The sequence below is a fragment of the Gasterosteus aculeatus genome, chromosome 4, assembly GCF_964276395.1.
Source record: "Gasterosteus aculeatus chromosome 4, fGasAcu3.hap1.1, whole genome shotgun sequence".
NCBI lineage: Eukaryota > Metazoa > Chordata > Actinopteri > Perciformes > Gasterosteidae > Gasterosteus > Gasterosteus aculeatus.
In genome coordinates, this window is record NC_135691.1 from 27387149 (window position 1) to 27449111 (window position 61963).

The 61963-nt window shown below is 45.2% G+C and overlaps 1 protein-coding gene across 1 annotated transcript; it reads right to left on the reverse strand.

Annotated features, from left to right (window-relative positions):
• Positions 1 to 7949: 7949 nt before the first annotated feature.
• pim3 (Pim-3 proto-oncogene, serine/threonine kinase) lies at positions 7950 to 12399 on the reverse strand. The gene is made up of 6 exons (XM_040174859.2): positions 11582 to 12399; positions 11309 to 11418; positions 11084 to 11134; positions 10585 to 10948; positions 9625 to 9801; positions 7950 to 9486 (listed from the first exon to the last, which is right to left on the reverse strand). The coding sequence occupies exons 1-6, from the start codon at positions 11667 to 11669 to the stop codon at positions 9284 to 9286; spliced, it is 993 nt and encodes a 330-aa protein (XP_040030793.1). The 5' UTR covers positions 11670 to 12399; the 3' UTR covers positions 7950 to 9283.
• Between the last annotated feature and the right edge of the window lie 49564 nt (positions 12400 to 61963).

Genomic DNA, 61963 nt, shown 5'->3' on the forward strand with positions numbered 1-61963 from the left:
CCTCTCACTTCTCCTTCATTGCGTGCTGGAACACTTCTGGTATTAGTCTTCTGAAACGTCCGCTTATGAAAAGATATTTCAAATCTGATGAAACAATAAGCTAAACACACCGTTTCCACCTAGTTCTTCAAACCGTCTCCGGCCTATATTTTCTGTTTTAAAACCTCTTTTACGTGCCGTGTGACTTTTAAAAAACGGCGAGGTTGCAGAAAAGCGAGGGAAAGTAGGGTGTCATCAGTGGCCTCGCCGCTCAACGGTAGGTCCACTTGCTGTTGTGCACTGTGACGCTGGATGTGACCTAGTTGTGTTCGACACAGCGTCCGAGTTCCCCTCCTGCAGGTTTCACTGCACTCCCTCGCTCCCGATGAAATCTAAAGCGCCCGCTATACCTGGCCCCGCTTCCTGCGGTGCCGCAGGGAAAGGGCCTGTGGGGAATTTGAACTCGGCGACCCTTTTGTTGTCTCCCTTTACTCCTTCGCACACAACACACGCTTCTGATTACAGGACGTTCTCTGTGCAGCGGCGGCACACTTTCTTTTCTCAACTAAGTCAATCATTTGTCTTTGCGGCCTTAAACTTCGGCCTTCGGCCGGAGAAACCCTTCGTGGCACAGGGCGTTACGTACTCTGACGTAGTCTGAAAAAGGGAAAGTAGCTGAATCTCTATCCTCGTTTCTCATTTATTCAGCAACTGTAATAGATCTGGCGCTGGGCCCATTGCAGATTGTCTTCCAGACTAAGAAGAGAAAAATGGTGATTGATGTAAATTGCTTAGTCTGGTGAGTCAGACTATGTGAATGGAAGGATCCAGCATTCTGGAACTAAAGCCCAAAAAGGTACTAAAAGTCAAAATATCGCTGCCCCTCTCTAAATCTCTAAAGCTTTTAAAAGCCAGTTTTTTGTTCAGCTCAGTCAATTGTATGTTTTGCCAATTGTTAGTCCTCCCATCTGGTAGACATTAAATAGCATGTACTGTACCTTCCATTTAACTGTAGCGTGCAAAGTACTGAATGCGAAGCTGTGTGACGCGCACACACTATGTGCAGGGAACAGCATGTACCTGTTTGTTTATTGCTTGTGAGTGTGTATGTGTGTACCTATTTGTGCCTTCGTGCACAGGTTTGTACCTGGTGTCCCGTTACGGCAGCGGAGGAGCACCGTGGGGGCGGGGTGGGGGAGACGTTTGGGAACAATAGTGGCTTATTACTGGGAATCCCTTGTTTCACCTTCCTTGGAACTGGCTGCCCCAGTTGTAACACGATCACTGTGACAACCGTGGAACATCGCCGTGGTTACGGAGCTGCAGGTAGACGAGGGGGGGAAGAGGAGTTGCAGAGGAGTCGAGGAAAAAGCAGGTGCATAAGGAAGAGGATGACGAGGAGCAATAGACGAGTGGAGAGGCGATAAGAAACATGAGCGGGAACACAATGTATGTAGAAGGACAGAAGAAAGGAAAAGAGAAACGATGGAGGACAGTGAACACAAAAGAGGAAAGGATGCGACAACAAGATGGGAAAGAAAGGAGGACAGAGTGGGAAGGGTGAGATGACCCACAACAAGGGAGGAGCAGATTCAGGTAAACTGGCACTGCATGTGGGTCACAGTGTTCCAGAACGGCTCCGTGAATAACTACTTCATTTACTACGAGGAAGTGAGTCTGATGTTGACATGCAAAGGGGCCGAGTCACACCTTGAGCGAACACAGCCACCTTGAGCCAAGCGGGGTGGGGGGGGGCAAACGGTTGATGGCAAGGGAGATCAGCACAGTTCTGATGCTAATAAAGAAAAGAAAACATGCAATTTAAAATGATTGGGGGAAATTGAAAGTTTATGAAAGTTAATTGTACCACTCAAGTTGCTTGAAAATACTCAGCTACGCCTTTAAATGTTAATTCCGGGTTCCCCAAAAACCAGATGCTAAACTCGAGACATGAATCAAGTGTCAAACCGGGCTGACGTCAAGGTGACCACGTCCACTTCTGATTGACAGTCTCTACGGTGTCATCGGGAGCGTGTTATCAGCGTGCCACAATCAGTCATAATGCCTCTTTACATGGGAAATCTCTCTTCGGTCTGTCCTTGCAGGCCACATCAAAAGATCTCATTTCGTTTCTCAGCGCTTCCACTTCTCAGAAAGGGAAACAAAAGGGAATTCTCCCCACTGAGTCCCAGGATCCTCCCGAGCCGTACATTCTGAGGCTGGAGCAGCGGTGAAAGTGCAGCCTTTGATGGTGCACCTTCGGCATGTGGCTGAGCGCGAAGCCTGGAGGAGGGGCCGGTGTTTTTTTCTCCCCACACAGTGGTAGTTTTCTCTCCTCTCCGCGCAGCTCCCAGGCATTCCTGGTAGCAACGGGGGTTGTTACATACCTGCGGCCACCATGCGCCCTTTAATCATCATCCTCGAGGAGACGCTCCAGCTTTTTGCGACGGTCCTGAAGTCGAAGGCCTGCTTATATAAACAGTCTGTCTGACCCGCAGTGCTATTTGCACAGTTGAAATAAAAGAGAAGTAGATTTGGTTTTATTGCACCCTTTTTTTGTGGGCGCTGTTCTTCTGATTGTTTGGCTTGGAAGAACTGGGTCATGGAAGAATAAGTCTTATTTTGAAAGAATCTGAAGTGTAAAATGACCTGTCTGGTCCGTTCAGAGCTTTCAAATTTGGCTTTGAGGTTGAGCAGGGGTAGAAAAAAACATCAGCCTGAAAGTAAGTGATAAATTAAGCTTGATTGTAGTATACAAGAGTCATAACAAAAATACTTGAATTATGGGTCGCAACATACTGGTCTTCTCTTTTTGTAACCCGTGGTACGGAGCAATACCAGTAAGTTCCACTCGGCCTCCTTTCTTCTACCATAACTTTAATGTCAATGTTTTTGTTATGAATAGGATAACTGAACAAAGGCAGCGATGTGATTCCTCTCAGCTCTACGGAGCCTTTTAGAGTCTTTTGCCTCGTTGTTTGGGGGTTTACGCTGGTCCTGGCTGATGGATACTACCCTCAGCACTGGTTACACATTAGGTGCCTGACTTCTGTATGACGAGATTTGAACTGCGCCGATTGAGAGGAGGTTAAAAAGAAGGTCCCATTAAACTCTTAAAACATAATCTGTTTTTCCTTTCTTATAAGAGTAGTTCCAATCAAATGCTACATTTCCGTTTTGCACCTCTAGTTATCTCCTAAGCTTTGAAACGCCTTGTAGCCTTTGAGACCAGAAATCTACAAAAGAGCGAAAAGGCACCTCGAAATAAAATCACTCATCCGTTTTTCGAAAAACGGATGAGTGATTTTTCAGCAATGGGAACATTCGTGTCATTCCACTCCTTCACCAGTTTATTATGGGGGCGCAGGGGGTTGGATTCCATCCCACCATGCATTGTGCCAAGAGGAAAAGCTCTGGTCTGGTGGCCACCCAATCGCTGGGCTCTCTCTTTCCGTTGGGCTGCACTCGACCTGGATGTCTTTGGGTCGTAGGATAGAAATCTGAGCAGCGAGTGAACGACCGAACACTCTTCACGGAGCGGACGGAGCCAAAGGGGGCTGGAAACGTCTTGCTGTGTTACCACTGAGTCACCAGGCCTTCTTACTAGGACAACATATCGATGTCACCGTGTGAAAAGTGACTAACTCCGGCTTGGATGACTTTCGTGTTTACACTCCCAGTATTCTCTCCCACCGCCTCGAGCTGTAACATCTTGAACCTGTCAAACCCTTTCAAAGCTCTTTTAATCATCCAATGATCCAAGCAAATGAACGGCGGAGCTTGTCCATCAGCCGAGTCGGGGACAGGAAGCAGTGCAATGTGAAGCATAAGAGAAGGACTCTCAGAGCTTCATGGACCAGGTGAACCTACTCACCTGACGACCCTCCCATGTCGGCCAACGGACTGCTGAGGTTGGACAGGGTTTGAGTTTTGCGGGTATTTGGTGGGGAACCGGTAAGTGCTGGATAAATTAAAAATACTTATTATGGTACAGAGAGTTAAGGAATCTTCTAAATGATTACAACAAGTGCGTCTTTCTAAGGACCATCAAGGTTGTCCAGTTCTCACAGGATAAATGAAACAATGAGCTGTTGGTGAGGAAAAGTCAAGGGATCAAATACAAACTGATTTTCAGTCCTTGACTGGTGCAAAGATGTACTTCTATGATCTCAGACACACAGCAGATCCAAGGCAGTGCTCCAGCACAGATTAACATGTTTGTTGAAAACAAGTAAAACGTGCACAAAAGGCTCGTAGAATGATTTCATTTTACAATCTTCCAAAAGAAAACAACTATTGAAATAGTGTTGAATGATACTTGTCTCACAAATTGAATCCTCATTAAGCCACAATGCACTCATGTCCTTTCTCTGTGGTTAGAAACAGTGTATATGTTTACCATAGCAACATGTTGCTGTGGTGTAGGAGATGTATTGTTTCGGACTAATATTTACACAACACGCTGTTGTCATAATGCAGGAGGAACAGATAACTGAGCACGAGGTCAATGGCGCTTTTGATCGCACTCTGAGCTCTTAAGAAGACTGTAATGATTACGATCTCTATCTCTTGCTCTCCCTCTCCCTCTCCTCAAACGCACACACAAACCCACTCACACTCTTTCATCCCCACTAATGCCACCCTTCGTCTAATCTTCCTTGCACTTGTTGTTTTCCCCCGTCTCATCTTCGGCCTCCAGACCACTTTCTGCCTCCCCCACGCACTCATGATTGGACATGATGGACAAATTGTTCTGACCCGGGACAATTAAGCCGCCGCGGTCGCCTTGCCGATGTGTGTTTGTTGTTGATGTTGTTGCTCATGGAGCTTGGCAACATGTAGCCCTGCTTCTCTCTAATCTCGGTTATCTGTTTGTGTGCTTTTGTCTGTCTGTCCGTGTGTGTGTGTGTGTGTGTGTGTGTGTGTACCTTTGCCAGATCCTACCCTTTACGTGCGCAAGTGAGTCCGGTCAATTCAGAACACTGAGTTCCTTTCAAGGAGCTGGGTGACGGCAGCAGGTTCCCACCAGACCAGCGGCACGGTGCTTAACGAAGGCTGAGCCGGACCGGGCGGGAAAGTCCCCGCGGAGGCACCGCTCGGGGTAACAGAAAGCAGGAGGCCCTGCGGAGTCAGTCAGGCATCCTGCAAAGCCCCCGAGGGCCAAACCAGCAACACACGTGCACAATAACAAAAGGGCGTAAACAGCGTTTATGGCGAAGGACTCGTGAACGTTAATGACGTTTTTATTACCGTTTCAAAGCGATCACAATGAAAAAAATTTTTTCCGCTTCCTAGGATGATAATCCTTTCTCTTTTTTTTTTTTACCCAGAAAGCCTTTTACTTTCAAACAAATAATACATTGCACCAATCAGTAGACTTGACTCTCATTTAGTCTCGATCCAGATCAATGTTCCTCTGAAACATGAAAACAGCTGACTGCTTCTCCTCTTAGCTCCACTTCCCTGCAGTTTAAATGAATTGTTGCAACCTAAAAGCTCCGATGTACTGGTTCCATGTGCTTCCTCTGTCTGAGGAGCATATTTCAATATGTAACTGCATTTTCTCCACAGTATTTTTGTGCGTGAGCATTTGCAATCTCTCGCCCGGAGACACGTAGTACTATAAACATGAGCTCACACACACACACACACACACACACACACACACACACATGGGCGCCCATTGCACAAATTCAACAGCCCTTATGCAAACCCATGTATGTCCTTATCTAAAGGGCCAGACACACTGGAGTTGTGTGGAGTGGAGTATCACTGGTGTTGTGATCTCCCTCCCTTCTTGGCGCTGACGCCTGTACTGCCTGTGTGGGTGGCTCCCACCCACCCATCTGTGCCCATCGGGGCCCCCGGAGTCCATCTGGCATCTTCCTCTGTGTCTGTCGAGCTGTCACCTCCGACCGGCAGCCTTAACGAGGCGGCGAGAGGGAGCTGAGCTCTGTAACGCCGCTTCAGCTCTGTGGGTTTCCTGTTGAAATGTACATAATTGAAACGCACAAGTCCTAACTAATAACCGGTCTAGAACAATTAATGCGCGTTTCACAGATCTGCATGGTCACAAACTGGATCTTCAATATTTAACATAGTTGATCAATTTGAAAGGAAATGTTTTGGACACAAATGAATCCCTTGACTCACACTATTCGTTCTTTTAATAGATCATTAGGAAAACAGTGGGATCTTCGAACTAAGAGTTTTAAGTGTCGGTGATGGATGTTATGAGCCGGCCTGTGGGAACAGTGTGGCAAATGCCCCCCTACATTTAATGAGAATTTCACGGTAAGACAGAATGAGACCTCGCTACAGTCTTCAGTCTGAGCAGAGGGGATTCTGATGATGAAGATAAGTCGCGGGTCATTTGCATGTTAAAAAGCCTGGAGACAATGGAGGATTACCAGGGACGCATATAGAAATACAGCCGTCAACGTACTGGGTCTGACACCAGGGATCCTTCATAGCTCTGTGTTTTATTACAGGGCGGTGCAGGGGTGCTTGTAAGAAATAACGTTTTGATTGAATAAGGGAGGCTACAGCATTTCCCCATTCCTGTACTGGCTTGATTTAATTATTGGCAAACGATAAATTATCCAAATACATATTTACCAGACGGATAAGCAGGAGGTAACGATCCGCTTATGAAAAAAAGTGTCCTCTCAAGATGTCCAACTGTTCCATGTATGCAACATTTCGTCTTTCAATTTGCATTCAAATAGATCAACAGTTTCTGCATAAGCGATGACTAGCCTTTTCTCTTAAATGCAGTTGAAATAAAGCAATAATTTAATTCAGTCTACTCCCTTTTCCCAGGCAAACAAATCAATCTCTTCATCATGAATGCTATGCCTTCAAGGGTTCAATGACCAGCGGTCTGATGGCTTCCTGAGCCTATTCTCCACTCCGATACCATGCGAAGCAGTCTGTAAAGTATTGTTTATAAGTGTCCGAATGAGCTATCAGTAGGACTTTTGTCGAGCGAAGGAGTGGTTTGGGTTTCTTATTTTACATGTTTACGTATTGAATCTTTTATTGATCTTTACAGAAGGAATCCCCAACAATTGTTTCAACTATTGGAGAAGTTTGTGGAGACAATGGCCCTGACTCACCAGAGGGGGCAGCACCTCCCCAGAAAAACAAAACAAAAAAAGCTCCATGGAAACCCCTCACACACACGCGCACAGACGCCATAATGTCAGCAGCCGGTTATTCATAGCCTTACTGATTCCAGTAACAGAGGGAAATATGTTATTGTGCCGTCTGTAGGAAAGCATGAGGCCTGAAAAAGTAAAGCAACTTGTTATATTTGAAAGGCTGCATGTGTGTGATCTCTTTTTTTCCTCAGTCATGCCAGCATCCCCCCCTGTCCTCCCCTCCAGACACATCTGCCTCTTATTAGCACTGTGTTTGCCATTGAGCTGATGGCTCCTCGGTCATGTGAGGCGCTCCAACGTTGTAGTTGCAATATGTGTTACGTCAGACGGGACTTTTAGAATGCCGCTAAGAACGACACTGGCACCGTTTCATTAACGTGTTTGCAAGGTGCGAAGGACAATGTATGGTGCAATATCACATTTCCCCCCACATGGATCTCTAAATCTTGCATAATTATTGATTCGATCGAGTGTAAAACGTGGGCAACGGCAAAACACATCCTTTGCTAAATGATTTGAGACACCAAACTTTTTTTTTTTCTGTACATAAAAACGGGAGTTTAATTGAAACTTTTGTATCAAAAAATAGCAATATCCATCCTTCACAGCCACAAGTCACACAGCTGAACTGAAAGGGTCTCCAACATGAGGCTGTGACAACTGCGAAAGCCGGTACACCCGTTGCTGAGTTTTCCGTCGAACTGAAGATTTACCGCGACAATAAAGAGATTTCTGATAATAAGCAATTAAACATTACCAAAAGACTTTTTCATAAAGTATTTAAATAACATTCAAATGCTCTTCAAATTTAAGTAAACTTGTTTTATTCTGCTTTACATCGACAACTGCTTCAGTGCATCCTCCACATCTATACAAAAAAAAAAAAAAAAGTAAAAATAAGTTATAGGAATGCAAACCGAAGGCCAAGTAGGATATGCAAAATGTAGATGGGATTTTAAGCACTGATAATAAATAAATAAATAGCCACAGAGTGTGGAATGTCTACATGTTTACAAATAAATTAAATGCAAATGGGGAGGAAAAATAATGTACATCAAAACAACAAAAAAAAAAAAAACAGGCTGTACAACATTTGTTGAAAAAGAAACTACATAAAATTGTGTCCATGAATTTTGCATTGATTGTGCATTTCACACCCCAAACCCTGAGGGAGACCAGGGGAGGGGGCCATGTAGTGTAGAGCAGTGAGATGGCAGGAGGCAAAAAAGGAAACGTCAAGAAGGGCCAAAACACCCCGCAACTAGCAGGATGGGGCAGAAGAAGGGGGGGGGGGGGGGGGGGGGGGTAGAGGTGGCCGTGTGTTGACATTTTGTAGACATTCAGAAAAGACAGGATCCAGTTTCCAAACACCTGTTCAGGCTATAGAGTGAGTGAGCAGCGTTAAAGAGAGCGACACAGAGTCGAGTCGAGTGTTTTTTCAAGTATTCCATTGTCAGGAAGAGCCCCCACCTCCTTCTCTCCAAACGAATGCTATCTCAGCCTCTTGGCACGGGGCTCGTTGGCTTACAGTGATGGAGAGAAAGGAGGAGGAAAAAATAAAATAAAAAAAACGAACCACAGCCCCGCCCCCCCTCCTTCCATAACAGCACAAGCAACTCAGCCACCAGGCCATGAGCGAATGTAAAAATAATAATAAAAAATGTTGAAAAGCCCCCCCTCCCCCCCACGAAAAGCAGCGTTCCAAAAAAAAGAAAAAAAAGGCACTACAAAATCAAAACATTTAAATAAAAAGTAAAAAAAAAATTAAAAAAAAGTTTTCTCCAAGCTCTACGAGAGCAGCCGGGTCTGGTCAGGAGGGCGTGTACCAGCCCAGAAACAAAATGAGGAAAATAAAAGACCACCCACACAGAAAAAATGTTCCTGATTAGGAAACGAGTATCATTAACTGAAAGTGGGGGTTGGTGGGGGGGGGTAAAAATATTGAATGGGGTAAAATAAGGAAGAACAAATAGTAATAAATTAGAAATTCCCTACAAAAGAGGAAAAGTAAAGTACATTTCATCTTGCCGGACCAGCAGTGACCAGTCGGGCTACAGGCTGCCAGCCTCGAGTCCACGTCCAGCCCCGCCATCAGACCCCCCCCTGTCCCGTATAGTCTTTTTGGTCCACCCGTGCCGTCCTCAGAGGCTCTCCTTGCTCGAGCTTGTGCTTGACGACGAGTCTGTGTCCAGGGTCCTGAGGCGGATCTCGCTGGCCGCCGGCTCCTCCGGGGACTTGGGCGACTCTGTTGCCGCCCTAATCCAGGGGTGGTCGCAGATCTGCTCCAGGGTGGGCCGGTCCGAGGGCCGCAGGGCCAGGCACCATTTGATCAGCTGCTGGCACTCTGAAAGAAGAAGTCAGAAACAAACGATAGGGGTCAGCAACTGGGAGGTGGATTTAGGGGGGGGGGGGGGGGGGGCTGTACCAGCAGCTGGAGCTAGAGGGCATCAGCGTCCACGCGTCTCATTGTGGGTCGACTTACCGGCAGAAACCCTCCTCCGGAAGTACAGCCTCCCTTTGAGGATCTCCTCGTCTTGCTCAAAGGGGATGTCTCCGCACACCATGTCGTAGAGCAGCACGCCTAGCGACCACACCGTCGCAGAGCGACCGTGGTACCGGTGGAAGCGGATCCACTCCGGCGGGCTGTACACTCTTGTACCTAAAGACAATGACAAATAGGGGAAAGAGAAAAGCGCAGAGGTGAGTGATGAGTGATGTCTGTTGTGTAACATGGCATGAACCAATGAGGGAAAAAAAAGCAGTTTCATATGTTGTGGTGTAATATTGTCAGAATATAGAGGGAACTTGAAATGAGGGAACTACAATTTTAAAATAAATGAATGTGTCTAAAATGGCTGAGTCACAGCGCAAATCGGTTCCATCTTCCTTCAGCCACAAAACACAAACTGGGTAGCCTGCCCCTGTCTCCTCCCTCCCTCCCTCCCTGCCTGCCTCCCTCCCTCCCTCCCGATGGGAGGAACTTGGATGCCAAAAAAAGAGGGGGGAACGTGAGACGGTCACGTGAGCCGCCGGCTCGGGTTTCACAACACGCAGATGTTACGTGGCACTGACATAACAACCACAAACTGGAGCTGCTGCTCAAAGCTTCACAGAATCAATGACGAGCGGAAAAATAAAAGCGCACGACGAATCACAGATGAGGGAAATATATAATAATTAAAAAAAAATACCCCAATTAATAAAAAAGTGAGTCACGCGTGTGAATCCATAACACCAGCGTCATACATCCCGATAAGACTCGTTTACACCCGGAACAGACGACGAGCCGCGAGGAAAACCCTCGACCAAAAATAATAATACTACTAATAATAAATAGACCGCTGCGCAGCGCGCGCCTCGCGGTGACGCCTCCGCGTCACAAAATAGCGCGGCGGAGCTCCGGTGGCGCAGAGGAGACCGCGAATACCGGGCGGGCGCTTACCGTCGAAATCGGTGTACACGGTGTCCTTGAGAATGGCCCCGGAGCCAAAGTCAATGAGCTTGAGCTCGCCGGTGCGCAGGTCCACCAGCAGGTTCTCGTCCTTGATGTCTCGGTGCACCACGCCGCAGCTGTAGCAGTGCCGCACCGCCTCCACCACCTGGCAGAAAAAGCCCCGCGCCGTGTCCTCGTCCAGGGCGCCCTTCTCGGTGATGAAGTCGAATAGGTCCTTGACGAGCTCCGGCCTCTCCATGACCATCAGCCAGCCGTCCGCGCGCTCGTAATAGTCCAGCAGCTTGATCACTCCGCGGAACGACGAGCTGACCTTCTTCAGCAGAAGGATCTCCAGCGGCACCATGGATCCGTTCTGTTGGTGGGGGGGGGGGATTCATTTTATTTGAGCCACTCGGCAGAAGGTTGGAGGTGGGGGATCACAACAAACCACGCCATCACACACACACACACACACACGCGGGCAGAGAGCGGGGGAATGACTACTTACATTTGTGCCCCACTCGGTCACCCGCTCCTTGGCCACATGTTTCACAGCAACCTGGAATAAAACGCATCAAAACATTAGTACATCGTGTACGCGGATGCTCCGAAGGGTGTCCGCCGGGCTTTTTTTTTTTTGTTCCTCCATGGCGAGGACACACATGGAAGATCAAAACATTACACCCCCCCCTCCCTCCTCCTCCGGTCCCCCGGTCTCCGTGCAAGTCCTTACCGGTGCGCCATCAGAGATGCGGCTGCCGGCGTAAACTGTCCCGAATCCCCCGCTGCCCAGCACGGATCCCACTTGGTAGACCTTTTCGAAGGGCTCCTTTTCCACTTTAACTGCAAGTTGAGAAAAAAAAAAGAAAAACAAAGGTTAGGAACGTTATGGATAACGTGATGTTTTCAATGCAACCCTGCGGTTTAATGCAATTAGCTCGTTCTGAAACGTTTCTAAAAGCACGTCTGTTCAATTCTGTGTTCAAAGCGAGCAGCGGGAACTCACCGGGCTGGAGCTGTATTTTCACGGGTAGGTGGTCCATGCTCGAAGGGTTGCAAATGTGCGAAAATGAACCAAACTTTGACAACAACATATTCACGCCCAAAAAAAAAAGAGCCGGTGTAGACGACGCGTATCCACTTGTTTGGAAACCAGAGGAATCGACGGAGAGCCCGAGGAGCTCGCTGGAACACGGCGTGGTCCTATCGGGGCGAGCGGTGCGCGTGTATATCCAGTCCCGGCAGTGCGCCACCTCCGCCGCGCCCGTCTAAAGACGTCTCGCGACCGCGAAGCCGCAGAGCGTCTCCCCGAAAACTGGCATGAAACCCGTGTCTCTCGACTCGAGCACGACCAGCGAAAACAGCCCACTGGAGAAATTAAATTAAATGAAAAAATAAAAATAACAACTCAAACGTTGGTACGCGTGCGGTGTCCGTATCGGCAATGAAGTGCGCGCGTTAAAGGGCCTCCGCTGCGTGCTGTTATCCAGAGGAGCGGACGCTGTCTGAGCTTTGGCGCGGTCTCTCCCACAGCCAATATTTTGACGCGCGGCGGGGTGAATGTATCCCTCCGCCGCCGATACAACGCGACACGTTCGCTTAATTCTCGCGCAGAATCACCACGTTTCCCCTAAATGCACATCCGCCCGAAACCGCTGTGTCCGTGTTGCGATTTTGTCATACTTTCCATCGAACGTATGAGCCAAATAATCATTTTATGCGCGCACTACTTTCTCATAGTACTAGACACCGAAGGACACCCGTGTCTGGAAACCCTGAGCCGTGTTCACTATCACACTCGGAGACGGCGACCAATTGGATGTCGTATATAAATACTGGGTTTCGTATTTGGACCAATCCAGAAAAGGTTATTGTAATGAGGAAAGCGTTTGATTTGAGCGCACGTGGCGGCAATTCAGAGTTGCTTCTCTCCTCCCATTTCCTCCGCCGCTATGCAGTGAGAGACCATTAGGGAGGTTTTTGATGGAGGAGGTGCTCTGTTTGTTGTGTAATTCACAACAAACTACTCATTGGCTCTTTTTTATGTTATTTGCAGTTGTAATGTGTGTACATGAACACAGTAGTGCTATTTTTCACGTTTTGTTTACATTAAATATAATACTGCCCTTAGGGAGAGGACACAATGACAAGTTACATGCCAGACACATGAAAAATGACATAAAATACACCAGAATATAGAATATCTAAATAGTGAGTCCTCAAGAGCTAAAGGCTCTAAAAAGACCAATGTAAAAGAAAAAAAATGTAATGAGGCTCTTATGCTCATTAGTGCCAAACGTTAACGATGGCTGTCCAAGGATGACTGCATTAGTCTACATTACACACGTATAGTATTTAAATGATGTCCCATTAGGACACTATGCATGGCACTGACATAATGAAATGGCACATTAAACAGATGGAGACGGCCACAGTTTGTGAAGCCAGCTGTCCTTTTTCAGAGGGTAAACTTTCCACTTTCTATGTTACATATCCGCCATAACCTTGGCTCTTTGTAAACTTTCCACCTCTGATAACCTACGTATTTGTGTGCATACGCGTGCCTTTGCGTCTGCCTGTGTGTGTGTGTGTGTGTGTGTGTGTGTGTGTGTGTGTGTGTGTGTGTGTGTGTGTGTGTGACCAGAACCATCAGAGAGTTCCAGGGAACCTTATCTTGCTATAGTCCTGCAGACTGCAAAGTTATGTAAATGTCAGCATACATACACACACACACACACACACACACACACACACACACACACACTCGGTCGCTGGGCTAACCTGGAGAGATGCTCTGTATTCACTCCTTGGTTCACACTGCTTCATGTTTCCAGTGCATCGTTGTCACTCGTACGAGTCATTAGAATTCCTTAAAAGCATAAATCTACTCGAACATACACAACACATTTGCATAAAAACGTTTGCATAAACAAATAAAAAAAAGAGTTCCAAGGTTCATTGGATTAAGCATCAAATAAACATGCTCAAAAGGTGTTCAGCCCCTCAGCCACATACAGTTCGTTATAATCACTTGTAATAGTGCACATCTTTTTAATGCTCCTTGAATCACCTGCACATTTCAAGGTTAAGCTTGTCCGAACTCCACCATGCATTTCCTCCCGCAGTTCGGGCAGATCTGCTGAGGTGAACTGGAAATGCCCCATAGGTTGCAGTTAGTTCCTTGAATTAGTGTGTATTTCCATGGCTCCCAACCAAAATGGGTCTCTCCTCATTTGCACTCCTTTGTAGAGTATCACTTCACACCAGGTCAGGCGGGGACACTCCGTAAAGCAGAACGAGGTGTCCGTACTTTCCGTTCCGTGAGCCGATGAAACAAGTGCACTAGAATAGTACGCGGGACAGTCCTCAGTAGGGTATGTTTGTCATGCAAGTGAGCAAATGGATGAGGACCAGGGCGAAGGTGTAGCAGCCGGTCATCATTTGGGGTGGTGACACAGATTTGTGTCACAGTGCGCATCGCCCAAGTATCTGGGTTGATTATGAATGGATAGTTTAACGAGGACCAGTGACATCCAGAAGCATTCCCGACTGCATTGGTCTCTTGATGGTGTGAAACATTTGAGGGTCAAGCGAGGCAGCTGGCCCGAGATGAACGCGTGCTGTGCAGTTGTTCACAGCTCTCTTGGGAAATCATCATCGGGCCTTTTATTTTTGTTCACCAATCCTTTGATCTGCAGATGTAGAGGAAGCAGCAAAGGGAGGGAGCAGAAGGAAAATGTCTTGTGGCCTGTTGATGAGCTGTCACTGTCCACCCTGTTCCTTCCCTCTTCTTTTTCTTCGTTTTTATTCCTCCCCCCCCTAGTTTTGCCTTTTCTCCGCGTGCCTGGGATGCCTCCCATTTTCTTTTGCTCTAATTACTGCTTTAGTAAACTGTGTCAGCGCGCCGAAATAGTTTTGATGAGGGGTCCGGCTGCGTTTGCATCTGTAATTTGATGGGTTTCATTTGGGGACACATAAAACCAGACACACCAGAGGGTACGTGACCACATCAGAGCCGCAGGGTCAGCCGAGGTTATTTTTAGCCACATCACGCTAGTCCGGTGGCGGCCACATCATTTTGGTAAGCCTCTGATTGAAATCGATCCAGCTCGGTTGAGCTGGTGCTCTTTGCCAAATCTGAGGGCCCTGAATTTGTCGTGCACTGTGCTGGGTTTGGATTCCTCAATATGTATCCATTTATTATGCTCTCTGCTGGTATGCTCACTGTAGCTGCTTCCCCATGGAAGAGTGCACTGCAAAAGACTCCCGTGTACGCAGTAAAGGCAGATTTATCTAGGGTGCATGTATTTAATGAAATGGTGATATTTGACCTATGACAATCCAAAGTGGAGGAGGCTATTGTCCCATCTTCCTCTTTTTATTTAATCATCTTATGTAGGAGGAACTGCTTCATGCATTAACAATGGTTTGCAAAAGGTTATCAGAGTTGTTTGTTTTTGAATAGAATACGCAAGTGCAAAGGTTGCAAACTGACTTACACAATGAGAATGAGGGGGTCAACTTTGTCTCCATGGCCATTACGGACAGGTTCATTAAGACGCGTGTGGTGCACGGAGGCCAGTTCTCTGGACGGATTACTGTCCGGACTAAGCGCCGTGTAACAATGTCAAGCCCATAATCAGGCTTGTTTTCTGGCAGCAGCATCATCACATAACTGTTCATTAGCTCTTTCTACAAAATCCCTCAGCCCGTCACTTTTCACCCTCTTCACAGGTAAAGGGTTCTCTAGCTTTTTGATTCTAGGAACTGCTCCAAAACACAGACACATCATTCCATTTTCATCTTACTCCATCTAAATTCCATCAGATTACTGATGAGGAGACAGAGATTTGAATGTCAACCATGTTAACGGGTCTTGCTATACCCCGATATTCCGTGTACTTTGCATTCTGATGTTGTTTAAGCTCAGACGGCCTTCTTTTGCTTATTCCCATGCGACGGATGACACATGACACCTCCTGCTCTCTAGTTGCTGTTTTCGCGTCATCGCGTTCACATTTGAGCTTGTTTGAGTCTGCCGTCACTTGACAATGTGCACTGCCTCAGACGTTTTCCGAGGGAGTGACAGCTCAGGGTCATACCCGCGTGCACGGGTGTATTCTATGTGCCAGCCAGCCAAAGGTGCAAAAAAATGGATGAAAGTTTTTCAATTGCATTTTTGCTCTTCGTATTTGTGAAGTACATATTCGTTTCTGGGTGTGTTACCTCCGACATGTAGGGCACTAATCATTTTAAGATCATTGTTAAGCTTAATTATTTTTAATGTTACAAATACAGTGTTTGTGTGGACTCAATGATGCCTTCACACTCGGACTGGCAATCAAGCCCTGAAGCTAAAGGACTTATCTCTCCAGCGCACATTACACGCTATGAAAAGATTAAATCATTCATACACGCACACACACCTTGTTCTGCTACTAAGCGTCTTCTAGACTGACATTTCTTTTATGTTAAAACGTGCATTAATCCCGCAGGAGGGGACAGAACAGGCTGCATGGCTAGCGTATAGGAAATACCATAAAACCAAATCCCAATTGATCATTTGGAAAGAAACAAGCTTTTATTGTGTTAGTTGAGGTTTGGGGTTTGAGTTGGCCTTTGACTATCCAATGTAAAGCTGCTGGCAAACTGCCCAACTCAGAACTGAGGCAGTAAAACATTTAGCGGCAGGAAAGATTAACACAGTTTTTGACTAGAAAATCAAAAACAGGTGCCAGTTTTCACGGCCTTTTCCTTTCACAGGGGTCTCCTTAGGTTACAATGCAATTCAAGCTACCGAAGCGATGTTGCTTTCAAGTTTTACTTAACAGTTGACATAAATGGTTTACATTCCAAACAGGGATCACCACCTTTCCTCATTAAGAGATTGTTATTTACCAGTCATAATCACTTTTGAATCCGATTGCTCAAGTGGTCACATGAAATCCCCCCCCCCCCAAGCAGCTGCGTTGCTCTCTAATCCTCAGTGGCAGAGCGGTCGTATATAAAGTCCTCATGCTGTATACATGAAGGTTCCAGCTAAGTGCTCCACTTCCCTTCAGTGACTTGATCCATTTAACTTCCCATCCCTGTCTTAAGAGGATACCGAGACCAAAGCCTTAAATCCCAGAGGCCCCCGTGACCACGGGACGGGAGGGCAGCAGAGCCGGTCCAATGAGCTCTCGTGCCGTGCGTGTTCGACATACAAGAGAAAGTTACCTGTTCACTCTAATGAGCCGATTACATGGAAAAGGCCGTTAATCCTTGTTTGACTCATTTAAAACAAGTAGCAATCGCAAAGGTCAGAATGTGCAAAGAGCTGAGCATTTTGGTGTTCAACATCAGGGCAATGTCCGTGGTGTTTTTGGACAATCGGTTCAAAGGTTTTGATATGGTCAAAGGAGACGTTTGAGTCACATCGGACAGTGATGGAAATATTGAACGGCAGAATTTGGCAGTACTGGAAAGTACTAGACATTGTATGACAGTTGAATTTTAAACTTTAATTACAATAATTGTTTGTGCTTTTATGAAATACACACAACTTAATACAATAAAAATACATGAATTGATGAATGTTTAAATTGGAATTGTTAATTGAGCATTTGTCCATTTTTACCAGCCAGGTTGTGACAGATTGTTACCAACATGTTTATTGGGAAATGGGGAATTTATTGACTTTTTACACACATCATGTCATTAACAATAAACACTTGACATCAGAAACCATCAGCATTGAATCCCTGTTCAGTTGAGCCACCAGCTTTGCCACGACAATTGGTTCCTGTCTGCCCTTTGGCCCGCGTTCAGAGTCCTCTGATTGGCCGGCTGGTGTGACAGGCATTGTGCTGACTGTGTGTCTGTGAGGGCCGGCTGCCTGGTCAGCAGTCTGTGCCCCTCTCCCGGCACACACACACACACACACACACACACACACACATAGACACACATTTTACCATGAGACACGGTTCTGGAGAAAACGTGTGCAACGATATCCGCATCGGTCCTTATACGTGCATACAATAAGTGAGTTGCTCTTCCATACACACACTGGATGTTGCTGTTTCCATCTTCCATCTTGCTTGACCTCACATCATAACTTATTCACCAGCGTGGCTCGCAGCCACATGTCACCGCAGCGGTTGGACCCATTGTGTAGAAATTCAACCCCTCAGGAGGCCCTAATCCACAGGTCCTGGTGTTATGACATAGAGACAATAGCGAGCAAAGCAACTGCAGATCCCCCTCGCCGCGACACCTATGACACCGGGACAATATATGGGTCTCCCCGTGTCCCTCCCCCTGACGCTGAAGCCCCTCACACCTGAGCGCTCACACTGAAATGAACTAAACGATGAGCAGAGAATGGAGATGGGAAGGCCAAATTATCAGGTCTTCTTCACGCTTCAAATGGGCTCAGTTTAGGTTTACACGGGTAATTACAAGGTGGGATGTGGGAGAGTGACCGGCAGCTCATCCCCACTACCTCCTAGAGTGGAGGAAGAGGCTTAGACTCCCTTTTAGATGGCATGTGTGTGTGTTTGTGGGTAATGGGAGCCAAGAAAGCGAGAAAGAAATGAAGGCATTCGAGAAGTGGAAGAAGCTTTTTTGTCCTCTGAAGTTCAAGGGAAAACAAAGAACAGGCATGTCTTCATTGATTTTGAGCATTCATTTAGGATTGCGCCTCAAATCTAAAACATGAAGATTAAAAGAAAAAAATGTAAGCATCAGGGACAAAGAGATTCTGACTCAAACTCCAAAAACACTGGATTCAATAATCTTCTGAAATGCAACACAAAGACTGATTGATAATCTAATTCAGTCATTCGTGTGTTATGCTGTTGAGGTTCCCCTCTAAGGAAACTAACTGCATCTGAGAAATCCTGAAAGCTAAAATGGAACCGAGGACGATCCTGGCCGATAAACCATTCCTTTCGATTAGCCCAATGATCTTAGCACTGAAAAGTCACACTGCACCCGGTCCTGGCCAAACCACACGCAAAGACACACACAAATCGGGAGGTAATGAGAATTAATCGAGAGGCCTCAGCACCAGCCAGGAAACGCCTCCTAACGATGGCCCAACTAATTGCATGCCAATGGGCTTTGCATGCTCAGCAGTTTGAAATACAAGACTCCCTTCCTTTGACCTAATTGGTTGGCCTTCCGCGTGCCGGTTGAAGATAACACTTTGCTTATTGAATAACGACATGCAACGTGTCCAATTATTTCATCTTGAAATAATAAGCCATTGCCTGTCAATAATGGCATCCATCATCATGTAATCACTCTGGATGATAGATGACAGACAATTGGGCAGCACTGTTCAAAAACGTAATTACCAAACTTGTATTATCTGAACACCAATGAAACCTGCAAATAACAAGTGAGCTAGTTAATTAATTACTAGTTAACAAATGACTCTGCACGTGTTCAAAGATAGATACATTAATCATTGTGTTTCCGTCTTGGCACAGTAAGCCTAAAACATTGTTGCATTTATCTTCATAAGCTTAGTTAATGCGTAAGCAGCAGTTAAATGTGGCTGATTGGGTTTTAAATAACCCAAAACACAGTATGGCATTATTCTGGTATTCCACAAGAAGAAACTCATCTACACGACCTGTTGATTTGAAAAAATAAAAATAATTCAGTGTCATTCTGACGCAGGCAAAACAGTGTGTATTGGGAGGACAAATGCAAAGAGGAGTGAAGCAATCACTGCGTATCGTTAAAGCAAATGTCATGTTAAGTCTTGCAGCGATTCGTTCAAGCCCTTTGCTGGCTACATGTGACCTTTCAGAGTTATGCAACACGTAATATGCAAGTAAAAGCCTCTCTGTTCCTCATTCCTGTCTCTTTCTCAGATAGAAGTGCAGATGGATGGTGGGTAATTATGGAGGGCTCTTGAACTGTAGGTAATTATGGTCAGGAATGCTTACAGCTGAGACCAGAGGGAGAAGCAGTGTGTTGGCAAGACTACCGCAAGGGTGTTAATTATTTTCTTCTTTACGGCAAGGAAGGAATCCCCTCTTCAAAGGGTAGAAACACTTGTAAATAGAAGCCCCCACCCCCCACTCCCACCCTAGCCCCACATGTTCTCTATTTATTGCCATGTTCTCCTATACTTCCCTGTATTTTGCGGGGACATTTTTCCCTTGCTGCTCGAGTCGCCCCCTTCTCATCGCCTTCGTTCCTCGCCTCTGAACTTTTTTTCTCTCTCTGTTTGATTCTCATTTTGTCAATTCTTAACGGGATAGTTCCACTAATTTGAGTTTCGGCAAACCAGGAAATACAGTAAGTACACTCACAAGTTATTGTTTCTCACAAAAAGAATCTCAGGTTTCCTGGAAAATGTCCTGTGGTAGAGAAAATGTTAAAGATTACTCTTTACAGCAAGACTGAGGTATTTAGGCACATTTAGGAACACCTGCTCCTGCTGCGGCCCTCCTGGGAGCCCCCCAACGTTCTATTCAAATCCAAATCAGAACATTTTAATATAATTTTAATTATTTATGGAAAAAAAACTGTCTAGGCCTTCTACAAAAAACTCTTAGTATATTTAGGTCTATTCATTAAAACAAACTGTCTAATTGTTAATGATTGGAGACTAAAACCTTTGTGCAATGTAGTGTTTATTAGACAACTTTTTCCTGCTTGTCAAGCAAGCATTACATTGTAATTTTATTTTCTTAAAACACAACTTCAATACATACATCTATTATAATATCGGGTGTAATTCAAAGTTTTAAGTCACTAAAACAATTTGAAGTGATGGATTGAATATTTTTAAAACAAACCTTTGAGTGTTCCTCATTGAAGTACAACAAACACTGCATTGTCTGACTGTCGCCACACTAGGAGGAAGTGTTTTTTCATATTAAAAGGATTCTCTGGAATCGAGGCTTGAGTGAATAGAACGGAATATATTACAGATACAAATGAGCTAAAGTCATTTCCATACAAGAAAGCACATCAAATACGGATATAGTGGCAATGTTTTTGCTGGAACCAAACCTGCGACACGAAAGAGCTTCTGAACATTGGGGATGTTTTCACTTGCCATCTCCAATTTGAGTGATGGGCAAAGCATGCTGGGCCAATGTGTTCGCCCCTATTCTTCCAGCTCTTTAATTGGTTTGTCAACAGGACCCCTGCCTTTGTTTATGCAAGACCCCGGAACACACACACACACACACACACACACTCGCATGCAAACACGAAAATACACACACACGTAGAGCCGGCTCACACACTTACTCACATGAATGCACCAAAACCCGTAGGTGTGTGTGACCACAGTGACTGGGGCCAACTATTTCCAGAGGGGCCCCCGGCCCCTCTCGTCTGATTAGGAAACTTTTGATTAAGGTTATCGCAATCTTTCCACGACGGAGAACACCTTGACTTTCCCGAGCTGTGTTTGTTCTTCATCAACACAGAGATGGTGGTGTGTAAATAGTCACACTGCTGTGTCCAGTTTTCCGTTTCCAACACGGACCACCTAAACAATCCACCCACTGCGCACGAGGCCCCAACACACACAGTGCGTCTGGCCCCTTAACCTTTGAGAAATGGAAAAAACAATAATGACGATACAAGGAATTGGTGATTTTTTTTTTCTCCCATGGACAAATTGCAGCTGTAATGGTGAAGCATCTCGGCAACATTTCAATTATTTGATCAAAAGTACACATTATGTAGGACCCCTCCACAACTACTACGAGAGGAGGGGTGGTCAGAGAAGTGTGGGGGCTTTGTAATGCTTTCATACCGAGAGCATTTAGCACTTTTCTTTGTTTATGTCCTTCATTCATCATATTCATATTGTATTTCAGCCTCCCTTTGTAAAGCCTTTGATCTAATCTAATAGTTAAATAACCAGGCGCCAGTGGTTGCAATTGTTGACACAACAGGGAGACAGGTGAAGCATTGCAATGCACAATGGACAATAATCCTGTATCAGTACCACAGTTTTTAATATCCTTAAAGTAAAAAAAGTTGGAGCAGCAACATGAGAATGGAGCCTTTAGTGTTTCTTAAACTCCATTGGTAAGCGGAAAATATTACACTTCAGCTCAAGTTACTTTAAATCCAGAGCTGCCTGCGTTCATTGACTAACGATATACGGCTACTGGAATATTTGCTAAACAGGAGATGTCATTCAGAAATGAGCAATTTCCATAATCTTTGCTTAAATGTGTCTTTATTGTGGGTCTTTTTGTGCACATTCACGTCCTCTTATTCCACATTTCTAAAGTGGGTTCTGACATAATTTTCAAGGGTTTTTTAAGCCAAGGAGAGGCCTGTAATACTGCGCAGGGAGTTAAACATAATGTTTGGTTACCCTCCACAGCCCAAAATGTTCATAGTGTCTTTAGAACAGTAATGTTCTGTCTCGGTTTTACAGAACAGTGGTGAAGTGCGTTTTGACAAACAAAAAGTTATTAGCATTGTTATTTTTCTCCCTTAAACTTCTAATCGGTACACAGAAATAACCTTGATTAAGATTGGCTGTGACTTTCCGCTGGTTGCTGCTCCAAGGTGATCGTCGGTGGATGTCCACCTCTCCCTCTGATGTTTTTCCACTGGGAACTCTGCCACATGTGACCTGGGCAGGTAAATTATAACAGGACACTGTGAACTTTGCTTAACAGATCTCCAATCTAAGCGAGGTGACAGAGTCGCCGCGGTTCAAAATGTCTCAATTGTCTCAAGGTATTTGGTCCTTTCTTCTGAGTAAAATCATTAACAAAAATGTCCTTTGAAAGTGTCCGCTGGTCACTTTCAGGGAATGCTGACGCTGTGTACACACACCATCTTTAGAGAAGAAGCTGCACTATGAATGAGTGGAAAGTTACTGTGGAAAACGAGCATTTGTCGCATCTATCCATTGCATCTATATCAGCAAAAACCCTAACATAAAAAACCTGATAGAACTGAACTCTGCAGAGCTGGTCAAACACTGCAGTCCATGGTACAGAGCATCATAAACAGTGTACATCTGGCCAAAGATTAGTACGGCAGTTTGAAAAAGGTCAGGAGAGACTCGGGTGTGCAGGCAGGTGATGAAAAAAAAAAAAAAACACGGTTGGAGCCCGGAGAAAAGTAATCAAAATCGTTCCTGATCCAAAGTGATTTGACAAAAGCTGCAGCTGGGTTCTGCTGACCTGTCGAAACGTCAGCCACACTGGTGGGTGGATGCTGATGAATGGGGAAATGCCAAAGTCCCTAGGGCTTCACTGCTTTAGTTAATTTGAACATAATAACATTTTGGTGACATTTGGTGAGATTCTGTCTTTTCTTTTCCGGTGAATATCGCTGTATAAAATGTACATTTTATTTTGTTTTGTAAAAGTTTCAAATAACAAAAGTGATGCGTGACCTCCCCGCACACGGAGAACACCCCTTGTCCCTATTTGATTCATCATTTATCATATTGGAATTTCGTCCTTTTACAGTTCAAACAACATCTCTCAGGTGCTTTTTTCGTACATCTGCACAATTTGACACAGTGCTAAATTTGGCAAATGTGGCAGCAGACTCTGCAGACCACCAGCCGTGTTACTGTACATCCAGTTGGGCTCGCAGGGGGCTTTCACGGGGGAAACGCTACACTGTGACCGCGACTCAGAGTTATCGTGGGACTCCGCCTCAGGTGCAAACACAGGTGGGCATCAAAGAGAGCGCCCGTGTACGTGACAATGCATGCATGTGCATAAGAGTGAGCGATACTCTGTGAGCGGACTATCCACGCTTACACTGTATGTCCTTGCACCTGTGTATTTGTGTCTTTTTTTTTCTCTTTATGAGCTCATGAGCCGGGTGTTCTCCCCCACAAAACCAGCCCCCTTTCCTCTCCCGTGTGTTGCCTCGTGATCAAAGCCCCTGCCGTGCCACTGCTTCTTTTGATGCTCTTGCACAATAGAGCCTGTTGAGGTTTTGATTTCTTCGTCCATTCAGCTTCATAAAGGCCAACCCCCCTCCGCCCCACACCCCCTCCTGCTCCAATGGGCGGGGTGGTGGGGGCAGGGCATCCTGGCGGGACCCTGGAAGTCCCCTGCCTGCAGGTCTATCTGGTTAGTCTCTGGGTATCAGTAGATAAACCTGAGCAGGAAATAATGACAGTGATTGTTCCCAAATGCTGTCCTGAAACTGCATCATTTTAAACGTATGGCTTGAGTCTTTTGATGTGGTGGGGGTATGAGGTTTGTTATCCATAGTGCGTTTATTAGCGGATAGGGATGGAAAAAAGCATGGAAGACTTACCGCACAGATTTAAACCCCCCTACACGAAAAAAATCCATCTGTTCAGGTGTGCGATAATATTTGCAGGTGTTCTGTGCCATGAAACCGACTTTTTTGACGGAGAACAGAGGCCGGTGTTTGCATCAATGCTCACGTCAAAGCCGCCACACCGTTAAAAAACAAATAGTCAACTTTCTCTCACTTGAAATCGAGAAAGCTTCATCTTCGTCACGCACAGAACTCGTCAGTAAGTATGAGTCTGACACTGCTGACCTCCCGTGTTCCCCTGCCGTCCTTGGTGTGGGCGACACTCCGGCCTCTCTGTCACACACGTGAACACGCGTACGCCGTCTATTCTCTCTTTGTGTGACCCTCTCGTGGCTCCCTCCTCAGTCCTCCGTCCCGCCTAAAAAGGGGTTCGTGAGCTCGCATTTTCGGGAAGGTGTGAAAATCCAGAGCGGCCCGACGCACCAGCGTCCTACATTTATTGATGAGTGTGAGTACAAAAGCCGGTCGCCGAGTAACATCCGAGCATCACCACTCATCCGCTGGGCTGAGGCGTACCGCCGCATTCCTCTTAAAGTCATATTATTATATGTAATATGCAGAAGTTGCTACCATGTGACTGCCCACGTTGCAGTGATTTGGGTGTATTTGTTGTGAACGCTTATCCGTCTGCAGCTCATTGAAGTCTGTGCTGCGAAAGTTACATTGCAGTTTGTTTGACTTCTCTCCTGTGCCTTCACCTTGCTAGCATTTCTGGCTGGTCTGAGCGAAACAACGTGTCTCAGAAGGTAAGTAAAGATCTGAATGTTCCCTCCGAAGCTCATCAGGTACCTCACTCAACGTTATTACGTTAGTACTTCAAATAAATAAATAATGAAAACCCCCCTGTTATCAAACTGTGTTCAGAGAGACTCTTAAAGCCAACCTGCAAATTACACTTTGTTCTTTTGGCGAGGCTTCACATGCATTTCTTTGCAACAGGTGTCCTGTTTATAGGCCGCACAAAGGATAATGGAAACGTGCTAATTTTCACTGACACTTTACATAAACCTCTTTTACCACCTGTTTTTTTTTTCGGCTGCAGCCGGGGGAACTCAAGAGCGGGTGAGGCGGAAGACAAATGAGCGGGTCTGTTAACGGTTCGTTTCACATGACGTCTCCATCCAGCGAGACCCTGTGGACGTCCATAATAGGCCACTAAACGCAAACTGTCCCTCAATGTTAACCTGTGGCCTCCTTTCGCAGCTATCCTTAGCCGCTGCGCCGAAAGTGCCCGGGGAGCCGCCGGCACGCACCTAAAACTGTTTTATGAGGAAGACAATGTTCCGCTGTGGCATGCCCCTGCTATCTGCTGCACCCTCAAGGGAATGACGCTCACGTGCCAAAGCACAGAATGTACCAGGAGAGAGGGACACCAAGAGAGGTGAGAAATGAGGCGGAAGGGTAGGGAACCAGCAGAAATACGCCCACAACATTTACAGAACGGGAGACGCGATGAAAAGGGAAGAAAAAAATAGCGCGAGCCATGAGAGACGGAAATGTAACACGTTGAACGTCTTCCTCGAGGACATTCTGACAGGGCACATTTCTGCTGGCGGGGGGGGGATTGATGTTGAGAAAGTAAGATGGAGGCGACGGCCTCATGTGTTTCTGAGTCATTTCTTGTCTTTGCCCTCCCAAGAATCTTCCACTGTTGACAATTGTCATCAGCCAGCTCTGTTGAATGTCAATACGACGCTGTCCGTACTCTGATGTGGCAACAAACACGGGGGAGTAAACGATAACTTACGTGGTCACCTGCTGAGTTGACCCATAACAGTGTTTTATGACCGTATTAACCACCGACAAAAAAGGGAAAAGTTGATAACAGCCACACAGCTCAATCCCAGCGAAGAAGATCAGCTGATCATCATGTTGGAGGCACAAATTGTACATCAAATGCATTAAAGCCCAAGAGAAGCACTCTCTCTTCTGTCAGCAGGTAAGCTCAATGCGGGTGACCTCTGACCCCGCTAAATGGAGAGGAAAATTAAGCCCAGTTAAGAGTCCATCGCTTTGCATCTATTCCTCAATATCTTGCGAAAAATGATCCGGCAAGGGTTAATTGCCAAAGATGCTTCAGCTTTGGCTGCATTGTGCAATGTTTTCTAAATGACGTTTGAAAGGAGTTGCTCCCAGACTTGAGTGTGCATGCAGGGTGTGCTCAGTAAGTCTTTCCTAGTCAAATATAGATAAGGTAAAGATACTAAATCCATAAGGTGAGGAGAAGTTGTCTCAAGGAGTGTCCTGAGTCTTGAGGATTTCTCGGTAAACATACATTAGGTAAGCTGTGACTCACACTTTGTAATGACAAACCATAATGTACATTTTAAAGAGCTTATGAAGATCACCGAGGTCATCGGCTACGATGTCCAAATGTCAACAGGATAACTGGCTGCCATTTGAAACCCTTCAAACCCTTTTTTTGATGCCTGAATTTAAAAGTCGCGGCTGAAGATGGACTGCAAAATTGTCTTTTCAAAAAGCCAGCACCGAGGGGCTTTGAAATGCCAGGGCATCCTCAAAAGCAGCCCAATGGTGGCTTTTGCGCCCGCAGCTCGACTGCGTCGGCTTCATTATTCATGCCGGGCGCTTCAATCGGGCGCAGACCGCTCGCCTTACGCGTTACACATTCATTCACAGCAGCACTTACTCAAAACACTCCGCCGGGGCACAGTGTGTCCTGCCTTCAGGGATACACACTTGCTTAAACGCAGCACCCTGAATTCTTTTTCGATGACAGATGTACTCGATGTTACGTTGAATGCCTTTGTGATGTGGCCTACTGACCAGCGGGATCAGTATTTGGATTCATCACTGGGTGTTTCCTATAAGTTAGTCAGATGATGGGGAGCTAGATTGTCACAAAGCTCATTTTATGTCATATCATGACGGTAAAACGGGTTTGTCGAATGAGACTTTCTCTTCTGCTGTTTTTATTTTATTTGGTAAAATGCCACTTCATTTGCAAATGTGACGTACAAAACATTAAACAGTACATAGATGCACATACACAATGAGTTCACACACATGTCTTTTTTTTTACACACAGCAAATTTCGAACTCAGCATGTGTTGCAGCAAGCAGGAACATTGCGGCCTGTACAACCATTCCACTGCTCCACCTCTCCCTTTCCCCCCGGGCAACTCTCGCATACTCCGCCCGTCAGAAGTGAGTTAAATGTACGCACACTCACGTGCGCACATAACTCGGGGTTAAAGAGTTCTTACTCTTTGAACATTTTAGACGTAAGGCTTCCCTCTCAGCACTGCGTCAGACATGTGAAGTTGGTTTTTATGGTGGGAACATGCGTTTTCACTTGACTCTGAGGCAGGCACACAATTGTGTGCATATGCTGTGTGTGTGTGTGTTTCCAGCTGAACTCAATCCATATCTCTTACTCAACCCACCACCCTGAAACAAACACTTGGTTTTGTTAGTTTACACACTGCCCGGGACGTCTGATTATCCTGCACATGTCGAAATGAATTGACTACAGCAAAAAACTACAGGCCCTTTGAATGTCATGGTTATATTTATCCAGTGCGCAGCACACTGCGCGTCTCTGTCTGTCCCCTTCGAGAATGAGGTTTGGAATGCCACCAATGTGGACCACAACTAGGCCCGAGCGCAGATGGGCCGACTGCTTCGCCGGCGTGCCAGCACGTCAGAGGCAGCGATTGTGTTGCATCAAGAAGCGTTTTGTGCACCGCAGGCTGGACTTAAACAACTTAAACAGCGCTGTCTTTGGCCGGCATCGAGGCAAAATTGACTTGACCTGAATGAATCGGGTCAAATCGTAGTAAATGAAACTGAACCAGAGTGAATCATGATTTTAATTCTACACACGTTCCATATGAAATCTCAAATCACCTTTCAGGTACTGTGCATATGCTTTGCTTTTCGGAAGAGTGGAGAGCAACTTTTTGGAACATTTTTGAAGCCATGCAAGACAAACTAATTCATCTTAAGTCACCGGTATGTTCCCCGGGTTCTACATCCTGGATAAGAACTAATAATTTAAGTACCTCTTTGAAAGTTCAAGTCACAAATGGATAAATGGAGACGGACATTTACATTACAGCTTGGTTGGTAACAAATCCCTTCAGTCACTGTGGAGTGATCATTCAGTCTAAAGAAACAAAAGATAACAACTAACAATGAAGCTGGCTGTTGGATCTGTAACAGATATTATAACATATTCATATATAACAAAAACGAAATAAAAAATAAAAGATTTCAACATCAAATCCTTGCTGCCCACCAACTGACACATCTAACAACATCTTCCTGCTGAGAAGCTCCATCATCCTTTCAGCCTTCAGACCCATTTATCTGCATGAGTCCGCTCAGGTATCTCTACACTACAACATCATTATGGTCCCATTAAAGCCGCCTTGTATATTTAGGGCAGATACATTTAGGCCAAGCAGCCCTCCTGCTCCTCAGAAGAACGCTTGCACTTCCAGAGAAGAAATGAAATGCTTTTGGACGTGGTTCCACTTAAGGATTAGCATCACAATGCGGAACAAGTTAAACAAGAGTTCATGGTTGAATGGTTATATTTATTTGGATAAGATGATGAAAGTCTTCATTTCGGCTGTTCATTGTAGTGAAGATCATTCTTCCCGAGTAGCTCTAAATTTAGAATCAATGAAAAGCGTGCACGGCAAAGGGGAGTTCTTTGAGCGTGGATGGTGACAAGGAGGAACCATCTGTCATGTTGTAATTCCTCTGCAAATACTTACAGGTCTGAAGTGTTAATTTCACAGTTTTTATGCAGAGCGAATATAGCGTCTGGGCCTTATTTTAGCTTTAAAGACTCAAAGAAATAAACGCTGGCACTGTGTACAGTACGTCTTCGTCTCAGCATCCGCTGCCGTTCTCTGACTTTCAGGCCCGACTTTTCAGCTCCAGTGCATTTTTTTTTTTTTTTTCGCGGCTGCTCGACATTTACATGCGGTCAGCTGTTAGTGTTTCAACTAAATATTACTACAACCAAGATCAACAGTAGACGCTGGCCAGGCCCGGGCAAACCAGCCTTTCTTTCTCCCTTTCTGTTCCGCTCTGCCCTTTCTGTCTCTCTGTCTGCGTTCTGTCTCTCTTGTGTGTTTTTGCGAAATATGTCTGTTTGTGTGTGTGTGTGAGTGTGTGTGTGTGTGTGTGTGTGTGTATTAGTGAAGTGTATGAGGATGAAGCCAGGCAGCCAATTATGGCGAGAGCAAGGCGGAGCAAGAGTGTCAACATGCAGTAAAGAGCAGACAGCCCACTGTCTGGAAATACTAAGGGGGGGAGATAGCAAGCGGGGGGGGGGAAATGAAGAAAGAAAGATATAAAAAAAAACTGAGAGACTGAAGAGATTGAATTAGGGAAAAGGGCCCAATAGGAAAAAGACAAAAATAGAAACAAAGACAGTCAGAAACGACACGACGGAAGACAGAGAATGTACAAAGTGGAGCCGAGGGAGCGCAAATGATTTAACATCAGGAGGAATATTTACTTAATTCGCCTGGAGGACGTTCTCCAAAGGGCATGGCCACATAGGGAGGTTTTATTCAGTTCCCTACACGGACATGTGTTCTCGAAAATGTAATTCACGGGGAAAACCGTTTTAAAAGGGAAGTCATGTTATACTTTTGTATTGTGTTTACTTCACAAGATCAACAGATTTAAGGAAGTGAAAGAAAAGTACACATGCCCGTTTTGTTCTCCTCGCTATTAACTCTGACTTTTTCATCCTTTAGAACAGTTATTCGTTAAAAACGAAAGGTTTTGGGCAATAGATGTGGCAGAAAGCTTCAAAGCCGTAAGTTGAAGAGAAAAAAAATGATCACGAAAACCCATCTTTGACTCGAGTGAAACATATGTAGACTCCCCTAAGAACTCTTTGTCATACAGTGACGAAAACGTCCTTTCAGAGGGGATTTCATGACCACCTTACGTTGCGGTGCAGTGCGGCTTTTAAGCGACCGGTTGTAGCCAGCCAGTCCTCCCAAATTTCACTTGATTGGACTTTTCGAAGACTTACTTTTGATTACTCAGTTTGGTCAGAGTTTTCCGTTTGATCTGAAGCCATCCGGCAGCCCGAGGCTTCTGGCCCGACGGCCAGCAAGTCTCGACAGCGACGTCTTGTCCGACAGTCTTTATCACTCAGTGTGGATGTATTGAGGGAAAGAGTGAAGTGGAGAGGAATCACCTGGAATCTTGTTAGGTTTAATGGCCTCGGTGTGTGTTTGGGGGGGGTTGTGCAGTCCAGATCCCAGGGGAGGAACTGTGGCTCAGATTAGTTAACCCTGTCTGACCTAGTGTGCTGCTTGGCCTTCATCCGAGCACCATAAGCCCATAATGAGTTCACTCCTCCATCCTAACTCCGCCCGTGTTGCGTCTCTTTCTCAATCGTCAGTTACTGGTTTGTTTTCTTCTCCTTATCTCCTTTTCTTCACAGTCCGCCAGTGGCTTCTGCCTTCCTCAAACAGTACATCTCACATGCCAGCATGCCTCCCTTTCCTCTCTCTTCCTTATCCCCCCCTCACCCCCCCACCCCCCACACCCAAATGTCCCAGCATTTGTTCTTCCAGGTTAGGATTAGTCAATTAGAGAGAGACGGAGCGTTCTAGAGAGCAAGAGAGGGAAGTTGGAGAACGTTCGTTTCAAAATCTGTTTATTTTTAAGCCTCCTCCTACACCTAGACCTCCAGGTCTTATATCATACCAGGATATCATGAATGTAGCTGCTCTTTTTTGTCAATAAAATCCTACTTCTCTCATCCCTCATTCCTTCTTTCTTTCTCTCCATGCCTGGTGGAGTCAGGTATACAATTGAACATCATTAAATTAGTAAACAAGATCTATTCATAACTAACTTAATTAATCATTGTCTACGTGGCTCATGAACTTGAGATGGTTGAGTCAATCTAATTGTTTCCAGAGAGAGAGAGACACAATCAGACAGCAACAGAGGAAAGACCTTCTGTTCCTCCTTCATGAATATCCACCTCTCACTTAACGTTATGTCCTCATGCAGATGTAACGTTGATTTGTTCAGGCAGAATTCAAGACTTGATTCTCTCCTGTGAGGTATGTGAAACATGTGGAAGGAGCAATCGGTAGTGGTGCATAATGGAGAGTGCCCCCCCCCTCCACCATCCCCCATTTATGGTAAGGGGGAAGGAGCGCCTCGAGGGAAAGAAGTGAGCTCTCCTTACTGTCTCTGGCAGTTATGTCTGTTATTGTCTGTGTGAAGGCAGCTTGTCTCTTCATGGGTTAGAAATTACCCGATGAAGATGTGGCACGCTGTGGTACGCAAGACGTAGACTAAATACACGGGAGGTATTCCTAAAAGACACAGCGTGGTGCAACCGTCCCTCTCCTTTGGGGTCCACAGTTGGATTAGCCCGTCTCTCAGAAGACCAAAAAAAAGCGGAGCCCCGCCGTCTCATGTGAAGCAAACTTAGGAAGAAAGCGGAAAAAAAAAGAGGGAGACGTTGGGATCCGATTGACAGTTTTGTTGCGCGCTTGTTTAAACGGGCTCCCGGGAGACGATGCAGCTGGGGTTTGAGAATGAAACTGTCTGTGTGGTCACGACCAGTGTTGTGTTGGGCGTTATTCCACGCTGATGAACGACAATTTACAAGCAGACAATTCTGTGAGAGACACCCAGTATGACTTTTATTTAAAGTTGCCACAGGGCATGACAGCGTACTGCAAACATAGTACACGGGTCATCTAAGGGTTGACCGTGCTTTCACCCTCGCTGGTTTTAACTCCCAAAAGTCATGAGCGCCTGAAATTTAATCAGATGAAATAGGATTGGAGCTCTCTAAGCTCATCTATTGCTGTGGAATCCCCTCGGCTCGGGCTTAGAGACTGATTATGGCATATGATATTGAATCCTCTTTGTGCTCCAGCCATTGTGTGGGTCCGCGTGGCTTTGTTGTGTGTAAACCTGCCTGTGTGTTTGTGTCTATAGGTGCATGTACGTAGAGGACGCAATGTTCCACCCGCTGGCGTTTCAAACCTTGCGTCGAGGGAGGGGGGTTTACCCCCATCGGTGTTAGGTCAGGAGTTCAGCGGGGGGCTAAGTAACGACCTTCAATCATCATCCATCACTCAGGCGCTGGACGCATGGGTGCTCTGAGGCAGAGGGGGGGGGGGGGTGAGTCAGGCCGCCTAGCCTCCATTAGCATTAACATAACGTCCGGATTATGCCGCTCGTACATTTTTGGGTCGCGGTGGCCGAGCGCGTTTACCTCGGGACTCCTGAACAGCGTCGGCCTTTCAAGGTCAGCGGAGCAACGTGGGAGCAATAGCCGCTGTTCGCTGCGGCCTTTCCGCCATTCACACGTCTGTTTGTCTCCTTTTTTCTCTGAACCGTTTCGGTTTCCGTAGTAAAACTGAGCACAAGAGTCAATAAAAAGACAAACATTCAGCGTCGGTGAAAGCAGGCTGTGGACACACGCGCAGGTCGGTGTGACACGGGAGCACACGAGGAGGGGCGGGTACGCGCTGACTGAGATGTCGATTGCGGTTGACATGTGACGACTAAAAGTCCAACTTTTAACAAGACTTTGCATTGGTTAAATGTTGGTGAAATCTGTCCGTTCAAACACAATTCCACGGATGTATCAGTGTCTGACAGTTAAAAAATGCTAACTATTCAGCATAACTGGATATCAAATATCACATTTTTTACTCCATGTAATCTTCCACCTTGTGGAATGTGACGTCTGCATTACCCATAATGCAACCCGAAAACCGACAATTCAGTGTGAGATTATGTGGGTTTATGTAAATGCCTTTATTTCACTTTTTGACAAATTGTCTCCCAAATAGGGGTGGGTATCTATAAGCTTTTGCTTCCCCCTACTCCTTTTCTTGAACAAAAGGTGTATTTTCTCATTTTGTGGTCTACGTCTATGTTGATTTTTAAATTTTTTATTATTTGGTGTCTACATGTTCAAGAAATAAAATTCTTCAAAATACTGGCAAACTGATTTTGATGCGTATAATCTGCGGGTTTGAGAGCGGCATCAATCTTCTCTCTTCTTCACTTTCGGCATTAAAGCAAATTATATACCCCCCAAATTTTCCCCCAATTCTTAAAATGCTTTCAGTAGCAAGACGTTTGTTTGTTTTTTCTATTTACCGAAGCATTCAAAGGCAGCTTCAGTCACAGGTCCTGTTTATTTTTGACCTCGGCTGATGGTCGCGGGGAGTGGGAGGGTGGGAGGGGGGGGGGGGGGGGGGGCACTGGGAGATCTGAGAGTTTCTACATAGCGAGAGGTTCAGGTTGTGCTGGATGTGTGTCAATCTGTGCGTCAGTCCAAGTGCTCCATCACAACTGGCCTTCTCATCTTCCACCCGGCTTCTCACTATCACCTGACCACGCTGATGAAACATGGAGGTTGGAGAAAGATTAGAGGTTAAACTGTGACTGAAAAAAGACAGAATATGTCAATACGTCACCTTGACTTTTGTCTCCGTGAATACAAGCTGCTCCGCATCACCATGGATGCGTTCAAAGAGCCTGAGGTTGGTTTTTGCACGCAGCGTTTTGGCCTTCAGAAGAAAATTATAGAAAAAAAAGAATAAAAGACTGGGTTATTTTCTCTTCTCTTCATGTGGTAGTGGGGCTGGTGGAGGCTGTCCGTCATGCTAACTGCCAGGTCCCCCGAGTTCCTGTTTTAAAGGTAACGTTTGGGTACCGTTACCGCGCCTCTTAAATATTGTGGTTAAAGAGGGCCCTGGTTTTCTATTTCACATTAGCTCACACAGGCACAAGCATGCACACACACATTTTCTCCCCTAACTGCACCTGTTGCTGATTGTTGCCCAATGACTGACTGTGTGTGTGTGTGTGTGTGTGGGTCCATTTGTGTGCTGTGACGTTAGCAGCCCTGTATCGTATGTCAGCAAGGCCGCAAGCCCCGACCAGCCCCGTCATTAACTAGGTGCCCATTTTACCTCAAAAAAGGGAACGAGGGTCCCCTCCTCCATTATTCAGCGTACCACCACCAAACTCTGTTTAGCCAACAACCGCCCCCGCAAAGTCCCACTCTGTAATAAGAGAGGCCGCTCTAACCCCAAGTCAAGCCATGTCATGGGCCTCAGCCGCTTCGCAGAGGTCCAAATAGATCAAAGTCAGTGGAGACTTTTTAAAAATTTAAAGCTTGTTTTAGTCCCTCGTTGAAATGGGCTTTTGATCGGTTGCCCGATTTAGCAACAGAATCTAATTGTTATCAAGTGTCATTCCAAAGACGGCACTTCTGCGTCGGCGGCGTCATTTTTGATGTTTTGTGTGGCTATATTTGTCGCATGTGTGTGTTAAACATGGTTAGTATGACAGGTTTGAAGGCCACAGTTAATCATTTTTCACACTTATAAAGGCATCTTTTTTTCAACCAGCAAACACACACTCAAGGACTCAAACGCAAACATGCACCACCTTCATCCAACCTTTGTTTCCTGTGATTGACCTCGTAGGCCTCCAAGCCACTTGTCCCTGAATCCGAGGGAAGAGAAGGGCTACGTTATTATCTACTGAGAGTGTCAGAACTTCGCCTCACACTCTTTCCTTTCCTCTGCCACCTTTTGAGTCTCTACCTTCTTTATTTAATGCACTGCCCCCCTCTTTCCTTTCCATCTCCTACTGTCTTTATTCTTGCCTTTCTCCCTCTGTTCTCACCGTGGAACAAAGGGAGGAAGTGTCCCTCACATCAGTTGCTGGGATTATTTATATCCACACTCGGTTATTTTTAGCACTTGGACTCTATTAGGCGATATCCAGATTTGGATTTGAACCACCGGCTGTTATAGTGGAGGATTGTTGAGGATGCTGCTGTTTGAGCGCATACCTACAATCACATAAAAGTAGCTCGGGTAATTGTATGTTTTCACTGTACTTTGCGAGCTTGGCAGATTCCTTCCGTCTCCTCGCAGGATTTTTCGTCTTTCTCACAGTTGCGTAATGACTGTATCGTGTTCTGTGGCAGCAGCTGGACATGAAGTAGAAATATAAGTCAAACTCAGTAAAAACTGTCTTCATTTCATTGTTTTGTCTCCCCCCTTTGCAGGCAGGAGTAAAAAAAACAGACCACCATATTGTCCAACAATTGTATTTACATGCAAATTGTCACGTTGCATGAGTGCAAAATGGTTATTATGGATGCAAAGCATCTATTTGGAATAATTGCAGATTGCGAATCCCAATGACTGGTCACTGGTGGCATGAGACAAGTCTCTCCCTCTCTCTCTCTCTCTCCCTCGCGCTCTCTCTGAGTAAAGCCACAATCCTCCCCCGCCTGCACACACCGACTCCGCATCCCTGACTCAGAACCAAATTCTGTTTAACCTGAACCAACCACCACTGACCCCAACTTTTCAAATATTCCTGTAATCCACTTGTGGTAACTCAGCCAATGAACAAAGCTTAGTTCAGGATACCATCACCTGCATTTGGCCAAATAAGAGAATATCCCTGCTGCTTTTTTCTCTCCTCTCACACAGGAGTGAGATGCCAAAGGGGTGTCGAGATTACGCAAATTGGTTTCACCTTAAAGACTCCAGGTTTAAGTCAAGATGGCATGTTGAGCGATGTCTTGAAACCAACCCGTTGGGATTATTCTACTATCAACTAACCCCAAGTGAGAAGTCAGCAAGTGCACCTGACCCGGCAGCACCTGCTTCTCCTTTGGAGACGTTGTAAGTGGATGAGCATAAACAAATGTTGCATAACGCCTCTGAGCACAATTTGCTGTTTGTTTTGGTAATTCCTCAGTCACTAGAAGCTAAAAATGCGGAGCGCATGCAAGGAAACACAGCGGACACTGATCTTCTTCTCTGAAACGTGTGTTTCCATAAATGTTGGACTGTCACTCAAATTACAGAGTAACCGGGGAATGAGTGGAGCTAACAATCATAAAGCATGAGACGAGATTATCACGTGTTTCATAAGAGGCAGCCAGGAGACGACTCTCAGGGGAGCATCACAACATCACATGACGTGTCCCACCGAGACGTCTCATATCGCAATGACTGTCTGGGTCTGACTCCTCAACCGGGGCGGCGGGGAACGCGATAAGCTCCAGTTTACTCTGCGGGAGGAGAAGACAGACAAACAACAGAGAGAAAGCTGAGGACACAGTCAAAGAAAAGATATGCTGTGGATAAAACGGATTTCTATCACAGCATGTCTGTTGATTTCTTTTTTGTTTTTGCTCAAAGTAAAATTGCACCAAACAATTCCACACATTTGGTGAAAACAAAGATGCCGTTGTTAGATGGACTTCAGCAGAGTGAATAGCACGGCCTTCTTCTGTGGTTGCAAAGCAGCGCAGGACAGCCGGCCAAAACAAATGAAGAATGTCCGTAAAGCAACAGCTCGCCATTCGGCAGCCAGCAGAGACCGGCCCTTGTCACAGTTTTCCCATTGCTCATCTGTCTCTAAGCACGTTTCCCCATACGTCGGACCCGCTTCTTTTAATGCACTTCTAAACTCAGCTTGAAAACACACAAACTCTTAATATTTTGAACCAATTAGTGGTAATTCCACTCGGGAGACTTCTGTCCCTCCCAGCAAACGAAAACAACCCGGAGCCGAAAGCGAATCGCAGACACTTCAAAAGACCCCAGAAGAAGTTTATCCAAACATTAGCCCGACATTCCCCAAGTTCCCTTTCCAGGAATTTCCAGTGGTTCGAGCGTCCGCGTTGCATCCAGCCGCCGGGGGTTAGCGACGGAGAGAGGCCGAACGCAGTACACTGAGGGGAGGGGGGGGTGGGGGTGAGGAGGTGGAGCCCCCCTCCCCTCCCCCCTCATGAAGCTCCTCTTCTCTCTGTTATTGTTTTGACTGCGGTGGAGGGTTGTGGGTGAGTGGGTTCACGTGGGGTAAAGCCCTGCCTATTATGTCTGGCCGTCTTGGAATCTAGGTCAGGATTAGACTTCATCTTCTCTCTTCTCCCCCCCCCCCCCCGCCCCCTTACCCTCACCCCTCCTCTCACCTCCTGCAGTGACCACGGTCAGAAAGCCCTCTCTTCAATCGCTGCTGCCTTTTTTCACTTCTCTCTGTCTTGACCGATGTGCCGCGCCCATCCTCCCCCCCCTCCTCCTCCCCTCTGTCTCTCGCCGCCAAATGCCAAGCGTTTATCAGGGATAAGCAGCTGTCCCCTTTGCTCGGGGGAGTAGAAGAAAAAGCAGACAGAGTGGAGGCGGAGAAAAAAAGAAATGGAAGAATTTTGGAAGGAGTGAAGGGAACTATGTAGCCAAAGACTGCAGCCAAATCAAATGAAATAAAAAACTTTTGAATTCAAAATTTGAAAGTGAACTAACTTCCAATTGTTGATAGCCTTTGTACAAAATCCTGATATATTTAAATAGTATCCATCTGAAGTCTTGTCTCATCCTTTTACACTTTTTTTTTTTTACCACCACCAGTGAATATTTCACATATCGTCACATGATTTTGTGGCTTCGCGTCTGTGCCTCCGATGCCCGGGATGCAGATCTGCAGTGTAAACACATTAGAGAGCGTCTACTGCACTGAGTTGAAGGCTAAAGCTAGCGCAGATGCGTCAAGGCTCAAGCACTAAGTGAAAACAAAAGCATAACTCAAGATATGACTTTCTCAAGTCAACGGCATTCAGCTCAACAGCTCAGGTAAACTTTGCACAGGGAAAGGTGACAAAAAAATGTCAACATTGCGATATCTCACGTGAGAGCAATTTAGAAGTTACCTTGTGGACCTCCATTTCCCGACCACGTGATTATCTTTATTGGGCTTGTTCTGATAAGTAAGCGAATTAACTGCCAGTTGACCTTGATGTAATTGAATTTACCTCTTACATTTATATCTACAAAAAATGTAAATGAATTTACACCTCTTTTCTTTGTAGTCTTTAGCATTAGTTCTATCAGTCATGACAAAAGCACTTAAACCAGACATAAACCAGGTAACCTGTATTATCTAAAACACAAATTTAACACCCAACGCCAATTGTGTCATTATGCCTGCCATTTCCTTGCCAATGAAAGAGGGGCAGCAAAGGTTGCAACAGCGCACAGGAAGCGCCTTATCTTTATTGCATATTGTTCCTAATAGCTCCCTGCTGGACTCGTTGGAATTTAATGAGTGTGTACTATGTCAGGTTCAAAACGCCACGCCTCGTCTCCCGGCTCCATCGCCGTGCATCTGATATCAACCAGCGTCCGTCTGTCTGTCAGACCTTCATTCTTAGCATGCCACTGTGTGTTTGTGTGTGTGTGTGTGTGTGTGTGTGTGTGTGTGTGTGTGTGTGTGTGTGTGTGTCTGCAGCAGCCAGCAGCGACGTGGCAGACATCCCCCTGTTAAAGGCTGGCAGCGGTGTCACTTTTTGACTGCAGATAGAGCCACTTCTCATCTGTTTGTATCTTCGGGAGGCAACCCGCCATTTGGCTGAGGTGACATGTGTGTTGCTGCTGCACACATGCAGCACATGGATCACCTCGCTTGCTGCCGGGCTGTAAGCGCAGTGGGAACAGGGACAGACACACACACACACACACATAGTGATGCTAGTGACCTGACTGATTGGGTGAATGGAGGGGTTGCACATAGGGAGAGAGAGAGAGAGTTGGCATGGCCACAAAGCCTTCCAGCTGTGAAATCTCCAGTGGACCCTTGGGAGAGGAGACACAGTCTGTTAGTCCACTGCCTCCCTTTACCAAGAAAAACCCCTCCCTCCCTCCCTCCCTCCCTCCCTCTGTCGTCACTTGCTTCCTGTCATGATTTATCGTCTTTTCTCACGTCGCTTCTTCCTCCAAGTTCTCACAGTGAAGGTGCAGTTGGTGCGGTCACAGAGTTCACGTGTTTGATCATGTGTGTCGGGGTGGGGGTGGGGTGGGATGATCAGGGGTCATGTAGGGGAGCTTATGTGTGAGAGGGTTTGTCTCATATTTCAGGGAATTCTTTATGTGATTTGCAACAAAGCAATGGAAAAGGTTTTTTTAAATATATTATGTTTGCGGCATATTAATGAAACCTTCCTATTTCAAGGTAAACTAAATTTAGTGGACTTATTTCATTTTGAAGAAGGAAAGGGGTTAAAAACCCCGCTGAAGGATATCTTTTTTTTTTTGCATTTTTCACAACCACAACCAACAGGGAAAACTCACCATCACCAGCTCAATCTTTTTCCTGTTCTTTATAATCAAATCCCCAGCAGGATTACATCGATACGCCTGGCATATAATTGGATATGTGACTAAATCTGCCAGGGTCGGAGGCTTGAACCTGGGCACCTTGGCCAATGACACAAGATTGGCTGACAGCAATCAAGGACAATAAACTCCTGTGGACCAGTTGCAATACAGGAAGGGCAGCCGGTATCACTGGAGCTGCTCTCTCTCTCTGACACAAAGCAAACAGACTGAGGAAACGATGCGAGCCATAAAGTGAGACTGCTCGTGAAAAAACACCCACACAAGACAATTGTGGTTTTTTTGTCAGAGGTGTTCAAAAGGAAAGATTACACACACATTTACGTCTTTAGACATGATAAGCCTGTTGCGCTATTGGTCGGGTTTAGTTAAAACATGCTGTGCATTAACACCATATTCCACACTGAATGCACTTTTAAACTACTTTGAACAAAGAGCTTTGGCTGATGGGAGGCAAACATGGTAGCTTGATATAAAGGCGGGAGAACGCTCCTAAATCTGTTCGTTTAGTACCAGAGGAATACTACACACTGTCCACGGCTTTATGTAAATGTCACACTGCTTATTCCCCTAAGATTCAGAGGGCAAGGTGGAAATTGTATGTAGACGTGTCGGGCTGAGAGAATCATATTCATGACATGTAAAGGAATCTCTTCTAAGTCAGTCATTCCTCCCAATGAGCTAAACCTGAATGGATCTGTTTTCAAAGTCAATATTAGATAATTTTTCATGTTTACACACACACACACACACACACACACACACACACACACTAGGGTACTCTGTCTTTGCCATTTAATCCAGTGTCGGGCTAATCATCTAATCACCATTACTGTGAGTGAAGAGAAAGCCTAATTGGGACAATAGTGTCTTTTGTTAGTCAATAGATGCCGTCCAGTCATTTTATTTTACCGTTACATGCTCATCTCCATAATTCATCCCCTGATTTATTGAGAAGATAATCCCCTTGTTATATTCCGCTACACAATTCACCAGGGAACTGTGCATATGTGTGTGTGTGTGTGTGTGTGTGTGTGTGTGTGTGTGTGTGTGTGTGTGTGTGTATGTGTGCATGTGAAGAGGGTGGGGTCATATTTATAACATATATAAAACCCAAATCCTTTCCTCTCCTTGCCCCCCCCCCCCCACCCCCCCCTTTCCCCATCTTCTCTGCTTCTCCTAGGTTAGCTGCTTGTGGATGCTGATGATTAATTGCTTATTTGCTTGGACGGGGGTTGAGAGGCGTGTGTGTAGAGTAGACTTGACGAGCTGCCAAACCTGTCAGACAGGGTTTGATGCAGACCGAGAGAGAGAGGGAGAGAGAGAGACACACAATGAGAGAGAGAGAGTAATGGTAGGAGAAGCCATCTGAACTCATTAATGCCTGCGCTACACATTTCACAACACACCAGCACCGACACGTATTAATGCACAAATCTCCATGCAATCCATTAACGGATGTGTGGTCTGTCTGTGTTAATGCAATTACAATAAATGCACACATATAAGCACACAGTCATTGCAGTATGTGCGCGCAAATGCTTTCACACACACAATCTGAGTGACATTGTTCTGTCAATCACGCGAGTGCACCTCAACACGCTCCGTTTTAATCATCGTTAGAGGCAGAGGTGACGCTCAGCGGGGGATCACTACCTATCAAATGACATGCAGTCTACAACATGAATTAAAAAAAAAATCAACATGAGTGAAAGGATTATTAAGGAAAAGATGTTCCTCGTTGCAAACTCAATTGTGCATAACAGACCACCGTCTGAACGCATGCTGCTCCTTACGTTCAGTAAGGATGTTTGGATAATCACTTTTTTTCAGCCTGGATTGTTACGTTCAAAAATCATATGGTGTGCTACGTGTATCAGCATTAACACTGCATTCAAGTCCAAAGTTGTCAGTGACGCTTTCCTCCAAACCTACGGTTACTGATTATTTGCACTTTTGTTCAATTATTTGAACAAAACGATGTATCATCCAAAGTGGACTACAATAAGCAAGTGGCGGTGGAACAGTAGCAGACTGCTAATCATATGCAAAGCAGGTCAGGCTGGGTTAATACCACATTCCATGATTGACCCCACGAAAGTGACGCCGCTGTCAGAGGTCATGCCCTTTCACACAGGCTTATGCCTGTTTATGTCCTTCGATTTATTTATTGACTAGTTTGACTCTTTTCTTCAAAAATCAGCCAGAAATTGGTTGACCGTTTGATTGTTTCTCTAAAGTTCAACCATATGCCGTCCACGAACTCTGCTCCGACTCCGGATGGTGAAAACAACAATTATTAGATTTAGGTACAGTATTTACAGCCGCCATCCACCAATGACTAGCTACCTGTTTCATCCCTCTTTCCTACATCTCTGTTCTCTCCAAGTTACACCACAAAGATGCCGTGGGAAACCAAATGAAGACGTTGCAGATGCTCATTGCTGCTATAGAAGGCTGACATTTTCCATTTCCTTTCCTAAAAAAAAATCTGAGCACGGTAGAACGTGAAGGCGATGACCTACTTGGTTAAATCTTCACCTCACGTCAATTTCACAAATAGCATATTCAGCCCGCTTTCACGTGAGCCCCGTTTGTCTGAACATCCTTGGTCTCCAAACAGCTGCGCACGTACATGCAAAGGCAGGCGGGTTGTGATCAATAGTATTGTGAGCCATGCGGCTTTTCCTCTGCTGTTGCGACCACGCGTTTGCCGCTCCGGGCTGAGTAATTGGTGTGCACACCCATGAGAGCTCCCACTGCAGGAAACAATATTGATAACCTGCTGCCATGTGTGTTTGTGTGGTATAAATGCTTCACTGGGGGATACATTACACCTTGCAGGTTGTTCAGCACAGCACATCTCCACCATCCCTCTCCATTTGTCCTCTCACCTGTCTCCTCTTCTCTCGAGCCAAATCTTTTTCTCTGCCACTCAAAATGGAGTCTACAGAGCTTAACGGACACAGAGCGCTTCCAGTCGAGTCCTCTGCACAAACTATGAAGGATTGCACCAGGAAACACTTTGATAAACTGTTGAATAGATGCAAACATAATGAGCAAAGTCAACTTCAAGGTACAAGGTGGGTTCTGTTAACTGCTAAGGACGCAATACTTAGGAATATGGCTTAATGGACAAATCATTTAGCATTTAGCCTCTGACTGGCACCGCTGATACACAATGTGTCCATTTGGTTAAGAATGACGGATGAAGCAGGCAGATTGTTGATCATTCTCATGAAGTGTCTTGTCCGAATCCAAGAAAAGGTTTAACGAAATGTATTTTTACTTTTTACTTTTACTTTTTTTGATATTCTATTAATAGCGTGAACACTTTTCAAGCCTTTCAAATCCCCTCCTTTTTCTTTTAAGCAGCTGCTTGCCTGTCCGGGTGATTGCATCTCTTGTGAGACCACTCTGGCGAGTTCTTCTGGCAAGAAGATGCCAAATACCAGTTGCTGCCAACAAGCCCGGTCATGGCTAAATATACACCTGCTGGAAAGGAAGATCCGATTTATGACGGAACACGCGTGAATCCTGTGTGCCGGACCACTCGTTGTGCTGCGTGAACCCACGCGGCACACCTGGCCAGTCATCAACTCCTTTCCCACCTTTGTGCAAAGGCTCATTTTCTGTCATTTACAATTTCACCCCTGACTTGCTGGTGACGTATTCATGAGGAAGGAGGATTGGCCCTCGACTTTCTTTTCTTTGGTATCGTAATGTGAGGCGAGGCAAACAGGGTAAAGAGATGGGCGCTGGAGAAGGAGGAGAGAAAGCGAGGGGAGGAAGTGGAGGGAGGACACGAGCGACGACAGGAGGAGAAGGCGCAGGGTGCGCCGTGTCCTCAAAAAGCCTCGGTGGAGGCGCGGGGAGAGGCAGGGATGAGCGGAGAGGATGTGCAGTGCGGCGTGGCTGGCAAAGATGCTAGTAAAACCAGTTGAAATGGGATAACGGCCTCCCTCCGCTGCCACAGTTTCACATTCCCACAGCGCGCAGATGGGGATGACTCAATCACGCGTGTGTGTGTGTCTGCGCAAATCCAGCACATATGATGGTTCTAGTGCCATGTGGAATGGACATACATTGTATGACCAAGCTCGTGAGCCTATTAATAGACACTTGATTGGATTTGGTTCGTCCAGCATACGCAGTCTGAAGGGGGGGGGGGGGGCTGTGAGTGCATGTATGTTTTCAGAATGAGCTCAAACGTTTCTGCAAATCGGTGCTGCAGTGTCTTCTCTCTCTCTCTCTGTCTCTGTTGATTTTTTGGAACAATTTGTGCTCGCAGGAAAATGTCACGCTACCCTGTCAGCGCCGATTACACCCCCCCAGCCCACCGTTTCTCTCTTTTCTCTCTCTCAATTTTTCTGGCTCTGGCATCTCTTCAGCCACATAGAGAGTTTCCTCCTCCCGTCTTCTCACATCTTACCACGTCTTTACTTTCCCTTCACATCTCCTCTCCTCTGCCCCCCCCGAGCTGTGAGGCTGAGACTCAGTAGTACATCCAGTGCTTTGGAACACAGTGTTCAACATTGTACACAGTGAGCATGTGGTGGCGGATAGAGTACAAACTGCTTCACACACTCACCCACGTGCCGCAGGAGGAGATTGGCAGGGAAAAGGGACAAAAAGATGGCTGATAACTTCCCTTCTATTTCCTTTGTACGTGTCTCCCACATTCACTTCAAACTAAACGTCTAATGACGTCCTGTCGTGAGGCCTCAGCTTGCTCCAAGGGCTCTTTTTGGTTGTCATCGCTGTAAACATCAACAGTATGTTTCTCTAGTGTGCCTTGGTACTAAAGTTGGTTTAGACTCTCTTCAGACATCTGAATGGAGCAGTTATCTGTTCCAGCTGCAGACTCTAGAACAAGGGATCCCCTACCGGTACCTCGCACCGGTACCTCGGACCGGTACCAGTGCGCAGAGCACTTGGTACTGGGCCATTTGACTTTTCTTTCTGAAAAACGACTGGGTTCTCTTCCAATTACACGCGCTTGTCCCTCGTGACACATTTCCCAAGCGTCACCCAAGCGTTTTTCTTGTGTGCGGAGGCTACATGTACATGAGTATAGAGCTAAAACATCAATTCATCCGTAATGATTGGATAAACGTGATGTAAATGTCAGAGAAATCATCATCAAAGCATCATGAGCTTAATATCTGACTCAGATATCATCCATCCATGTTATTGTTATTTAGTTTCCATTGAACTCTATATTCATCATTTTTGACAGCGAAATGTGAAAAATGGTTAAAATAGTGGATGTTTAATCTCATTCGTCAGTCCCATTTGACCATCCAGTGTTTCCGTGTATACACAAGTATCTGCAGAAGTGCCCGCTGGTGCACAAGCACCCTGGTTGGGAATCACCGAGGAAGAGACAGAATCATGAAGACGGATCCAGAGACAGAGACGAAGGACTGACCGAGCCACACAGCTGCTCCACACATCAAAGACCAGCTTCGTCAGTATCACACGGTCGATAAATCATCCAGCTGAAGACACATGGAGTATTAGATTACACATGAACTCGCATGGTTCCTCAGACATTTCACCCGGGATGTTGCCCAAATACAATACAAAGGAGCGCCAAGTCTTAAAATATGACATCATGTGGATAAACTTTAAGAGGAGATTTACATCTGGATTTTTAAAAGAATATGGGGAGAAAATAAATTGTGGGTTTTCATCACCTGCTTCTCGTCCTTCAGTAACCTTCCCCTCTACCATGACCTAATACCATTCCTATATTTAAAAAATGGCTTTTCATGAAAAGCAGCGACCAAATAGTGTTTCAAATTTAGATTGGAATTTAATTTTTCCACAATATTGCCTCACTTCATTTGCCGCTCCCCTTCTCTGGCAAATTTTCCCTTGACCACCTGTGGCCACGTTTCCCCTCCTGTCAAATCCCCCCCCCCACAAACACACACACACACACGCACACACACACACACACACACACACACACACACACACACAAAGACTTCCGCCGTCACCCAATCCTGCCATCGCACTTGAGTCTTATGACCACGCTGTGCATCATGAGGCTTGCTCAAAAGCCCCCCAGGCCCGAAACAACACACACACACACACACACACACACACACATTTCTGATCACGCAAACCCATGCTAATGAACACAGGTCACGCTTTGGCCAGGCACATGATCCAACATGCACAAATGAAGGGCAGAGACGAATGCACCGCTGCACAGAAGCACACTCTGGCTTTCCACGCCATTCATGGACGGGCTACTGTGTCAGGTTATAGCAGCTATTAATAGTGGTGACTAAGTTTTGCTGCAAAGCCATTTATGTATCTCAACGCTGTCGACTCACACAGAGTGACGTTATGTGCGGTATATCGCTGACACATACTGTAAATGTTTGAGAGTGCAGGGCTCGTATTTCTGGATGATCCAATCCGAGGGTGAGTGAGCTGCACTCGCACGGGTGGGGAGGGGGGGCTGGTGGTCTTGTGGACTGTAACTGGAAGGTCGCAGATGGGGTTTCCCATCAGACGGTTAAGCTTGTGACAGCCAAGTGAACATCTGGGTGGTAAAGGATAATTAAGATGTACTTGATATTCATGACACAACAGTTGAGCTGAAACCCATTTTAACGAGTCAATCAATGCCACGACCTTCGGGCCCTTCGGGACCATCGGTACCCATTTTAATGCAAAAAAGAAAACACATTTGTAAATCTTTGGTGGTTTGACCTGCAGTCTGAAATGTTTTAATAACTATTAAAAGTATTGGCATGACCGTTTTGTACAGATATTGGTGGTCTCAAAAAAGATGAATCTGACTTTGGTGATTCCCTGACCTTTCCTTCAACGTTGCTAGAAAGTCAATGTTTTTCATTTCTTCTTTGAAATACCTTAAGATCTACTTGAAACTAAATTTACGTACGGATTTTATGGTTACCAGATAATCCTTTCATACATATTTAGTGATCCTCCTCCAGCGCCATCAAATGGTTTTGGAAAGGGAAAGTTGTTGATGAAAATCCTGAGAAACAGGCTGAAGATGAAATATACTTCTGCTTAACCACTTTAAATATCTTTGTACCTGCCGTTCATGGTTGGACTCAATTATCCTTGAAACACACCTTTAGACGAACAAACCCTTTCATCCAGGTCACATGCTTTTTTGCAACAACGAAAACAGCAGTGTTCTTTGATAATGGTCTTGTTGAATGCTAACTATGATAGGAATGTAAGCATGCAGGGCCCCGTGTTAGCACACCATTATCATGAGACTGAGCTTACAACACACACACACACACACACACACACACTCCCACTGTTGCACGTGTGCTCGGGTTACACAACAAATGGCGTAAGCCATTGTTAAGCAAAGCAGGCGGCACCCAGTTAAGATGGTGCACACCTTGAGCATCTAAATATCACAGCTATTTGACGTGGACACAGGTGAGTAACACCGTGTACACAGCAGACGCAATCCCACAATGCACCACGTCAAGACAGACTCAGATGAACTCGATGGCAACAAAATATTATGTTTCATACTTCCTGTCTTTGAGCTGATTAATGGTAACTAGCTGCCGGCTGTAGGTTGTTGATCCACAAACTGGATTTTCTAACTGATCTGAATGTCTTCTAATCTAATCAGTCTATTGTTGGTTTTATGGGGTTCACATTTCTCTTGATAGTTGGCAGTGTTTGCTCTGATGATAACCTGATTACATTTAATGCTAAGCAGCTGATGTGTGACCCGAAACTGGGATGCTGTCTCATTACTCAATTTAAGACACTTCCCCTTCAGGGAATCCCCACTGCAGCCTTTGTGATTCACATGAAGTAAATCACATGAATCAAACTCCACATGACGCTTTGCTGCTTGCCGTTGTGTTCATGATAAGTGGTTTATTGGGAATTATTTTAATGTTACTTCAATTTGATAGTAAGATAATTAAAATTAACTATTTAGCATCTCTTTCAGGCTTTATTCCCTGGTGCAAAAAGTAGCAAGTAATGTTCTCAGGAAGGTTTTTCTATACAGGGACGTTTATTCGCTGTTGCGTGTTTAGACAAAATGGGTCCTATTAGAAGCGTTTGTTTTATGCAGCGTTTGTGTCAGTATTTTGAAGCAAACTGGGACATCAACCAACAGAACAAAGTTAGTCACATCATGGAACAGGAAGGGGGCCGAAGACGTGAACCAGGAGTTGGCAAACAGCTGGAAAAAGTTCGAGGAGAACATCCACATGAGCAGCTATGGCCCACAGTAGCGCCATCACCATCCATGTTCAGCCACAAGACACAAGCCTGCTTCTGTAATCTTAAAGCCCCCCGTGTGGCTAAGAAGTGATTAGCGGTGTGTGTCTGAATGAGTGCTGGGAGGAGAACAGGTTGTACCATCTTAAGTGACACGCTGGATTGCACCGAGCTCAGAGTATCAGTGGGGACAGTGACCCCCCGTTGCAGTTAACCCCTTGTTAGAAAGACAGCGGCGACTGCAGTGTGTCTGTGTGCAGTCCTCAGGGGCATGTGACTGTGAGCACAACGGCCACGTATCATTCACCTTTGCTCTCTTTGATTGTACATGCTCACAAAATGTGTGTGTGTGTGTGTGTGTGTGTGTGTGTGTGTGTGTGTTATCTTTAGCCACCTCACTCCAACCACTGACCTTTCTAAAGTGTCTCACTGTCCACTTGTCATTGTCCACAAGTCATTGTCCATCCGAAGAGCTTCAATTTGACTTGCATTGAAATCCACCCAAATAATAACAGGAGCTTGTGAGATTTCAAAGTGAAGCTACGGAGAGCGGCAGCGGACCAGCAGCTCTTATCAGCCTTTTCATGTCAAGGATAAAGATTAGCCTTGAAATGAGTGACGAGTCTTTCAAAACCAAATCAAGCTGATACCGGTAGCTTTGTGCTACTTTCCTTAAGAGACTAAAATTAGCAAGTTAAACCCAAGATATTACTACGGTTTATTGTTGTATTCCAATTCACATTGAGAGTTTGAATTTTGTTTAAACCAGATTGAACAGATTTACCAGTTAAACTGTTGCATAAAGTGAAGCCAACATGTTCCAAACGTCTTGAGCACAAAAACCAAATAAGCTTACGGTGATGCCTGAGGCCGGGTACAGTTTGTTCTGTCCAATAGTCATGGTTAGTTCACACAATCAACACAATTCAAAATATTGGGGGAATAAAGTTACGATTTCTTCAAAAAGCATTTGGCTTTGTCACAGAATAGTAAATAACTGAAAAAACCCACATAATAATACAAAATGATAGTGTAGTTAATTTACGGCGTGGAATTGAGACAGCTTGAGGGCAAATGGTGACCTCTTCAAAGTAAGTTTGTATAGAAATTCCTGTGCACTGTGCAGCATTTCCTCTAATCAAATCGTCCTTCTCTCCTAAATAAAATCTCATTAGATTAGCGAGAGGATTAAAATAATCCCTTGCTGAATTTATACTCAACTGTCCCTGACCTCAAGACAATTTGTCATTTTACCCTCCGGGCAAAAAGAGCTGAGGGTCCCTGCTCCGCTGCGTTGCTCTTTGCTAACACTTTGAATTGAGATCAGTTGTAACAAGCACAGCCTGGATTTATTTTTATTTTTAAATAGGTCAATCACAGCAGCGGGCCTTCGATTGTAAAGTTGAATTCCTTCTTAATTCTTAACTGAAGTACTTCACAAATGACAATCCGAATTGTGCAATGGCCATTGTTAACCTCGACAAATTAAGCCCTGCTTTTGGAAGATTATCTAAATCTTTTGGAATTTTATACAAGGATTGAAATGTGCAACACATCGAGTGATTCATTGAGTTATGACACTCAGTTATGGCCAATTATGTGGATTATGTTGGTATTAGTTGCATATTTGGTTGCTGTTTCAGTCAGATGCTCTGAGTTGAACTAAAGTTTCTGCCATAAAACTACAACGAACAGCAGTTGTTACATCGGCCGGGTGTTGGATACAGTAGTTCCTTTATCTTTCCAGCGGTCATTTCCAAAGCATTTCCTCTGTGGCTGTTAAACTTTCTGTTACTGTGCCCCTTAGCCAGGCAATTCATTACGATTTGAATGCTCATCCTATCACACAATTTCCATTTTCATCTCAGATACTGTCATTCATTTGAATGCCCTTTTGCATTCCTTCGTTTCATCTCGCAGCTCTGGGAGTCCAGCTGGAGCTTCAACGAGTCGGCCAAACCAGTTTTTCTATTTTTAAAGCTTGTGTGGAAGCAGCTATTTTTCAATGCGCTTGTGATAGCGCTTGTGGCCGTGTTGAAAGCCGGGAAAGAATGAGGGGGCCGACTGGCCTTTGAACCTGGCAAGCTTAATATCACGGCACTACAACTACAGTCATACGAATCTATTGCCAGCCTTTATCAAGCTATACATCCCAAACCAAGGGAGAAAAGGCTGTTTACCATGCTTTTGTACACCCATAAGTTTTTCTTTCCTAGTGAATTATACATAACCACTGCAGCTGTTGCAGATCACCAAGTTGACAAAGGGAAACAAAAAAAGTGTATGCATTGCTATCAAATCTGTGCTATTGAGAATTTATTTGACTTTTTTGTTAGCTGGCTGACTCAAACTTGTCCTTTTATGTTTATGAGCAAATGAGCAAATTCAAATATACATATAGAGCCTGTGGTGTTTGGCGTGGCAGAGTAACAGAAAGCGATTGCAAATATTAAAGTTGCAGCACCTTGCTCAAGGGAAGTTCAAATAAGAACAGAAGGATTGTCCTTTTCAATCCTCATTCAGTCATTATAATGACTCAGTCATTATTTCTTCTTTATTTAAACTGGCGACCTGCTGGTCACGAGCTGCCGTCTTCGACTTTCAGGCTGTGAGGTTTTGAAACATTAGTTTTCACTAGCAACATCATAAAGGGATATTCTCAGTCCAACCGTGCACATACACTATGTGAATGTGAAGACCCACATTTCAAATGGCTTCAATGGGATGGGAAACCGCTAAAACCAGCTCAACACGTCCTCAACCTCTGCAAGTGACAAATAATCGCTGACCAGTCGAGGAAGCAACGAATCAGTCGGGCATCGTTTAGTGTGGCAGTTATCACTTTGACCCTGACAGGCAGGCATTTCTCCTGTCATATACAGACAAATGTGAGTCAAAGAGACAGAAAACAACACTGGGGCCGCTGTGCATTGAATACTCCTCAATACACACGTGTACACAAGGTCAACTATACAAACTCATACGTGTCAAACGAATCATGCTAGACCAACACAGGCAATCTACTCCCACACAGACTACTTATACTGCAATCACAGAAATGGATTTCTTGGAACGTGACCACCTGGAATGGTTCTTTTTCTGCCCATACCTGACCTGTCAACGACGTGACAGCCCCATGACGTGTGTCGGTCACATGCGCTCCAATAGAACCGAGCCTGGCACGGATTCTGCATGACCAGAGGACCAGCAGCGGAGATGGAAACGAATTGCACCCTTTGGCCTGTGCAAAGCTCAGATGGAGGCGAAAGGTCACGTCACGCTTCGCTTGTCAGCTGTTTCACCCGCGTTATTTACGGCGCCGCAATTGGCACGCATCACTTTGAGTGGCTTTGTTTAAAAAAAAAAAAAAAAACGCAACAATAATCCAATCGATACCCAATGCGTCTTTTGTTTTCCGCGCTTCAATCACATTCATCACACACTTCCTCCCTGCGGTTTATTTTCCCGGTGCCTCTGTGCATCATCTTTCATCATTAAGGCTACTGTATGAGAGGCCATTAGAGGGAAATTGACCCAGCTCCCCGCCAGTCTCAGCAGGCTGTAGGCTCATCAATCCCCCCCCCCCCCCCCCCTCTTTCCAGCTGTGACTGGGACGGCTGGCCAGTACAGTTGGGAGCAAATTGGCAACCGTTAAAATGTTTATTGGCGCTCCGCGCGGCCCGTGGGGAATCGTGCCTGATCACGCACATTCAAACCCATTTACACACCGACAACGCGTGGACAAAGACAATCAAACGTTTATTGGGATCGGGAGGCTCTCTTTATGTGTGATGGGTGAGAAAAGCAAGCTCGCCGGGTCAATAATGATCTAGTAAAAAGATCTGATGCTCCGATCTTAAAGTGACCGCAGTATGAGCAGAAGGCCGGTGCATCACAGGGGATTCATTTATGTGTTAACGCTGGACCGCATCACCCTGCAACTTGAGGTTGTGTAATTAGTGCTGTCAACGCACGCAGGGTGTGGATGTGTAGCGTTGACACAACACAAGATATGGGAGAGAATTGTGCTCGTGCTGCGATGTGTTCAGTACTATCAGCACTGGCAGTTTATCAAAGGGTTGAACTTTGCTGTGTTCTTGGCAGCAGCGTGTGTGTTTATTGTCAAAGGTGGAAATGGGAAGCTTGGACCGATTGTTTAGCGCAGTCATCAAGTTACCCAACACCTTGAGGGATAGCCTCTGTGTGTGTGTGTGTGTGTGTGTGTGTCGTTGAGTGAAAAAAGAAGGGAGGGAGCATTTTGCGGGCCCTGCGGACACGTGAAAGGCGTGATCCAAAGATCATTTCAAGGTTGCTTTGATCGTAAGGAAAGGGCAGTGATGCGAGAACACTGGGCCAAAAGATATGGACAGGCATTCACACCCCTTCACACGCCCCAACACACACAGACACACACACACAGACAAACTGCAGCTCGCCCACACCGCCACCTCTAGAAAATCACTACAGTACCAAAGGTAGAGCATGGGATGTGTGTTGTGTGTCAGGGCCCAGAGATCAGCCACAGGACGCGACAGCTCTCTGGGGACTTGCCACTTGAGAGTGTGGCTGGGAGGGCGCGTTGGATGCATTAAAAGTCTGTTTCAAACCATCAGGGTCTCATGCTCTTTGAAGGTTGATGCAGTGTGATGCACAATTTCACTGGTTTCAAGTGACAGGCGGGCATAATGACAGCAACCCCAGCAATTCTCACCTTCCTAAGACGCCACATTATGCAAATGATTTTTTTGTTGCTCTTGCGATTTTGGTAAGTTCACTGACGCGTGAATCCCAATAACTCCCATGTAAAGCCATCCGCGTGATTACTGGATCCTCGCTGCAGCGAGCGTTAAGAGCAAGGAAGCCTTCTAAGGGGCATCGCACAGGATCACATGACAATATGTCCCCAGCTTACATTGGTCTCACATCTAATAACGATTATATTTGTCACACGCTTGGATGTATTAAAAACCCAGCTGCCCCGCCTCGGGATCTTGGGATCCCGCTGCTTACTTATAGTCCACGTGTGGATCCTGAGCCCTATAGAACACAGATGCTAGTTGCCGACGCGAGCGCACATATATTTGAAAACAGCGAGGGTTCTTGGGCCCCTCTGAATCCAGACGTCTGCTTGAAACGGCGATGCGGAATGACTCATTGGGACTGACTGGCGGTATGCTGCTTCAAAGCACCGCTGGACTCTCGTCCTCCCCCGACACAGCTGTGGTAATGTTTACATTATGATGCACATATATACAATGACGAATGTACTGTTTATATGCGGCCTGATATGTTTAGTCTACTTCCTATTCCCACTGGCACGATAACTGTGGCACCACGCTGAGTCATCTGCAAAAGCATTTCAACCATACTGTACGTTTCTCATTCAACATGCAATATTCTTCATCAAGGCTCACTGGGACGTAGGAAAGGATGTGTTTTGGTGGTCGACCGCAGCCGTGCCTGATAGGGTTAAGCTGATGTATTCAAAGAAAAAAGTTGAAAACTGCTGTTTGGATTAAACAAATGGGACAAAACGTGTTGATTAGTGACTCAACTATTTTTTATGCTGAGCCAAGCTCATCTAATTTAAAGGAATATATATCCAAAACGTACAAACCACGGCAACCTGTAACACGTGTAGCTACCATGCATAGTAAAGATAGACCAGAGTGGAAATATTCAGCTCTCTCTGCGTAGACCCCAGAATTGTCGTCACGCAGCCCTTCTGTTACTATCAGCATTTGGCCTCAGCCCACCGTGGAGGTCTGGTCGTTTCTGCAGTCGTTTGAGGTGCCAGCTTGGACCTGCAGAGCCTCTCGCTGAGCTCCTGGAACGTACTAGCAAAGGCTCTGGGGAGGAGGAGGAGGAGGAGGAGGAAGAGGAGAGGCTTCAGTCTTCACACTGCGTCGTAATGAACAGCCGGCCTGTCTGCCCCTTGGCATGGTCGACGGCACACACACACATAGTGAGTGAGCCCCGCCCCTGGGAGTACATTGAGGCAAGGCCGGTGAATGTGTGTGTGTGTGTGTGTGTGTGTGTGTGCGTGTGCGTGCGAGCGAAGGAGAGACTAAAAGAAGCTCTGGGTTCTTGCCAGTGAGAGCGGCTGCTAAATAAGTCCTCATTTGAGCAGCGAGCACAGCTAACAAGGTCGTTCCAGGACACACTCTTCCCCTCCTGCGCCGCTCCGTCTCTGTTTCTCCTCACGTTCTCCCTCTGACAGAACTCATTTTGTGTCCGTCTCTAGGTGCCAAGGCCACAGGGGGTTGTGTGTTTGCGTACGCTGGCGTATGCCAGCCGAGGGCTGCTGCTTCCGCCACTGTCTCGGTGGCTGCTTTATTTTGGCCCTAGTTGCCATAGCGACCCCGTGGGACTCGCAGTGTGTCGGAGCCGGTGATCCGACGCCAACCAACACCAGCAGCAGAGGTGTTTGAGTGTGTCTCTGTGTGCCTGGCGTAGCATCATAGCTTTGCAAACGGCCTGGTTTCATTAAATGGTTTGTCTTCTCTGACTTGCATTGTGTAGAACCTTTTCTAAACCATTTTGACACAATTTGTGAACGACAACAGGACAATGTCTTTGTGTTTGGGGCTCTCTGTAACCAGCCAGGATGGTTAAGCACAGTATCAAGTAGACAAAGTGTCATTCCAGTTCGTTCACACTACTGATCTCCCACCTTTAGCCCAAATGTTCACCCCCCTGGTGATGAAAAAGCAGCCTCATCCCAGCACATGTCAATAGTGGAAGGCCAACAGTTACACAAGAAGTGGATTCCAGTCAGCTGCGACTCCTTTGCCAAGTAATACTGCGGGTGACCGAAGCTTTGGACAAATCAATAGGATATTACTCTAAAGTCGGGTAAACATCATCTAAACCCAAAGTTGCTTAAGTTTATTGTTTTTTATTAGTTTTCCTTCTCCTTTGCAAGACATCTAGAGAACATGAAGCTCTGAGCTTCAGAGACTTATGTTGTATGTCGTCAGAAAGCCTCGCGGACATTCCAACAAAAGAAGGTGTTATTTTTGAGACAGAGCACTCATTCAACACGGCGCTTCTTTACAGGGGAGCTCAATGTACAAAGTCCTTGTTATTGTGAAACCGGTTCATTCTGAAATACCAAATTAAAGCTTTTCATCAGGAGCGGCGGCCCCGCGTCCATCACACGCTGTTCCCACATAGAATTGTGTGTATGCTATTTGCAGAAGTCAATGTACTATGTTTTTAATTCCTCTCATGAAATAAGTCACTGATTTGAGCGATGACTGTTGACACAAAAGATATTGTGCATTTCTCCATGTGTTAATGGACTATAGAGGTAGTTTTGCCCAGGGGCCATTATCGAAAGGCTGTTTGTGTGCATTTTGTGTACATACACTTTAATGAGAGGTATGTGGATTGATGCATGTCAGCTGTATGTTTAGCATACTTCAAAAAGCTCCACAAGAGCCCTGTCCTTGAAGCTAAAAAGTCGGCAATCTCATGCTTCTCATTCTTATTCAATTACTATTCCTGTCAGCGTGGTGTCAGTCATGATCAGTGGAGTCGAATGCATATTTTACAGTAATGTTTTACAGAACATTTAACAATTCTGGAAATGTTTTCCCTTTAAAGTCTTTAGATCAATTCAGATCAGACAAGATGAGATGTATTGATAAAAAAGACTCGAAGCCTAAAAGATAAATGGAGAAAATGGCCACAAAAGTAGGTGAAACGAGTTGGATAACCTCATTGAATTCGTCATCACATTTTGTTCACTATCTCCTTGAAGAAGACAAACATGAATGAATATGTAGACGGCCATCACAGAGTAAGAAGCAGCTTTTCCCCCGATAACCATCAGTAGGACGCCTCTCCGAGTGCAGCCTTTGACCATGAAGCAAATCACTAATTGTTATTTTCAAAGTCTTTTTGGTTGCGCAATCAGGGAAAGTCTATGTGACTACACCAGGAAACGTTTACTTTGTTAGTGCTGTGTGCTTCCTTGACACGGTGTTCCTGGGTTCCTGTATGTGTCCATACACAGCACCTTGTGTATTTTTTAACTAGGAGTGACAAAACCCGTCAAGACGGAGAAAAAAACAGATGTGAAAATGCATCACAAGGTGAACATTCCACACAAAGGAACACAAGTTGTGTAAGCGCGGGTTTGGCCTGTGTGTTTGTGTAGTGAACTCTCAGCTGACCTCAGTGGCCTCCTAACCCTTTCTCTCCATGAAAACAATGCAGAGTGAGCTAGAAAGTCCTGTGGAATTATGCACCCCAACAACCGCCTCATACAGTACAACGACACAGAGACGTACCCTCTCACAAGCAATTAAACACACACACACACACACTCACTCAGGTAGTATGTCTGATATTAACATTGAAGGGGTAACCATGTGGTGAGTTGATATCCATTTGTTTCAGGAAATGAAATACTGAGTGAACTGGTGTTATTGTCATTGTTACATTAGCATTGAATACACTTCCGATGATAAAACTCTAGTCTCCACATAATTTCCTCTCTGGACGGCTGAATCATCTATTTATGATCCGAATCGTTGTGGGAGGATAATGGACGTGAGGTGGATATACTCGTAAGGGTGTGAAGGGGGGGGGATTATACAAATAATTGAATAACCATTAGTGATTATTACCTAAGACATCTTAGATTTGCACATGACATCAAAACACGTATACTTCCTAAAACTACCAGTAATTTGGTGTCTAAGTGAATACAGTCCTATGCATTATTCTCTCTGCTCTTGGTTACACATGTTATCTAAAATGCACGTATACCTACGCGGACGAGCTCTGCAGTATCCAAAGGTATATAAGCCAACGTGCTGACATCGGCTCTGGGGAAAAACAGGAAGTAGAGCGCGGTGTGAGGTAAGCACACCGCTGACTGCCCAACCATGGAGCAGCCGAGTCCCAGTGAACATCACACCAGTGTTTCCCCCTCAGTGGTTGTGACCTGGAGCCTCTGAAATGAAACCATTCGCTCAATGTTCTTAATTCTACTGTTTATGTGAATTGTTTTGTGCAAATTTCTCAAGATCTCGCACTGTTCTTTTAATAATCAGGATGAAGCCATGAACAGGTAACTCTGCATCAAACCAAAGCCTGTTCACCTTGTCTGTTTCTTTTTAGATTTAACAGATGAAATGTGTTGATTAGTTACTTTTAGAGCTTCAGATATTATGCTAGCTGGCGCCCACTCTTTATGCTAAGCTAACTCTCTTTTTGCTCTTGCTTCAATAGTAAACATGAAAGTGGAATAGATTATGTGTAATTATCTGGTGCAATTCTTGTGTAAAGTAAACTTATGTTTATAAGTTTACTTAATAGTAAACTTATAAAATTAATACTTACTACTATAATATTGATTTCTCCTCAGTAACCTACACTACCTTAAGTTCTAGGTTTAGAAGTATATTTCATCCAGGGCAGGACTACTCAGTCTGAATAAAGAGTGATAATACGCTCTGGTCTGCAGACTCAGTTTGGGACAAACGGGTTGATAAGATGGTGTGTTTCATAAATAGACAAAGTTCACCGTCTATCCAGAGTTCTCGCTGTTAATTTGGGACAGTGAGACATCAAACAAACGCAAACCATGGCGCTCTGTGTACAAATCAGTCTCAACATCGACTGAATGCCGGGTCATGTTGAAAAGCAGAAGTGTTTTTTGTGTGTCAATTTAATTTCACCCTCTGCAGCCACAGGAACAGCCCTGTGGCTGATGAACGAGCATCGTTTTAGTAGTGTCTATTGATGCACGGATTGAGATGTTGGCTAATAATAACTTTCCCCACGAAAACGGCCTTTACTTCTGTGCGGCAGATGCAACTTGCACAGCCTCGTTAGGGGGACAAGATTGGTGATGCAGGGCTTCAGTTACTCAGTAATACATGATGACAATGGTTGTATTTCTGACCAATCGCAGGCCACAAATGCTTGAAAAGATGTTTCAGTGATCTTAAGTCAACTTAAATAGCACTAGAAGTAGAAGGGAATGTGGGCCTGGACATGGAGTTGTTGTGCGTGTGTGTGTGCGTTTGCACTGAGCCCCGTGCAGAACACGTCCCGTATATGGACCTGTTTATATTATTACGGACAGAGGAATTTTCTCCTGAATTTCCCTATCCCCTACACACACACACACACATGCTCACACACACATGCTCACACTCAAACACAAAGAGGCTACCCCTTCCTGTACAGTACGGATAGGGCACATGACCAAAATAAACTCTGGCTCGAAAACAGGATGGCGGGAAGAGACTGGGGCTTGTCACTCTGCACTGTCTACGTATGTTTTCGTGTGTGTGTGTGTGTGTGTGTGTGTGTATGTGTGTGTGTGTGTAAAAACAAGGGAGAAAGTAGTGTTGTTTAGAGGCCTCGCCCCACAAGGACGCCAGCAGGAAGTCTACGCCAATTGTTTTTCTGGTTGACTGAGTTCAGCACAGCCTGCGTCTTCATAACAATGACCAGGGACTGGCCTGGACCCGTGTGATGGTGGAAAAAGCTGTGTGTGTGTGTGTGTGTGTGTTTTCATGCATGTGTATTTGTTACTCGAGCGTAGTCGCATGCTCATGCAACGTATTAAATATAATGAGATATACTGTATGTTTACACAAAACAGATGGTGTGGAATTCTCTGTTGTCCCATTTTTTAAAAGATAATTAGTTGCATATGTGTGTGTGTGTGTGTGTGTGAGTGAGTCTGATGAGGTCACTACATTGGAGCCCGCCAGAGCCTGAATAAACATCAACGGCAAAAAAATATTTGTCCGCCTACAGGGTCGATGTGGCCCACTGTCAATCCAGTTCTGTTTGTCTTTTATTCCTCCTTTGTTTGCCGACGGTTGCACATGAAAGGGAGGGAAGGGTTGAAGTTTATCAGAGCCCTGTACAGGAGTCATCCTCAGTGGAGACTGTGGGAACAGGTAGAGAGGAGGGTGAAGAGAAAGTAGGAGGAAAAGGGCGACGTGCAAGGTTGAAATCAGCGGGGAAGAAAGAAAAAGGTAAAAAAGGGGAGAAGAGATGCCATGGGCGGGCCGTATAGGAGGCGTGCTGAGGGTCGCCCTAACATCAACAAGCGGGTGACACAGGCGGAGGGCAGGAGCTCCTGACTGGGCCATGGCAGTGGTGTCATCGTGGCCTGGATTCAATCACCCACAGGTCAGAAACACAAGAGCTAACAAGAATAACAAGAAAAACAAACATGGAGTCAACTCAGCCCACGCGCACGTGGTCACACAGGCAGGGGAGAAATGTATGTTTTAGGTCACATACGGTACTTAAACAGAAGTACACACGGTCACACTGGCGAAACATCACTTACAGGCAAACATGTGCAACGTGCCAATAAACAACAGGCAGAAACAAAAACAATCGAACATACACACGTTTTTCGTTCAGCACTTCCTGCAAATCACTTCAAGTCATGTGATGTCGGTTAATATGGATTTTCTCCCGGCGAGGTGTCACATTATTTTTATTCAAGGTCACAATAGAAATAAACCCCACTTTTTAACGGATCACCACACTTAATTTACTGCACAGTGTTAAAGCTTTCTATGCATGGCGATAAAACTCGGCGTACTCCTCCTGAAATGACGAGCCATGAAAACTAGTCCTTTTAATTGCTGCTGCTACACTATTTCAGGTCAAACTATGTGTAATTTGACGATTCTAGTTTTTAATTTGAGTGTACTATTTGTCCAAAAACATCCCCCCTGTAACAACATGCGCTCACTGAGCCAAAAAAAGGTTTGTTTGCATGTGTTTCCATGTTTGTGGATAATTGGCCACACTTCCACCCATGTTTTTGAATGTGTAGCTATACAGTCAGGCTCCATTTAGCTGGAACCTGAACGCACAGCTGGGATGCAGCGGGAGCTGTTGCGTGTGTGTGTGTGTGTGTGCATTGATTGGTGCAATGATTGAAGTGCACGTGTGCGTTTCCGCATCCCAGTTCCCTACTGTTTGTCCATAGGAGCCAGGTAGTAAACAAGGATGCGGAGTAATTATCTCCTGCACGTGGTCAGTGGGGATTTCCATCGCGCCCTGATAGGCAGGAAGCAACAGAGAAGATAGGTATGGAAACAAACTTGCACTTGTTTGCACTTCAAGTTTGAATTGTGTGTGTGCACAAGGATAATGTAAAAGTTCAGACTGGGCCTCTTGATCCCGTATGAGTCAGATCTACAGTTTCTCCAGGGTTTTGTTACAACACCAAAATTGAGGGTGTGTCTCCACAGTACAAGATTTTTTGTCTTTGATTGTGTGAAATGTAAGATTATGTAGATTATGTGACATATATATATCATTGGTTTGTCTATTATTAAAACTTGAATTAGCTTTGTATGACTGAAGCCCCTTTCAGACGTGGAGAACGGAACAAATTCAATGTATTCACTGAGAAAAAACTCGACTGAAAATAATTTATTTTGTGTAATTTAAATACATGTTTAATATTGCTTTATGGATTCAAAATAATATATTCTTTATAGTTGTATAACATTCATTTCATTTGACTTGGGTGTGTGCAGTGCTAGAGTGATGAAGCTGAAAATAACAGCTGGAACCAGCAAAAGGCTGATCTGGAAAGAGTCTAAATCAGCTCTGAACGCCTGTGATGCCCATTTACTGACTGACATGTGTACTTAACCACTTAATCAGTGATGCATTCACTTACTGGCATTTGCACTGAATTACATTAAATTGGTGATGCATTCACTTGCTGACATTCCTAATGCATCTTACTTAAAAGAAACAGTGTGTAACATTTAGGGGATATGTATTGACAGAGATGCAATAGAACTTTTTAATTAACTATGTTTTAATTAGTGTATAATTACCTGAAACTAAAAATAGTATTGACTCAGTCACTTTGCACTTTTTAAATTTTTAATTTACTTGCTATTAGAGTTCCTTCTGGTAAACAGTACTGCATGTCTTGGGGCTTGTATTGTGAAACTTAGGAACAGAAGGAACAGAAGGAACTGATCTGGTAAAGTTGGGATTTTATCTTTCAACAAAAGGTTATTTGTAGATACGTTTTTGTGTTAAGTTAGCAGCAGTTGTAAACCAGTCCTTTGTGAGCGCAGAAAAAAAAAACATTCCCAGTATCCAGTCGCAGCATCTTCTCCGAAGTTCATTAATGAGCAACAACACCTTCTCCATCAATCATTGTAACCAAACTGTGATTTTTCACTTAGCACTGTTTACTAATTAATCCCACATACCGCCACTGCAGCACTTTGGAGAGATAGAATAGAAGGAATAGAGGGCAGAGGAGGTGGAGGAGGCAGAAAAACAGAGAGGTAATGATTTTCCGTCTCTGTCTGTAAGACGCTGACGAGGAAAAGTGGGCATTAAGAGAAGCCAAGGCTTTCGCCGACGGAGTACAGACACTGATGCTACAGTCCTGGCGCGCATAAATCCACAAAAACAAAACCATACAACAAAAATATTCACTTTTCAAAAACAGGCGCGGGGGGGGGCGGTTCTTTCTCAGCATCTTCTACTGGTCTGACATATTGATCCCAAGGCTCCAATGCTGCACTCCCTGCAGCCATTAATTCAGCGAGGTTGAGGGATGCCCAGACTGTATGCTGATCTCTGCAGATGATGACTTAGCAAAGCGACTGGGACAGAAAAGATGGATACTCCATCAACACACATAGGACATGACTAGAGACACATCACACACATACATTTACATTTTGTAAATGCATATCAGAGTAACTCGCCAAATTGAAATACTATTTGGTGAAATATGATAACATCAAGTGGATGTGGCAAAGACATTTATGCTCCTCTCAGGATCAGTCGTCGTGGGTCAACTGAGTGAAAATCAACCATGATCAGACAGTAAGCAGATCATTCAATAAACAGTTTGATGGTGACCAATAATTACCATTAGAGGCAAGAATAAAACAACCAAGTGAGGGGATATAATCTCCCTCTTCTATGTCCAACGGCTTGTTAACGCATGTCCGAAATGAGAAGTGGTTTGTCACACAGAAAAGTGACCGTTAACCATCCATGAAAACAACCAGTAGCAGGTTTAAATGCCGGGTGGATATTGCTGTCAGAGAAGCGGTGCAGGAAAAAGTGCATATTTCTTCATGCATCGCGTCTCTCTCCATGTGGTAGATTATCGATCAGTTCCTCACATTCGGGTCTCTCAAAACATCCATCCAGCGTGGGAGCATGTTGAGAAATGAATGCACTACACAAACCTTTTCCCAATCCATTAATGTTACGCATTCAGCCTCACTGCCAACTTTTGTCTTCAACATATAGTGGAAAGACAATGGATCATTCCTCACATCTTCCACTCAATGACGACTAAATCTCAGAAATGTCATACATGTTAACATCAAATGTCATTAGGTTTCCTATTTTTAAGTTGTCATGATTACACGCCCCTCTCAGTTGATGCCCCGCCCCCTACGCCACATCAGAGGTGTTAATCTGAATGTGAAAATTCAGATTAACCAGTAAATGATATAAACTATATTTGAAACTTGAAAATATAAGATTTGAATCTGAAAATATAAAATCAAAAATATATATAAGTGAAGAAAAAAACATATTTTATTTAAAAGAATTATAGAACTGAGTCAAAACTATGTTCAACCCAAAATACTTTTCGTCCA

Excerpts from the sequence above, each read along its gene's own strand:
- pim3 (XM_040174859.2), bottom strand. The coding sequence starts at position 11,669 with ATGTTGTTGTCAAAGTTTGGTTCATTTTCGCACATTTGCAACCCTTCG. Across the intron at positions 11,419-11,581 it reads GAAAATACAGCTCCAGCCCG|TTAAAGTGGAAAAGGAGCCC; the intron begins GTGAGTTCCCGC and ends CTCAACTTGCAG. Across the intron at positions 11,135-11,308 it reads GCATCTCTGATGGCGCACCG|GTTGCTGTGAAACATGTGGC; the intron begins GTAAGGACTTGC and ends GTTTTATTCCAG.